Genomic DNA, 61152 nt, shown 5'->3' on the forward strand with positions numbered 1-61152 from the left:
ATATGTGGTTGGGAGCATTCTTTGTCAAGAATTGAACACTTTGGGGGCACATGGGTGGTACCTGGGAGGCTCAGTCAGTTAAGTGTCTGACTTAGGCTCAGGTCATGATCTCATGGTCCATGAGTTCGAGCCCCATTCTGGGGTCTGTGCTGACAGCTCAGAGCCTGGAGACTGCTTCAGATTCCCTGCCTGCCTCTCTCTCTCAGCCCCTCTCCCACTCACACTGTCTCTCTCTCTCAAAAATAAATAAGCATTAAAAAATTAAAAAAAGAATTGAACATTTTGTTTGTATTATCCAAAGTACCTGCTTACTGTATGGGACACAAAATGGAAAAAAAAAATTAAATGATAAATTAAAAACACCAGGCAACATTTTTGAATGTTTATTAGAAATTAGTAACACAATTATATAACTGTAAAGTATGTAGTCGGAATATATATATATATATATATATATATATATATATGCAATTTATTATTATACTGTTATGCTATATATTATATTATATTATATTATATTATATTATATTATATTATTATATTATATTATGTTATATTATATTATATTTTGTTTTCTATAACTTTTGAGGAAGTACATAAAATTATTGTGGATACCAAGATAATGAGTCTGTAAACACCTACATATTAGTTACACTAGAAACAAAGAGCATTTATGTGTGTATGTTCTTGATATTGGTCTATTTGAACTTTCTCTGTCTTAATTTCTAATGACTAAAACAACTTGTTGAAATAGCATGGGAATATCCTTATATTTAAAGAACCATATCAGACCCAAAGACACTCTTAATTATCCATTACAATTTTTGAAGCTAAAAACTACTGAATTTCTTAGATTTTGTAGCTGCTACTTTTAAATAGTTTTGTGGGCAAACATTTTAGAGTGGAAGAAACAATTCCTCTCCTTTTTCAGAGGGCATTTGTGGAACCCTGTGACCTGTCACTGGGTGTCATGCTGGAAAAGAAAAACTGTGAAGAAATTTATTTATTAATAAAAGGTTTGAAAGGTTTTCATCTGTACCATATTTTCTCAATGAACACAGGCACTTTTAAAATTAAGAGCAGCAGCATGGAAGAAAACATTGCTTAAAATATTTAAGTCCAAAAAAAGAGAGTGTGAGTGGATTGCTACTTAAAATTAGAGAATTTTAATATGCAATCTGATTAAACAGCATTGCTCCCTTAGGACAGCCACCATATTTTCCAGTATCTGAAGACTGATTTGATCTACATATTAACTGTTTTTTCAGATCTAGTGGGTGTGAACGAAGAAATAGGAACTTCTACACCCCAGAAATGGAATTCCAAAAATAGAATTGACTGACTCAACTAATTTTGGGTTACCTCTCCCTAAATTTGAAGCCAGGTAGATAATACCAATTTCAGAGAGCCAAGTACTTGTCAGTGTGACCCATTTTAGTGGCCAGTTACGCAAATTCAGAATTTCCTAGGCACTTCAGAGAGTGGATATCCAACTGCATTGGTATTCAAGAAAATAAAAATGAATATGTAAATGTAGTATATTCTGATTCGCATATAGAAGAGCAAAATATGTAAACAATTGAAATGCCAAGTATTGATGACGATATGGAACAATCGTAGTTCTTACACCCTGACAGTAGAAAGCAGAATTGGCATTTTACTTTGCAAAACCGTATGCTTATGTCTGCTCGTGCTGGCCACATAAATGTCTTATGACCTAAAAACTCTATTCCCAGATTTATGCTGAGGTGAAATGAGTGAGTATGTCTGCCCAAGACATGTGTGCAAATATTCCTCATTGCATTATTATCATTAGCATCAAACTGAAAACAACTTAGATCAACACAACAGGACAAGAGTTAACAAAAATTTTTCCTAAAGTGTTAAGTGCGGCATATTTTAGGGTTTGCAGGCCATAAATTCTTAGTCACAGTCCCTTAGGATGGTCCGTGTATTGCCAGAACAATCCTCGACCGTATATAAATGTATATAAATAGGAAGTGTCTCACATCCAAACATACTTTGCGCTATAGTTTGACTGTTGCTCTAGAGGAGATAAATTATTTCATGACATGTTAGCACACTGGGAAACGACACAGCAGGGAAGTGAACTCACTGCTTCCATGCGCAACAACATGGAGAAATTTCACAAACATACTGCTCCACGAAATGAGCAAGGTAAAAAAAAAAAAAAGTGTAAAAGCTGTGTATACTTTAAGAACTTAAAACTAACCTAGCTTGCTAGACGTCACCTTGCGGTGGTTCTCGGGACGAATTCTACAGACTCTAGTAACGTTCTCCTTTGGAGTGAAGGAAATTTTTGTTTCTGAAAATAACTGCAGTATACATCCTGAGAAAGTTTCTATAAGTAGATTATACTCTAAATATATTTCCCAAACACATAGTGTATTTTCTACCGTATCGTAAGCAACCTCAGGGTTGCTTAACCTAGGTTAACAACCTAGGTTGTTTAACCTAACAGTTCCTTGTACACAGTATGTGTTCTTAATATATCTGCAAAATTGATATAGTGCCCGCATGTCATAGAATATCTTAGTACACATTCTTCACGTTATTAAAAATTCTGACTTGCTTGCAGACAACGCCTTTATCCACCTGCAGGAACTTCTAGTCTTTCCTCCAGCAGCAGGGAAACTCAGTGTACTTTGGTACCATCATCATGCCAGGAACCCTTTGTCATAATACTCAATGTGACAGGACGGACAACTATTTTCTGAAGAAGGTGATCTTTTAGGTAGATGGTTGCCTACCTCCTACTGCTTGAGTATCACCAAGGTGATCCAGAAACCCCTAATTATACATAAATTTTTCTCGCTTGCCTATAATTGATGTATAGAATTTCTCCTAAAAACATTCTTTTTTCAGTTATTTATAACTCTTTCTCCTTTTTTAAGTTTTTATGCTTTATTTTATATTAGAGAGAGAGAGAAAATGGGGGGAGGGGCAGAGAGAGAGGGAGGCACAGAATCCGAATCCAAAGCAGGATCCAGGCTCTGAGATGTCAGCACAGAGCCCGATGTGGGGCTCAAACCCATGAACCGTAAGATCATGACCTGAGCTGAAATGGGACGCTGAACTGACTGAGCCACCCAGGCGCCCCTGTAACTCTATTCTTTTAAAAACAATTTAACTAGTTTTTTTAAGTTTATTTATTTTGAGAGAGAGAGAGAGAGAGAGAGAGAGTGAGGGAGGGGCAGAAAGAGAAGGAGAGAGAGAATCCTAAGCAGACTCAACACTGGCAGCACAGAGCCCAACACAAGGCTGGAACTCACGACAGGGGAGATTGTGACCTGAGCTGAAATCAAGAGTCCAATGCTTAACCAATGAGCCACCCAGGTGTCCCTTTATAACTCCATTTTTAAGAAAACCGAGATCCATTAAGGTACCTAAGTTATAATAATAATGTGGCTATACAAGCTCAGATTTAAATCATGGGAAGGAGGAGAGTGAAGGGAAAAGTTAGTTTACGTGGTCTTGAGGAGAAACCCTGTTTTAGAGGCTAAAGTTAGGTCCTGGTTGAACAAAATGGAACCTGTGGGATTTTCACATCCCTCTACACAGGGAAGCATCTGAGGAAACAATTAACTCGAAAAGAATCAGAAGAAAGGACTGAGGACAATTCCACATCCTCTGAATAAGTACCAAGGAAGTAAACAATGGCAGAAAATGTCTTGGGTAACAAAAATGAATCCGTTTCTTAATTTTAACTGGTGGGCAATTAGTAGCAATTAGTTACATGGTTTGAGCCTTGCCTCAACGGTATCTCCCACACGAATACTTTTGTTACCTCAGTACTGGGACCATCACACAAAGAATGACAAAGGAATATATGAAAGCATCAAAAATTGTCACTGAGAATCATTTTTCCCAAATTTAAAAGTATACTAATTTCATTGTGGAGAATTCTAGCTTTATAGAAAGCAAGAAACAAAAACAAATACACTAATAAGAGAGAAAAAAAAAAAAAAGCAGAAGAAATCCTGTGCTCCTGCTAAGTCCCAGATAAAGTTTCTGATTAAACAGGAAAGTACCGGACTACTCAAGAACATAAGCTAGTATATGCCTAACACATCTTAGTTTCTTTCCTCCTCAAGTTTTGCATTTACTGGTTTAGGAGCAATTAAATGAACTGCATTAAAGCTCAGAAAATACAGCTGATGTGCATGATTATTATACATTACCTGGAGACATTTATCAACAGTAGATATTCAATGAATGCATAGCAAGCTGTGATATTTAGGTGTCCTGTCTTGATTAGCATGTTGTAAAATGCCACTCAGAACATGGCCACTAAAGAGAGCATCCCCTGCGGCTACCACAGTGCACAAATTCAGAAGCCACTGATTTTCTTATTATGTATTTGCTCTCTGGAATCCTGCAATGCAGCCACCTTCCACATTACTTTCTCATCACACCAATGTCAGCGATGTTCAAGAGTTCAGCTTAATATATATTACAGACCACGCTTCCATCTGGTGACCCTCCTTATATGCTGCCTTCAGCCATCAATCACACAGGCTGGAATCCTGCTGCATTAGAGAACCAACTTAGAGGAACTTGAAGTTGCTTAGAATCCTGGAAATCTGTCATCCCCGGTTTTGTTCATTTCCAAATGAGACTTTAGGGTAAACACACTTGAGCATTCCCTGAGATTAGCCATGAGAATTATTTCTGGAGAGAGATTTATTTCCTGATGCTGTCATCAGGAATCTATCGAGAGCGAGGGTATTGCATCCAGAAAAGCCTAGTATCAGGGGCGCCTGGGTGGCACAGTCGGTTAAGCGTCCGACTTCAGCCAGGTCACGATCTCGCGGTCCGTGAGTTCGAGCCCCGCATCAGGCTCTGGGCTGATGGCTCAGAGCCTGGAGCCTGTTTCCGATTCTGTGTCTCCCTCTCTCTCTGCTCCTCTCCCGTTCATGCTCTGTCTCTCTCTGTCCCAAAAATAAACGTTGAAAAAAAAAAAAAAAAAAAAGCCTAGTATCTGTGAGACTCCAGATGCCCATGTCTGCATCCGTATGAGAAGGTTGTTAATAACCAGTTAGAATACATAAGATAACATATTAAATATGTGATATTTTATAGTAGTGAAAGACGTAATATATGAAAAAATGGTCTTTCTTCCCTTAAGTCCATTTTGAAGGATTTCCATATAGAAACACAGCATCTGATGAATTATGGATGCACACTTTCATTTATCTCAAGTTATTTATGATATAAAAAATTGCATGTTATATGGAAGGGAAAATTTTCCTTACTTCTCTCCCACATTCGCTGGTCGGTCTAATAATTAAATCAACATAAAACAGACTAACAGGAGAAAAATGTGTAATTTCATATGCTCGGAGCTCATAGAAATACAAGACTCAGTGACCAAAGCAGGCAGCTTTTATACATTCTACACAAAGGAAAAATACAGCGTGAAGAACTGGAAAGTCAAAGAAGTTTGGGCTTCGGGGAGCAAATTAGTAAGGAAGTAATAAAGGTTTCTTTATACAGCCCTTTCTATTCTGACGTTTTCTGGTGATAAAGATGTCTCTGTCCCTTCTGGTACAGGGAAGCCACTTTTCACTTGGGACATTTAGTCTCTTCTTTCGGGGGGGAAAAGAGAGTCAGTGTGTCCTTCTTGCATCTAAGAAAAATATCACTAGTTCAGTTCTAGATAATAATATATTGCTGTGGTTTTCTTATTTATATTTAATTTTCCCTTAATTTAATTTAATTTTCCCTAAATTTAATTTAAATTTAATTTAATTTTTTCATAAAAACAAAAATGTTCCCCTCTGGTAAACAAAATTGTGTCATTTATTGTGGAGACAAATCTTAATTAACTACACATTGTTACCACATAGTGAATCAGGACAGACTTTAGAGATGTAAGTCCTAAGGGCTATCGAACAAAAATGGTATATTCTCTTCTTACTCAGTTTCAGAAAGAAATAACACATTATCAGTCATTTTTGTTCAGGTCGACTTTTCTCCAGTTAAACACAGATCCATATTCTTTTTATGATAAAGACAGGAACTCAAAATAAGGGTTTTATGGTGATGCTGTATGTATTTAATGCATATTTATAAGTTTTAAAAGCAACCCCTATCTGTTAAATATGGCCAAAAAATATTTTTGACTTGAATTCAGATATATACATATATATATATATATATATAGAGAGAGAGAGAGAGAGAGAGGAAAAGAGGGAGATATTTATATATCTATCTATATCTATCTATATGTGTATATCTATCATCTATCTACATATCTATCTATGTATCATCTCTCTATCATCTCTCTATCTCCCTGTGTGGGTGAGAGAGAGTGATAGAAATGACTATAAAAAGGCTATACCTGCCAATCATTAATCAGCATAGAAAGAATATCCTAACAGTTTCATACATAAACTACATACCATATTCTTTCTTGCTATTTATCTATTTCATCTGTCTCTGCTCTAGCTTCTGAAAATAAAAGCAGTGAATCCACTTATTGAGACGCCATATATACAGCATATATTTGAAGGACCATGTAAGACTCAAAGACACTCTTAATTAATCATTTCCATTGTAGAAGTTAAAACCAGTGAATGTTTTCAATTTTTTAGCTGCGATTGCAAAATGTCTTTGTATGAAAACATTTCAGAATGGAAGTAAAGCCCAAGGAGACTCTCAGGTTTTCAAAGGAGCATTTATAGGATGCTGTGACTTCTCACAAAGTATCATGCTGAAAAAATATCTATGGAGAATTTTGTTTTATTTTTTATAAAGCGCTTCAAAGGTTTCCACCTATATTATCTTTTTCCATTTAACACATACTTTTATGGAGCTCTTACTTATAAGTAGCAGCACAGTAGAAAATATCGTTTGAAATAAATTGTTCAAGAAGAGTGGGTTGTCACTGGATTACTACTAATTTAGAGTATGTAAACTTATAATCAGATTAACCCATCTTTCTCCCTTATGTCAGCTATATATTATAGCATCTAAAGGCTGATTGATCTACGTATTGGCTGTTTTATCAGATCGAGTGGTTTTTAACTACAGAATAAGACATTTTAATCCCTAAAAATGGAATTACAAAAATAGAATTGAGAGATTCAATTAATCGTGGGCCTCCTACGTGTGAATATATGAAATTGAACAACACATTCTGGAAAATATTTTTTAAGGAATCGTGACTCAAATAGAAGCTCGGGCAGATGGCCTATAATGACTATCTTGGCATTTTTACATAAATAGGAAACACCACATTAAAAGGCTTTATATATTCTAGCCTGTCTACTTCAACCCTCATTTTAGTCTCTCTACATCATATCCTTCTCACACATTCCCAAAGACTAAAGGCAAATAGCTGCTTCCAAATGCAGTATTATCAGGGCCAAGGGGAAGTCTTTAAATATGGTGACATAAGAGGCTCAACGCCCTGCTTCTCACGGACACACCAAATGCATAGCTACACATGGTACAATTCCTTCTGAAAGAAACCAAGAAACTAGCTAAATGACTCCTGCACATCAATTAGCAAAAACAAATACAATTGTGGGTCTTTTGTAAAAATGAAGTGGTACAACACAAGTGTACTTTTTTTTCCAAATTTTTATTTAAATTCTAGGTAGTGAACGCATAGTGTAATATCGGCTGCAGGAGTAGAATTGAGTGATTCATCACTTACAGACAACACCCACTGCAAAACACAACAAGTGCCTTCCTTCATACCCACCGCCCATTTAGGTCATTCCCCGCCCCCCATCTCCCTCCATCAACCCTTGGTTTGTTCTCTGTTGTTAAGAGTATCTTATGGTTTGCTTCCCTCTCTCTCTTTCTCCCTTCCCCTATGTTCATCTGTTTTGTTTCTTAAATTCCACATGAGTGAAATCATATAGTATTTTGTCTTTCTCTAATGACTTATTTCACTTAGCGTCATACTCTCTAGATCCATTCACATTATTGCAAAGGGCAAGATTTCATTCTTATTGATGGCTGAGTAATATTACATTGTGTGTGTGTGTGTGTGTGTGTGTGTGTGTGTGTGTGTGTTCACCACACCTTCTTTATCCATTCATTAGTTGATGGACATTTGGGTTCTTTCTATAATTTGCTTATTATTGATGATGCTGCTATAAACATTGGGGTCATATAGCCCTTTGAATCAGTATTTTTGTATCTTTTGGGTACTTAGTAGTGCATTTGCTGGGTCATAGAGTATTTTTATTTTTAACTTTTTTGAAGAACTTCCATACTGTTTTCCACAGCAGCTGCACCAGTTTGCATTCCCACCAACAGTGTAAAAGGGATTGCTTTTCTTCACATTCTTACCAACATCTGCTGTTTCCTGTGTTCATTTTAGCCAACCTGACAGGTTCATTTTAGCATCTGACAGGTGCTATTTCATTGCGGTTTTGATTTGTGTCTCCCTGAGGATGAGTAATGTTGAGTATCTTTTCATGTGTCTGTTACTCATCTGGATGCCTTCTTTAGAAAAATGTTGTCTATATGTCTTCTGCCCATTTCTTAACTGGTTTATTTATTTTTTGGGTGCAGAGTTTGATAAGTTCTTTATAGATTTAAAAAATTTTTTTTTCAACGTTTATTTATTTTTGGGACAGAGAGAGACAGAGCATGAACGGGGGAGGGGCAGAGAGAGAGGGAGACACAGAATCGGAAACAGGCTCCAGGCTCTGAGCCATCAGCCCAGAGCCCGACGCGGGCCTCAACTCCCGGACCGCGAGATCGTGACCTGGCTGAAGTCGGACGCTTAACCGACTGCGCCACCCAGGCGCCCCAATAGATTTTAGATACTAATCCCATGCAAACTTTCAGAAAGCAGGAGAAAACTCCACAATATTACATGTCAATTGTATCTCAGTAAAACTAGGAAATCATACCCTCTTTGAAATACATAAATGAAAACACAAACCCAAACACACACAATACACACATATGTATAAAAATATAAATGGGATTATTTTATGTATGTTTTAATTTTATTTTCTTAGTGGATAATTTTTCCCCTCATTACTTCATTCCACACATCGATCTCAAGTATGCTACATCTTTTTTTTTCTTATTTTCTCATCATGGTCATTCATTAGTGACTATATGATCATCATTTGCTTTCCAGAAAATAGTGTATAATACTGTATAATTCATTGCATGTTAAATTTCCCAATTAACTGTAGTCTTTTGCAAATCCTTCTACACCAATACAAAGGGCACCAATGTATTCCTTTTAATGATTTTATAATGTTGTTAATATATTTATTCCCCTATTTGTGAACATCTCTTTGTTTCTAGTTTTGACTACTATTAACTTCATTAAAATAATTACATTTGTAAAAAGTATACACCGCTTGAAAGCTGGTCCCAGAATGACAATTATTTTTTCCATACTGTATTCATCAAAGCAGTCAAAGTCCAGCCCAATTTAATAGGAAGGGGTAAAGATATCATGTGTCCATGATATCAAACGTCAAAGAATTTGAAATCATCTTTAATTAAACACGACTACCATCAATCAGTTGTAGAACCTTGAAAATTCTCATTTTCTCATTTTTTATTAGTTTTTCATATATTCAAATTAAATACATAAGTGTGTGTGAATGAATTTTTCTTCTACTTGCAAGTACACACTGAACAAAATGAACTAATCGAAAAGATAGTTGAGGGGCACCTGGGTGGCTCAGTTGGTTGGGTGTCTGACTTCAGCTCAGGTCATGATCTCACGGTTCATGAGTTTGAGTCATGCATCAGGATCTGTGCTTACAGCTCATACCCTGGAGCCTGCTTCAGATTCTGTGTCTCCCCCTCTCTCTGCCCCTCCCCTGCTCATGCTCTATCTCTCAAAAATAAATAAACAATTTTTTTAAAGGAGGGCACTGGTGATGAGCACTGGGTGTTTTATGTAATTGACGAATCACTGGATTCTACTCCTGAAACCAATACTGCATTGTATGTTAACCAACTAGAATTTAAAAGAAAATTTGAAAATAAAAAAGAAACAAATAGAACCTTGTTTTTTCTTAAACCTTTTTCATGCACACATGTACTTATGATCTATATTAGCTGAAACAGTCCAAAAGAGCCTCTTTATTCCAACTATTTATCACCCACCAGCCTATCCGCTTAAAATACTTAAGAACAAAGTTTCAGTTTGTACAAGTGCTGGTGCTAGGGCTGCAGGATATACACAAATTAGCCCATTGCAGTTGTTATTATGAAAGAGCTTATAAGGTAGTCAAAGATACATATCTGAATAAAATAAAGATAGTGCAAGAAACAGTAGGCTATGTATAGTGGATGTGATGGTCATAAAATACTTTTTAAGTGTATATATGTCATAGACTCTAAGTCTAAAGTTCTTTCTTGGCCAGTAAGAAAGCAGATGCAGGATTAAAATGCAAGAGATGGCCAATGTCCAGAAAAAGACAAGATCCCCGAATAAAGGTTCTTGTCCTGTTTTTATTAGGATCAGCAGGCTTATAAACATGGTGATGGACGTGCACAAAGAGACAATGAAACTGTGAACATTAACTCATAGATGTGAAGGAAAGGGGGGTCTTGAAGACATTCGGGGTTAGGGGTTTGGGTTAATACAAAACAAAATCCTGGCACTGGCAGCCGGGCGGAAGGTTGTTTACAGCAGACATGAGGCACCACCTCTGTTTATCTTAGCCAGCCTAGGGGATGAGACAGATAGAGTGAGTAACTTCAGGGTCAACAAGGCACCTTTTCTTTTGCTAATCAGCTCCACTCTGGGCAGCTTCACATGCAGCGCAGCAGCAGTCTATAGCCCTATTTACCTGTTTACCTAACTTGGTCCTTCCCTCCTGTGAAAGCAATTTTCTGCTATACTACTAAGTTGGGGGACGCTTTTGCCCTGACTACCTAATCTTGCTTACCTCATATACCATTGTATTGGGGGCCTTTGCCCCCCTTCACTATTCTGGAAACCTTTGTCCCCCCCAACTCTATTCTGGGGCCTTCGCTCCCCTTCTTTATCCTTATTCCCCTAATCTTGTTTACCTAAACTTGGGTGTGAGCATCCTATGGCTTTGTAATTCTTTGTGCCTTTTTAACGCATTGGTACAAGCCCAGGGAATTCCTAAACTTGTTCCTCACATATTTACTTATTTTGAAAGAGAGAGTGCAAACAGCAGGGGAAGGGCACAGAGAAAGGGAAAGAGAGAGAATCCCAAGCAGGCTCCACACCAGCAGCATGGAGGCCAATATGGGGCTTGAACCCATGAATCATGTAATCATGACCTCAGCCAAAACCAGGAGTCAGACACTTAACTGACTGACACACCCAGACACCCTTAGTCATAAAGTAATTCAAACTTATTAATTTAGTATATATTTAATGGAATAGATAGTAACTAACAAAGTAATTATGTAGGAGGCCTATTTGAGTTTCATTAGAAGTCCGATCTGATTGGAGGAAGATGGTATAGACTCAAGGTAACAACGAATCATACTATAAAAATCATTTTACCTTCCTAACGATGACCCATTTGGTGCAAGAGCGAAGAATTTAAATTCAACCTTTGTGGAAATTGTTGCAACATTCACAGGAGAAAATACAGAACTAGATATCTAATTGGATGCTTCTGTATAATATAGAAGCATGAGCACAGAGGCCTGAGATATTTAAATCCCAAATGACACTGAGTAAAAATAAAATACAATCTGTCTGCAGCATTCAGCTATCAGGGGCCAGCACAGAAAGGCTTGCCCATCACAGGTAGTTTCTGAGTCACTAAACTTAAATAATCAACAAAAAAAAAGTTTATATTTGGAAAAATGAGGAATCAAATATTTTTAAAAGTGTAAATGATTATTTTACTCATTCCCTTTGGTTAATAATCTGCAATCAAATGGCAAAAAAAAAAAAAAAGAGGTATTTCTCATTTAAGTAGGGTGAATCCATTCATTTTGAGTAGCAAATAAACAGTTTTACTTATTTGTATCCTAATCAAAATTTATATAGATAGATAGATATGAGGTTTTTTACTCACTGTGAAAGGGTATATGCAAACTTAAGATTTTTTTCTACTTTTTTTTACCAGTAATAGTTGAGATATCACTACACAAATACTAATTTGTGTAAATTGAACCCATATGAACCACATATGATATTTACTGAAATCTAAAAGACAATCAGTTATCATCCGTATTTCAGTTTTCATATATCAGTAGAAAGACGGGTACATGCATACACACTCACACACACACACGGAAGCCTATAAATCAAAGGTATGTTTATTACTCTTGTTTTCCTCTTTATTTTTAACAAACAAGTCAGTTTTAAAATCCAGAGATGGAAATGTATGTGTTAAATTCTGCTGTATCCACCTGTTTTTAATATTCTTTTTTTACTGGTCAAGATAAATGTCTTTTGGCATGAGACCACTCTTGCATGTAAGTAATATAAACGTGGCAAAGTGGTAATATATAACTAGAGAAAGGTTTATTAAGATATATCTAATGTCTCAGTAAATACTAAAAACAATGTGGGTGGAAATAGTCACAAACATGTTGTTCATTATTCTTAAATCAGAGATACGTTCATTGTTTCAAACTTAATAAGTCTTAAATAAATCATGGTTTCTTTTTTCTAAATGTTTATTATTTATTTTGAGAGACAGAGAGTGCGCACAGGCTCGTGAGTGGGTGAGGGGCAGAGAGAGAGAGTGAAAGAGAGAAATCCAAGCAATCTCCACTCTCTCCCTATAGAGCCCAACTCTGTGCTCAATCTCAAGATCATGAGATCATGACCTAAGCCAAAATCAAGAGTCCTATGCTCAACCCACTTAGCCACCTAGATGTCCCAAACAAATTATGATTCTTAGAGAATTCAATAAATGTAATCATTTTATGGTCAATTAGGTATTTGTTTTTTTTTAATTTTTTTAAAATATATATATATATTTTTTATTTTTGAGAGACAGAGTGTGATCAGGGGAAGGGCCGAAAAAAGAGGGAGACACAGAATCCAAAGCAGAATCCAGGCTCTGAGCTGTCAACACAAAGCCCGATGTGAGACTCAAACTCACAAACTTTGAGACCATGACCTGAGCCAAAGTCAGGCACTTAACTGACTGAGCCACCCAGGCACCCCAATGAGATATTTATTTTTAAAACACAAGAATTCATATTCCAACTTTGTTTTTAATTGAAGTGTTACTTGTGTATTATATTTGATCTGTAATGACTGACTATTGACTTAAAGCAATGAAAGTGCACATAAATGATATATCTTATGGACGATACCTAAATTTACAATCAAACTTTCTCTAAATTCTATATCCAAACACTTTAACTTCTGCCAGCAACATAACCATGAAACTTGTCGGGACTACTGTCTCAAGATTAAGACCGTAAAAAACATAATGTGTTGAAATAAATCCTTTGTGATTTACAGATGGTATTTTTCTGAGTGTTAAAACTTTTTTTTTGAGTGTTTATTTTTCTGAGTGTTAAAATTGAGAGTTAAACCTGTGTTCTACCATTTCTTGATCATTTCTGTAGCATTTTGGAAGAATAAAGAAGAATGGATGGAAAAAAATTGCTCTTCTGTGAATGAATTCCTTCTCCTGGGAATTAGCAATAACCCTGGAATTAAAGTGACCCTATTTATCACATTTCTAGTTGTTTATCTCATCATTCTGGTTGCAATCCTTGGGATGATCATTTTAATCAGAATGGATTCCCAGGTTCACACACCAGTGTATTTCTTCCTCAGCCACCTCTCCTTCTGTTATTCTACAGCAATTGGACCCCAGATGCTGGTAGGCCTCACTGCAAAGAACAAGTCAATTCCCTTCTATGGCTCTGCTCTGCAATTCTGGATCTTCTGCACCTTTGTAGATTCTGAGTGTCTACGGTTGGCAGTGATGGCCTTTGATCGCTACAAGGTCATTAGCAACCCCTTGCTCTACACGGCCAACACATCCAGCAGAGTGTGCTTTCTGCTTATGGCTGGGGTTTACATGATGGGAATTGTAGATGCTTCTGTAAATACAATATTAATATTTCACTTATGTTTCTGTCAGTCAAATGTGATCAACAACTTCTTCTGTGATGTCCCACCTCTCCTTTTGTTATCTTGCTCAGATACACAAGTTAATGAGTTAGTGATATTCACCATTTTTGGCTTCATTGAGCTGATTACCCTTTCAGGGCTCTTTGCATCTTACTGTTAGATCATCCTGGCAGTGATAAAGATCCACTCTGCTGAGGGGAGATTCAAAGCTTTCTCCACCTGTGCCTCCCACTTAACTGCTGTTGCAACTTTCCAGGGGACCCTGCTCTTTATGTATTTCCGGCCAAGTTCTTCCTACTCTTCCTACTCTGATCAAGACAAAATGACCTCCTTGTTTTATACCCTTGTGATTCCCATGTTAAATCCTATGATTTACAGCCTCCAGAACAAAGACATGAACAAAGCTCTGAAAAAAAATTAAAAATAGACAGTGGTTTCATTGAAAACTTATATGTATGCATTTTTTTTCTCACAATCTTACACTATAAATCATGGAAATCAGAATTGTTTTGGCTATAATCGTGTGATTCAATAAGTATTTATAACATGTACCAGCCATGCCAAAATGTGTCATTCCCTAAATACTCCAGGCTTCATTTTATACCTTGAGTTTATGTTGGTACTCCTTATTTGTGTGAAATTTTCAGATTCCGAGTTTGCCAAATTTTTGTCTTCAGTCTTTCATTTGTGTATGAATTTAATTTTCTAAATGCTATTGAGTATTTTCTAAGTACCTTTATGTGCTTTGAATTTCATGGTGAATCCAGCAGTTTATTTACTAATAAATCTCATTGCCTAATGGAAGTTAACAATTTTAATTAACACTCAGATTATTTAGAAAACCATAATTACCCATAATGTGAAAAAAAGAAAGAAAGAAATGCTAAACACTATAAAACCAAAGTACATTTTTCAAATACAGTGAAGGAAATTGTTGTTTGAGATGACTTCAAATCCACTTGTTTATGACAAAATAAAATTGTTTTTGAGAGTAAAGTTGTTTTGATATAAAGATATCAAAAGGATATAAGGATATAAGGATGAAATAGGTTTTTCAGGATTTTGTTATCTCATATGTTTTTACTGATAATAACTCAGTAGCTCAGCTGATGAAGGGCCCCCCTGGGAGCTTATTAATAAACACACATGAAGAATCAACTATGGCAAAGGAGTACTTAGACTCTAAATATTGATTCTTGTGAGGACCACCTAAGAGTGTTCTGTCTGAGCAAGGCTACAATATATATCTCTGTGTGTATTGCAGCATTATTTACAATAACCAAGGCATGCAAGCAAGCTGGTGTCCATTAATAAATGAACGGATATAGAAGGTGTGGTGTATATATACAATGAAATATTATTCAGCTGTAAACTAGAATGAGATCTTGCCACCTGCAGTAACATGGACAGACATAGAGGACGTTATGCTAAGTGAGGTCACTCAGACAGGGAAAGACAAATACCGTATGATTTCATGTATATATGGAATCTCAAAAAACAAGTGAAGAAACAGGCAATCAAAAGGCAGAAAAGAAACTCATAAATGCAGAGTTTTGTTGTTTGCCAGAGGGGAAGTGGGGGCGGGGGAGGTGTGCAAAATTGGTGAAGGGGATTAAGAGGTGCACACTTGCAGTTATAAATAAGTCACAGGGAGGAAAAAATACAGCGTAGGTGATATAGCCATTCATATTGTAGTAACAGTATCGGCAACAGATGATGACTACGCTTAGTGCGAGCACTGAGTAATGCACAGAGTAGTCACATGACTGCTGCACACCTGAGCCTGATATAACATTGCACATCAACTATGCTCAATAGTAATTTTGTTTTAATTAAATTTAATTAAAATAATATCTCTCCAATGACCTCGGGTCAATAAGCTCCTGCCTGGTAACGGTGACTCTTCCACTGGCGGTGGCAAAAGCCAATAGCCAGGTAGCAGCAGCCTGTGCAGAAAATCATCCTGCCCATGATGCTCATGATGAGTGATTCTGTCATTCCCTAGCAACGTGCTCTAGCAACAGGGGACTGTTACTTTTGCACTGGCAACCGGACGTCAGCTCAGGATTGGCTGAATCGTCTCTCCTGAGTACCAGCTCCCCTAAAGGTGCACTTCGACTAAATTTGAACTCCATTCCTTTCATCTCTCCCTGCCTGGAGCACTAGTGTGATTAATCTGTCATTCACTGGAGTATATTATCCTTTATTGGCTTATTTGGAGACATTATCGTGTATGCTATTGCCTAGTGAAACTCCCACCATGAACCTACATTAAATACATTGCTGGCAAAGACAAACCAGTCTCTGAGCATTAATTTGCTTCCCAAAGCGAAACAGAAGTTGAAAAGTAATTCTTGCAAATTCAGACAATTAGTCTGGGATCTAAAAGATAAGTAGGAATTCGCTGAGAGATGCACTAGGTAGAGAAAGCATTCTATGCAGATAGATCAGCAACTAGAGGGTCCCCAGGGGGACAGGACCACGTCATTTCTGTGGAATTTAAAGAAAACCAGTAAGGCTGGGCTGTAGTGCTACCATTCACAACTCAGTCACTTCCTCTAGGGGCTTTTCTTCCCTCTAGCACTCGCTAAGCTTGGGTCCCACACCACCCTGAGCCTGGGAACTTTGTTGAATCTACTCTGTTTCCTAAATCGTTACCTTCAAGGTGGGGTAATGAATACTCAAGAGTTTAAGGACTGGGTATTTTCTTTTTTTTTTTTTTTTTTTTTAATTTTTTTTTTCAACGTTTATTTATTTTTGGGACAGAGAGAGACAGAGCATGAACGGGGGAGGGGCAGAGAGGGAGGGAGACACAGAATCGGAAACAGGCTCCAGGCTCCGAGCCATCAGCCCAGAGCCTGACGCGGGGCTCGAACTCACAGACCGCGAGATCGTGACCTGGCTGAAGCTGGACGCTTAACCGACTGCGCCACCCAGGCGCCCCAGGACTGGGTATTTTCATCTCTTTACTCAAGCCCCGCTATAGCATCTGGGTAAAGAAAAAATGAAAAAACATTCAATAACAATTAACTTTTTGGATGTTTATTCATGGGAAGTAAAAGAAAAAATTGCTGAGGTCAAGTATGTGCCTTAAGTACGTTTTTGTATCATATACGTAAGCACGTAAAGTAGTTGTGGATGCTAAACGTAAGGGAAGCTTAAAGGCATATAAGTTACTTGGGAAAATAATTAAACCAAAGAACTCTCATCTGGGCGTTCACAAGGATTTGACAACTTAATTTGGTTCTGCTCCAGTTTGTGCATGATCACATTGAGACAGGGAATTGGAAGGGACCCCGTGAGAGAAAAAGCTGCTTCTTTTCCGGCTTCCATTCTTGCGAGCACCTGCACCCCACCCCATCTACACATGCCTTGTAATGTAAATAACATATGTCCTCCTTGTAAGGGGCAAAGATATAATGATATCTTTGGAGGCTTCCAGCATAGTAGATTATATCTAAGGAAAGACTGAGCAGAGCCATCATATGGCCTACTCCAGGCCACTGCAGTTCTCTTGAGACCAAGATGCCTGGTTTCAGGGAATGAGTGATTTCTGAAAAAAACCTGGACCCTCATCCAGAAGGCATCCAGAAGCCTGAGAAGACACGTGCAGCAGACCACAACTGCCAATAAAAACTCCAGACCCCAAGCGAAGATGAGACTCCTTCTTTTCCTTTCCAAGTGCCCTGGTGTTCCATTGGTATCTATATATATCTTCAATAAACTCTGCTTTCACTTCCTACTGGCTCAGGTTTGATTGCTTTTCTATGTAAAGCCAAGGACCCTCTTAGCTGATCTCCTGGGACTCCCTTCTGGTTCTGGATGTGACCTGCCTGTACCAAAATCACTGAAGTATCACGTTTAGTAAGCAGGGACAAGGGCATGCACTTGAAGGACCAGACGAGAATCAGGGCACTCTTAAATGTCTGCTACAATTACATAAACTAAAAGTCACTCAATGGCTAGGACTACCTAGGTGCCATTGTAGAAGGCTTTGGTGAAAACACTTCAGATTTCCAGTAAAAACCAAGTAGGACAATGAAGCTCCTCTCTTGTCCAGGGTGATATTCTTTCTGACATTCTGAGACATGGTATAGGAAGGTATAGAGGTAAAAAAAAATACATAACTAAATAAAACAAGGGGGGGAGATGCTTCCTTTAGTCAAAATATCTCCTCAATTAGACAATGCTATTCAGACATTTTACCTATCAGTTAGGTTCTTTCATGAAATACAGCATGGCAGGAGTGTAATTTAATCAGAACAAAGCCCAGACACAGATGGGGGTCAATCTTAGAAGCACAAAGATGCCATCTACCAACACATTGCCCCTTCCTAGGACAACTGTAATGTATTTAAGCTCGGATTTGATCTACATATTGGCTCCTATAAGCCAATCTAAGTCTGATGTGTGAACTAAAAAGAAGGAGATGTAGGGCACCTGAGTGGCTCAGTTGGTTAAGAATCTGACTTCGGCTCAGGTCATTATCTCACAGTTTGTGAGTTTGAGCCCCTCATCGGGTTCTCTGCTGTCGGTGCAGAGCCCTGTTCAGATCCTCTGTGTCCCTCTCTCTCTGCCGCTTCCCTGTGTATATTCTCTGTCTTTCTCAATAATAAAATAAACATTAAAAAAAGCAGCAAACGTTAATTCCATTAAATGAGGCACTGTAAGCTCAATAAATGAGTGTCTAAAAATAGAATCAACTGATCTATAAAATTTGCAAAATCCCTGTGCCTAAATCTGTGAGAGTGGGAGACGTGTAACTGCTTCACGGAAACTGGGGAATTCAAGAGTGAACGAGGGCTAATAGGCTGCCAAAGATTTCTGTCTTGATTGTCCACAGAAAATCAGAGAAAGTTAGCATCAAAATATTTTATGTTAACTTCTGTAATCCAATCCTCACCATTTCCTTTACCATCTATATCTGTAACTCACATACTTCTCAGAGCATACCCGCCACCTGTTGGCAGGAAATGTAACTGTCCCAGTAAGACATTATCAATGTCTGCATGTGATGAGCCAATAACACATGTCCATTCCTTCATCTCAGTTCCTTATTTCTACACAGACACTGGCATCTTTAAACATAAGCAGATTAATGTGTATGTGTAATTACACAAGCAATTATTTCTATATTGTGAAAAGCTTGGCAAAATTTGCTAAATGCTGTACTGCTTCTCACTACTTTGCTAAGTGCCTTTAGAGGCAGCAAATTTAACCTAGTTTGATATCCTCCCTAGAAAAATGCTATGAACCGGAGAAGCAGCAACAACGTTGGGTCTGACTCTATTCCCAACTCACTATAATTGTGACCTTTAACAAATCACGTTTCCTCGTAGGATCTCAGCACCACCCTGTCAAAAGAGGAGTTTCAACTGGATAATCTTTATTGTGTGTTCCAGGTGCCACATTCTCCATCTATATTGATTTGATTCTATCAATGAATAATGCACAAGCCTACTTCTATCTGTGGGAAGATTAAAAAAAGAATAACAGACGGGTGGCAATATATTCATACCAAAGGACTACATTACATCACTGGGTCGATTTGACCCAAAATAAGGGTGGTAATAAGGACAGACAGCATGAGTTACAGAAACCCCAATACCATTAAGCTGGACTCATTTAACTTTCCTTCTGTTCTGGCATTTTGACTTTAAGAGACACTTAATAATAGCAGATGCCCAACTTTATTAGTCATCAGGAAACCACATATTCTACCTAATGGCTAATATTAAAATGACAGACAGCATTAAGTGTTGGTGAGGATGTGGAACAGCCAGACGACTCACACACTGAAAGTGTGATAGTGGAAATATGGATTGGCATGCTTCTTTTGGTCTTATATGCCTGGTCTTATATATGTCCCAAAGGGAGTACAAAAATGTTCAAAAAACATTTTGTGTATTGGTAAAAAGAAAACAACTCAATTGCCTATCAACATTAAAGTAGATAAATAATGGTATTTCTGTGCAAAGAATACTATTCAATAATGGGAATAAACGTACTGCAACTGAGGAAATATCATGAATGGATTGCCCAAGTATGTTGTTCAATGAAGCAACACATATTGTAAGCATCGGCATAAGTGTGATTCAAAAATATACTAACCTGATATATCGTGATAAAAGTCAAGAAAATATTTACTCCTTGGGCTAAGTGAATAAAAACTTAGGAGGGAGCATGTAGAAGTCTTTGTTGATTCTGGTTTTGTTCCCATTCTTGGTCTGGGTCCTGGTTGTACAGGTGTTTGTTGTTGTTGTTGTTGTTTTAATTCATCTAACAGTATGTTTATTATTTAAGCATTCTCCATATGTATATTCCACATCAAAAAGACTTTCCAGGGGTGCCTGGGTGGCTCCGTCTGTTAAGCGTCTGACTTCAGCTCAGGTCATGATCTCACACTCTGTGAGTTAGAGCCCTGCGTAGGGCTCTGCACTATCAGCTCAGGTCAGAGCCTGGAGCCTGCTTCCAATTCTGTGTCTCCTTCTCTCTGCTCCTCTCCTACTCTCTCTCTCTCAAAAATAAATAAACATTAAAAAAATTTACAAAAAAAAAAAAAAGACTTTCCAAAAGCAAGGCCTATTCACCTTTAGATTATAAGAAATTGCAGAATGTTATTATAAAGTTTTATCCCTAGAAATGCTTTATACACAATAAATCTGGTCTATTTTTAAAAATGAATGGAAAAACTCTCAGAAGATATTTCAGTAAATAATTATATCTTTTGTTGTTGAAAAAAAGCAAAGATGTCTTATTCAATGCATAAGCACTCCGAATCCTGTTTAAAGCAACAAAGGGACTTAGTGAACCTGGTTTTCCCTGCTGCCATTATCATGCATAAAACTTTTTCATAGTGACCCATGACTCAGGGCCATTCAACTATTTTCTTTTTTATCTTATCTTATCTTATCTTATCTTATCTTATCTCATTTACATTTATTTACTTATTTGGAGAGAGAGAGAGAGAGAGAGAGAGAGAGAGAGAGAGAGAGAGAGAATCCCAAGCAGGCTCCATATTGCCATTGCAGAGCCCAAAACAGAGCTGAAGACCAGGAACCATGAGATCATGACCTGAGCTGAAGTCGCACACTTAACCAACTGAGCCTCCCAGGCCCCCAGGGCCATACAACTATTTTCTAAAGACAGGACTTTTTAAGTAGACAGCTGCCTTTATAGGATTACATATAGAAGCTCAGTGGCATCAGGGAAGTCATGTAGACACAGATTTTTTTTCCCATTTGCTTGTGTCTCATGTCTTAAATTCCAACTGCCAATTTTTCGTAATGTGAGAAAGCCAACTTCAATTAAAAACAAATCCCTTTAGGATGGTAATCATCCAATTTGTAATAATAATATAATCACTAAGGCTCAGATTTTAATGGAAAACTTTGGATGGAAGTTAGACTAACTGGTCCACAGGGGCAGTCAAGTTGAAGAAGGTAAATTTAGGTTCTATCTACACTGAGTGCAACCTGAAGAAATTTGTTTTCCCTGGAGACAGAGAAGCATCTGATGAGAAAATGAGTTTGGAGAAAAAAAAAAAAAAAAAAAAAAGTTCTCGGGTAACACCAATTATTAATTGAACACACAGATTTGGCATTCACTGGATTTTTTTAAAGAAAGAAATTAACTGCAATAAGGCAAAATATAGAGCAAGAATACATTATTTAAGTTATAACCAAAAGTACTCTTTAACAACACATAAGCATCTGTACTGACCAGCATCCTGCAATAATTCATCTATTATATAATGTCCCTCAGGACAGGGCCAATACAGAGTGTTCCCCAAGATTGCCTGTTTGCACAACCTCAGGAGAATCATTTTATTTATTTTCTTGGCTCCTTAGATTTGTGAAATGCAGTGTTTATTTGACACATTTATATATTGGAGTTATTACCACCATAGCATTAATAACACCTGCATCCCATCATGTAATTATTTTTTTTGGAGTGAGGACATTTAAAATCTACTCTCATAGCAACTTCGAAGTATCTAATACAATATTGTAACTATAATCACAATGTTGTTCATTAGATCTTCAGAATGTATTCATCTTATAACTTCAAGTCTGTACTCTGACCAACATCTCCCAATTCCCACACCCCCATTGCCCCTGGTAAATATCATTCTACACTCTACAAGTCTCTGTGGGTTTGGCTTTTTTAGATTAGACTCATAAATCATACCATACAGTGTCTGTCTTTTTCTGTCTGGCTCATCTCACTTAGCATAATGCCTTGAAGTTCATTACCCTGTAGTCAAAAAACTATTAAGGGCAAGTTCTTTGAGTCTTAAAAATATAATGTTTATGAAATTCCAGAACGTTACTGATTATTTCTGGATCCCGCTTTCAGTATAAGTATAATGAGGTTGTTAAAGACAGCTCAGGAAACACAAGATAATGCTAGAAATATACGATGATATATATGGATAAGCTAAATAATATAGGAAAACCACAAATAATTTGGTAAGATCTCCATACCTTTTCCATTACAAATTGAGTGCTAAAAAAAGTACATTTCTAGAAGAGAGAGTTGAGATGTTTTATAGGGCAGAATAATGGGAACACAGGTTTTAACTCCCTGTCCTAGCGAAGAAGTCCAAAGAACATTCAGGGACCAACATGGTTGACCAAGATACAGGAAGGTGGAGCATTACATTTGTATCTGTACCAGTGGGATTTGGGTAGGCACAAATTTCTCATCTCCGTTTCTCTCAATTCTCAAAGAACTGCCATGAATAATGGCACACAAAACTTATTTTTCAATAAACAGAAGTTGGGGGGCGCCTGGGTGGCGCAGTCAGCCAGGTCACGATCTCGCGGTCCGTGAGTTCGAGCCCCGCGTCGGGCTCTGGGCTGATGGCTCAGAGCCTGGAGCCTGTTTCCGATTCTGTGTCTCCCTCTCTCTCTGCCCTTCCCCCGTTCATGCTCTGTCTCTCTCTGTCCCAAAAATAAATAAACGTTGAAAAAAAAAAAAAAAGAAGTTGGCTTTGTTTCAAAAGCATTATCCCAACACATTTTTTAAATAAAAAATCATCCTTGTACAGGTGAGTTATATACATAGAAAGGTTGTTTATTACTCCTCTTTGTTGAACATCCATCAGCCTAACAGGAAAATATTCAATACCCCACATTTACTGGCTCATTACTCATGCATATCCTATGCTAAAGGTTGTAGGAATGTGAAAAGACGTATGTATAAATAGATAAAGCACATAACTTGATGAGGAATATACTAGGTGTAGTAGATGTTATACAGTTGAAATAGGGAAGAATCCGGCTCTGAAAGCAGGAAGTTAATCCACCATGGGAAAAGTACACTCCCTGTAAAAGGAGATAAAGTAGCATCCTTATCATCAGAGAGAGGGAATTTAGGGCCATAAAGGCTATACAAAAAAAAAAATAAAATAAACAAAACCTTGTTAATTCCACACTAATTTACTACCCCAAGGTCAAACCTCTTTGTCTTGTCAATTCTTCACAAATTTACCACTTCCTTGTCTAAAAGGTATAAAAGCTGCTTGATTTGATCACTTCTTTGTGTGTCATTATTTTTTATGGGGCTTCCATATGCAGGAGGTTAAGTTTGTTTTTCTCCTGCTAACTTGTCTTATGTCAATTTAGTTATTAGACCACTGAAAGAACCTAGAAGGGAAAGGTTTTCCACCTGTACACAGTCAAAAAATCACTGAAATGGGAGTTGTTGGCGTGTACTTATGAGAAAGGAACCAAACAATGACTAATGAAAAAAACAATATACAGGATTATCATGTTTCTAAATGGAAGGTAAAGGGGATGTTTCAGAAATGGAAGAAACAGAGCGAACAATGAAAAGGAACTGAAAATAATATTAAGTAGAAAATCTATTTGAATTTAATTAGACATCAGTTTCACTGAAGGAGGGTGTAGATTCATAGTAACCATAAGCATAGACTTAGAATAAATTCTGGTAAACTTCTGGCATTGATCAATTTGTTAGGGAGTGAAGAATTGAAAGTTCAGCCTTTGACGCAGCATTCATTGGGGGGAAGGGGGGGAAGGAAATACAGAAGCAGAAGCCTAATTAGTCACACTCACATAACCCAGAAGAGCAAAGGCAGAGTCTTTAGAGATTAAAGCCCCAACAGTCACAAGGTAGAAATAAAATGCCATCTATTTATTGTTCATGTACCAGAAATAAGAACAGAAAGACGTTCATTTCAGGTAGGTTTCTAAATAACCAAATTTTTAAAAAATATATACAGACTGGAAAACACCTTACTTTTTTTTTTTTGGAAAAATTAGGAATCAAGTATTAAGGAATTTATAAATGAATCATTTTATATCTGCTTAAGTCAGTTAAATAAATTCTGCAACCTAACATCTAAACAATGATATTTCTTTATTAGACCTATGTGGATTTGGCCTCATTTGTCATTTGTATAAGGGTGGTAAAGCTTTTCCCTATTTACATTTTCTTCTAGGTCAATAAGCATACCATCACTTTCTATCTCTGTGTGATACTGTACATTTAAATGGCACATTTGCTCTAGTTTTATCAAAAATAATAGAGATAACACACTATGAACACTAATATATACAAATCCAAGCCCATATAGACCACAGGCCACAGCATTTAAGTCTAGAAAAATAAAAACGAGACCACCACTCACATTACCATTTTCGTTCTCAACAGATACACACATACATAATGTGTGTGTATAAATTCAAGACTGAAGACTGTGTATCTCAGAAACATTTATTTTTTCTCCGCCTTTTTTATTTTAATGGAAAAGACAACTGAAAATTCAAAGATCTGCAAATTTGCACATGATAGTCTGTTGTTTCCACTCCGTTTTATCACCTCTCTTTGTCTTTCAAGGTATTTGTCCTACAGCAAAAGTCAGTCATACAAATGGATTCTCAGCCTTGTGTCAAACCAGTGAGGAAGAGTGATAGAATAGTTGTATAAAACATGTTCATATTTCAGTAGACACTAAAGTCAGCATACACCAAAATCTAACCCATACTAATTTTCATTTGTTATATGCGGTATATATAATTGATTTTATCACTCACCTTTCCTCAAGAAAGCAACTTATACTTTTGTTTCTTTTCATCCAACTCATATTATCCAGTATCTTCTGACACTTTCTAAAAACTTTGTAGTTCCTTTTACATGATTTTGGCTCTAGAGTGAACTCACAGTTCATTTGGATCTGCTACTTGACATTGGACAACAGAAGCCAAGGCAAGTAACATATCTCAAGAATGACATGTATTTAGAATTCAAGTTTATCACCTTTCTATCCCCCAAATTTTTACTTTTTTATAACACAGCAAGGCTTCTTTAATAGGGACACTCACCAGACTCTTTTCTGAGGATAAAGAAGACAACATAAAATCACATTTTGTCTTATGGTGTTTTGGGTACCCAGAAAAGCCAAAGCCTGATCTATAATTTGCTTGATCATTTTGGAAAGCAGTTTAGAACAAGCACAAAGAAGAATGGACAAAGAAAACTGCTCCTCCTTGACTGAATTCTTTCTCTTGGGAATTACGGACAACTCTGAGATCAAAGTGACTCTATTCATCACCATCCTGCTTATTTATCTCACTAACCTCCTGGCAAACCTCGGAATGATTATTCTAATTAGAATGAATTCTCAGCTGAACACACCAATGTACTTTTTCCTTAGCCACCTCTCTTTCTGTGACCTCTGTTATTCCACAGCAGTTGGGCCCAAAATGTTGGTAGACCTTTTAGCCAAAAACACATCAATCCCTTTCGTTGGCTGTGCTCTGCAATTCTTGATCTTCTGTACGTTTGTAGATTCCGAGTGCCTACTGCTGGCGGTGATGGCCTTTGATCGGTACAAGGCCATTAGCAACCCCTTGCTCTACACGGTCAACATGTCCAGCAGAGTGTGCTTCCTGCTCATGGCCGGGGTTTACGTGCTGGCCATGGCAGATGCTTTGATACACACGACACTAACATTCCGGTTATGTTTCTGTGGATCAAAGGAGATTAATCACTTCTTCTGTGATGTACCTCCTCTCCTATTGCTCTCTTGCGCAGACACACAACTCAACGAATTAGCAATATTCACCATTTTTGGCTTCATTGAACTGAGCACCATTTCAGTAGTCCTTGTCTCTTATTGTTATATAATCCTATCCGTCCTGAAGATCCACTCTGCTGAGGGGAGGTTCAAAGCTTTCTCCACCTGCAGCTCTCACATAACTACGGTTGCAATTTTCCAGGGAACCATGATCTTCATGTATTTCCGGCCGATTTCTTCCTACTCTCTTGATCAAGACAAAATGACCTCCTTGTTTTACACCCTTGTGATTCCCATGTTAAACCCACTGATTTATAGCCTACGGAACAAGGACGTAAAAAGGGCCTTAGAAAAATTGAAAAACAAAATACAGTTTTAAGTATTTATAGTCTGTATATGTGCATACACCCACATACATATCGTGATTGTTGTTTTCATAAAATTATATGGTATGATTTATCTATTGTTACAGTATTTATTATTATGGTATTTTCTCAAATACTTAAAGAAATGAGTATCTGCATTAAAACTCAACCATAACAAGACACTGTATTTCCTCAAAACTGTCATGTGTCACTGTGGTCTTCAATTTATTTAAGAAATTCATTTGTGCGAAACATTCTGACTCTTCTGATTTTCCATATATTTATTTGTTTGCTTTTCATGTAAGCTTAATTGCAAGTATACTTGGATTTATTATTGAGTGTTCACTAAGTACTTTTCATACATGTTAATATTTTGAATTTCATGATAAATACAGTAGGTTCCAAACTAATGAATCCTATAATCTAGAGGAATGAACAAACATTAATTAACTGAGCACCCAAATAAGTCTTAAAACATTCATGAGGTAAAAGAGCTGGCAGTTAAAAATCTAGAAAAAAATGTCAAAAGCTAGTGTGTAGAAGAAAGGTTTCCTTCTATGATGATGTTTAGTTTCTGATCTAATTAAAAAAAAATTAAGCTGGGGAAAATAAAAGATTCTAGGCAGAGGGTCTAACATTACAGAGGTCCTGAGGTTCTATACCATTTTGGGATTTAAATAGTCCAACATGCAAAGGTGATAAAGAGAAGTGTAAAGTTCCTTGGTAAATTACATCATTGTACTGAAATTATCCACAAGTCTTCCATAACTTCCAAAGGAAGATTTCCTTCCTATCTTCCTCCTTCTCTGCTCTGGTTAAATGTCCCTTTTTATAATTCATAGACAATGATCTCCTTTAAGCATTTTTTTTTTTTTTTTAAATATTGCTTGGCTTATTGCCTCCAAAATAAGATGGTAAGTATTCTTTGTTCAAGGATTGAGCATTCCATCCTTGTTATCCAAAGTGCCTTCGTGGTGCTGGAGACAAGAAATGGCAAAACAAACATATACCCAATGAAATATTAGATAACATTTTTAGGAGCTTATTAGACATTGGTAACACAATTAACTGAGGGTATGATATGTGATTTGAATATATATATTTTGTAATTCTCCAAAAAGTGTATAAAATGGTTGTGGATACTAAGGTAATGGATCTATAAAGAGCTACATACTAATTACATTAGAAGCAAAGAGTATTTTCCCATGTATATGCTTGGTATTTATCAATTTCATCTGTCTGTGCTCAACTTTCTGATGGCTAAAGCAATGAGTTAGCTTGTTGAGACAACATGGGTATGGCATATATTTGAGAGACTACTTAAGACTCAAGGACAGGGGTGTCTGTGTGGCTCAGTTGGTTGAGTGTCTGACTCTTGACTTTGGCTCATGTCATGATCCCAAGAGCCTGCATTGGGTTCCACTGAATGTGGAGCCTGCTTAAGATTCTCTCCCTCTCTCCCTCTCCACTTTCCCCCCACTAGCACTCTCTCTCTTTCTAAAAAAAAAAATTTAAGAAAATAAAAAAAAAATTAAATTAAAAAAATGTTTTAAAGATTCAAGGATACTCTTACCAATTGCAATCATAGAAATTAAAAGTCACTGAATGCCTTAGATTTTCCATTTGCTATTTAGAAATGCCTTTGTGTGAAAACATTTCAGAAAAGATGTAAACCTAAGATTTTCTCGTTTCCATAGGGGCATTTGTGGGACCCCTTACCTGTCACACAGTATCACAGTGGAAAAAAATGTATGGAGCATTTTCTGTTTTTAATAAAAGGAGTTAAGTGTTTCTACCTGAATGATATTTTCTCAATTAACACACACTATGTCAATATTGTTACTGATAAGCAGCAGCATGGTAGAAAACACTGTCTGAAATACATTGTCCAAAAAATGAATGGGGTGTAAGTAGATTGCTGGTAATTCAGGGAATGCATATATGTCTTCTAGGTAACTAGTCTCTCTCCCTTTCAACAGCTATACGTTACAACATCCAAAGACGGATTTGACCTACATATAGCAGTTTTATCAGATCTGGCTTGACCTAGAGGGAAGAAAAATTTAAAGAGAAGGAAATTTTGAGTCCTATGAATGGGATTCCAAATATAGAACTGACTAATTTAATTAAACATGGACTTTTTTTCCTTGAATATGAGGGGTTTAATAACACATCCTGGGGAACATTTTTAGATTTGTTGGTGGATGGCCTACAATGACTCTTCTATCTTATTTATTGTACATGAAAAAGGAGTATCACATCAAAATATGTACTCTAGCTTACTTCAACCTTCATCATTCCTTTCCTCTGTAACCTCTATCACATCCTTCTCACATATAACCAACAACTGATGGAAAATATTATTGTCTGGAGGCAGCTGGGTGGCTCAGTGAGTTAAGCGTCTGACTCTTGCTTTTGGGGAAGGTCGTGATCTTGTGGTTCGTTAATTCAAGCCCCTCATTGAGCTGCACGTTGACAGGGAAGAAACTGCTTGGGATTCTCTCTCCCTCTCTCTCTGTCTCTCCCCCACTCACTCTCTCTGTCTCTCTTGAAATAAATACATAAACTTAAAAAGTTTTTAAAGAAAATATTATTGTCCAAATGTAGCTTTTTTTGAGTAAAGGGGAAGTCTTTAAAGATGATAATATAAGAGGCCTTAAATTTCCCTCCTCCCCAAATTAACAGCTACAGATGTTACAATTCCCTCTGAAAGAAATCAAGAAACTATCTGAGCAACTGTTATACATTGAGCAAATGAGAAAACTAACCACACTGAATCACAGAAAAAGCTAAGACAAAACTTTGCCATAAAATTTACAGTTGGGAAGAAACTCCTGGCTACCAGCTTCTCCATGAGGTATGGAAGGTTTATATCCCCCCCCCCACCATCTAATGTCCCACCGTTTAATAGTCCCACTAGAGGGACAGGCCTCCAAGTCCTCTGGCTCCAAAGGTCAATGAGTCTTATATCACAAGAGTCATAAGACTATAGCAAATAAAATAGGAGATGCAGCTATCACACCAGGGCTCAGAGCAGAGATAATAGAAAAGACCATTCCTCAGTCTTTTCCTGAATGAGATTTATTTGTACAATTTAACAGACTGAGGGTCCGGCTTCTGATTTTGCATGCTTCTAGGGGCTGACTGGGATCCTCCCTGGACCCAAGGAGCCTGTGGACATGTCCCCAACTCTCTCCCTCTTGCCAACTCCAAGTCACCAGTATCTTCCTGGAAGGAATTTGTACACATGTCTGCACCCCAGTTTTTGCAGCTGCCATCCGAAGAACGTGTTCCCAGATCATCTGACTACAATAGCCAACAGGGTTTCAATTCAGAAATGTCACAGAATTTTGGGGGCACCTGGATGGCTCAGTGAGTTAAGTATCCGACTTCAACTCAGCTTATGATCTCACGGTCTGGGAGTTCAAGCTCCACACTGAGCTCTGTGCTGACAGCTTAGAGCCTGGAGTCTGCTTCAGATTCTGTGTCTCCCCCTTTCTCTGCCCCTCCCCTGTGTCCACTTTGTCTCTCTTTCTCAAAAATAAATATTTTTTAAAAATTAAAAAAAAAAGAAATGCCACAGGATTTTAAAATCAATTCAGGTAACTTTTCCAACCATAATAGTATGAAACTAGAAATCAAACAGAAGACAAGAACTGGAAAATTTACAAATATGTAGAGATTAAACAACATGTTCTTGAAAAAAAACAATAGGTTAAAGAGGAAACCAAGAAAGACTTCAAAAAATCTCTTGAGACAAAAATGGAAACACAGCATATCAAAAGAAAATGCACCAAAACCAATTCTAAGTGGAAAGTTATAGTGATAAAACAAAGATCTTGGGGTGCCTGGATGGCTCAGTTGGTTGAGCATCAGATTTCAGCTCAGGTCATGATCTCACTGCTCAAGTGTTTGAGCCCCATGTAGGGGTCTGTGCTGACAGCTCAGAGCCTGGAGCCTGCTTCAGATTCTGTGTCTCCCTCTCTCTCTGCCCCTCCTCTCCTCATGCTCTCTCTCTCTCTCTCTCTCTCTCTCTCTCTGTGTGTGTCTCAGAAATAAATAAACATTAAAAAAAAAAAAACTTTTAAAAGAAAAACCAAGATCTTAAATAAACAGCCTACATTTATATCTTAAAGAACTAGAAAACAGAAACAAACTGGGCCTAAAGTCATTTGAAGGAAATGACTAATAAAAATCAGAGCTGAAATAAGTGAAAGAGAGACTAAAAAGAAAATAAATAAGATCAATCAAACTAAGAGCTGGTTTTCTGGAAAGATAAACAAAATAGAAAAATATTTAGATGGATTCACCAAGACAAAAAGAGAGAAGACTCAAATAAATAATATTATAACTGAGAGAAGATACATTTCATTTGATAGCAAACAATTACAAAGAACAATAAGAGACTACTATGAACATTTATATGCCAATGATTTGGACACCATAGAAAAAGTAAATAAGTTTCTAGAACGTACAACTGACTGAGACTGAATCATGAAGAAATAGAAAATCTGAACAGACCAACTGCTATTAAAGAGATTAAATCAGTATTCTAAAACCTCCTCAAAAAAGAAAATTCAGCACCAAATCCCTTCATTGGTGAATTCTATCAAAATTTTATGAAGATGTCATAGACAATTCTTTGCAAACTCTTCAAAAAATTAGAAGAAACAATACTTTCAAACTCATTTTATGAGATCAGCATTACCCTAATACCAGAACCAGGCAGAGACACTATAAGAAAATTAAAGACCAACATCCTTGATAGACATAGATGAAAAATCATCCACAAAATATTGACAAACCAAATTCAACAGTGAATAAAAAAGGACCATAAACCATAATCAAGTGTGTTTAGTCCAGGGATGCAAGAATGGTCCAACATCCCTAAATCAATCAGTGGGTTATACTATATTAACAAAACGAAAGATAAAAATCATATGATCAGGGGCGCCTGGGTGGCTCAGTCAATTAAGCGGCCAACTTCAGCTCAGGTCATGATTTCGCGCTCCGTGAGTTTGAGCCCCGCGTCAGGCTCTGTGCTGACAGCTCAGAGCCTGGAGCCTGTTTCAGATTCTATGTCTCCCTCTCTCTCTGACTCTCCCCCATTCATGCTCTGTCTCTCTCTGTCTCAAAAATAAATAAATGTTAAAAACAAAAAAAAAATCATATGATCATCTCAATAGCTGCAGCGAAAACAATTGACAAAATTCAACATCCTTTTATGATAAAGATCTCTGCAAACTGGGTAGAGAGTGAAATTACCTCAACATAAATAAAGATCATATGTAACAAGTCCACAGCTAATATGATATTCAACAGGGCAAAGGTGAAACTTTCCCTCTCACATGAAGAACAAGACAAGGATGTCCACCCTTGCCACTTTTATTTAAAACAATAGTAAAAATCTTAGCCACACCAATTAAGAAAGAAAAGAATAAAAGCATCCAAATTGGAAAGGAAGAAATCCAACCATCTTTATTTGCAGCTGACATGATATTGTATATATACAAGATCCTAAAGATGCCACCAAAAAGCAGTTAGAATTAATAAAAAAAAAAAAATCAGTAAAGTTGCTGGATACAAAACTAATATACAAAAAAATGAGTTTCTTTTTATGCACTAACAGTGATCAGCCAGAAAAATATTTTTTTTTTAAAAATGTCTTAACAACAAAAGAATAAAATACTTAGGTATAAATTAATCAAGGAAGTGAAAGAATTTTACAAATTTCACACTAAAAGCTATAAGATATTGATGAAGGAAATTGAAGAAGACACAACTGGAAAGAGATTCCATGCTCATACATTGGAAGAATTAATATTGTCAGTATGAAATCAGATACTGTGATGCCTGCAGTTTTGTTCTGCTTTCTCAAGATTGGTTTGGCTTTTTAAGGTCTTTTTTTTTTGTTTCATAGAAATTTTAAGATTATTTTTCCTACTTATGTTATAATCACTGTTGGACTTTAGATAGGGATTGCTCTAAATATGTAGACTGGTAAAATGGATATTTTAGGTAGGATGGCTATTTTAACAATATTTGGAAAGGACAGAAAATTATACTTTAATACTTCTTAACTTTGTAAAAATTGCAACAAATAAAGCACACCAAATTGTTTAAAAAAGCAAATAAAACTGTGGTGTTCCCTAAAACCTCTTCTATGTACACATGCACCTATGATCTCTATTAGTGGAAACAGTTTGCAAAACTCATATTTCCTCTTCTTTCTGTTACCCACTTATCTAATCACTTAAAATACCAACTAATATTAAATTAGGCATTATTTGTGAAAGTCCTGGTATTAGGGCTGCAGGGTATACAAAAATTAGCCAAGAGTAGCTATTATTTCTCAGGAGCTTACAATGGAGTAAAAGACTGAATGAAATGAAAATATATGAATGAAATATCTGAATGGATGAAATAAAATATCTGAATGAAATAAAAATAAGTCAAGAAAAAGTGCTGAATGGAGTGGCTGTTACAGGCATAAAATAATTGGAATCCTGTTAGGTAATATGTGGTTGAAAGAATGCCATCGAATATGATTAATGAAAATATAAACATTGAGGAACTTTCTACTTCCTTTTTTTAAATTTTTTTAATGTTTAGTTATTTTTGAGAGAGAGAGAGTGAGCAGGGGAGGAGCAGGGAGAGGGAGACAGAGAATATGAAGCAGGCTCTGCACTGTCAGTGCAAAGCCTGATATGGGACTTGAACCCAGAACCATGAAATCTTCACCTGAGCTGAAGTCAGATGCTCAACCAAATGAGTCATCCAGGTGCCCCGATTTTTATACTTACTAAGTGGGAAGGGGAAAGAGACTTTTTCTGAAGTGAAAGAACCAGGATAAACATCATTAATAATAAATAATTAACAAATAAAATAATCGTTGTATTTAACAAATTTATTAATTTAATAAATTAAACAAAAGGAATAATATTTGAGATAAAATAATTAAATGTGAATTTCTTTAGAAGTCTGGAAGAAGACGGTATAAACTCAAGATAGCAATAAACCATACTACAAAAATCATCTCACCTTCCTAACAACAATTTGGTGCAAGTGCAAAGAATTGGTCTTTGCTGAAGTTGTCGGCTATGTTCACCAGGGAAAGTGCAGAATTAGAAATCAAATTAATCACATGTTTGTATAAGTGTGAGGGCAAAGGCTTGAGAGATTTCAGTCCCAAATGACACTGAGTAAAAATAAAATGCAATCTCTAGTGTTCAGCTACCAGGGGCAAGCACAGAAAGACTTGCTCATCACAGGTAGGTTTTGGAGTCACTAAATTTAAAGAGTAAAGAATAAAAACCTTGCATTTGAAAAAATGAGGAATCAAATATTTAGGACATTGTAAGTGAATATTTTTTTCACTTACTTCCTTTGGGTAATAATCTGCAATCTGATGGCAAAAATATGTACTTCTGATAAAAGAGGGTGTTTAGAAGTAATTTTAAGTTTATTTATATATTATGAGAGAGAGAGAGAGAGAGTCCAAGCAGGGGAGGAGCAGAAAGAGAGGGAGAGAGAGAATCCCAAGCAGGCTCCCCACAGTCAGCACAGAGCCAAACAAGGGGCTCGATCTCACAATGATGAGATCATGACCTGAGCTGAAATCAAGAGCTGGATGTTTAACCAACTGGGCCAACCCAGTTCCCCTTGGCGTAACTTTCATTAGTAAATGTATAGTTTTACCTAAACCAAAATAAAGAAGAAAAACTTTTTTTTTAATCGTGTGAAAGGGTACATGCAAATCTAAGATATTCTTTTAATTTTTAAAAACAATAATAATTGAAATATCACAACGCAAATACTAATTTATATACATCTAACCCCATATGAATCACATACCATATTTACTCCAATCCAAAGCAAAATAAGACCATCCTTTATATTCCAATTCTCACATATCAATAGTAAGACAGGTGCATGCACACACATACATATATAAACAAACAGAAGCCTATATATGAAAAATATAATTTCTTGTTCAGCTCTATTTTTGATGAAAAAGTCAGGTTTAAATCCAAAGAGATGTAATTGTGTATGTTATTTCTCTTTTCATTTGTTTTTAGCATTTTTCCTCTACATGAGCTTTGGTACTAGACCACCATTTCTGAGTGTAAGTAATAATAATGTGGCAAAACAGTAAAAATGTATTTTTCATTACTTTTATTTTTTCTTCTATGAATTTTTTTAAGTTTATTTATTTATTTTCAGAAAGCGTAGGGACAGTGAAAGCAGGGGAGAGAGAGAACCCCAAGAAGACTCCATGTTGTCAGCACGGAGCCTGATGTGGGGCTCAAACTCACTAACTGTGAGATCATGACCTGAGCCAAAATCAACAGTCGGATGCTTGACTGACTGAGCCACCTAGACACTCGTGTTCATGATGTTTAAATAAGAGATCTGTTCATGATTTCCAGTTTTAACACACAGGCTTGAACAAATCATGGTTTTTGAAGAACACAGTAAGGGTAATCGCTTTTAGGCTCAATTTGATATTGTTTTTCAGACATAAAGCTGTAAATTCAGCTTTGCCTTTAGTTGTGACTTTTATATTATGTTTGATCTGTGATGAGTTTTCATTCATGATTGCTGAGATAAAGCAGTGAAGGTGCACACAAGTCATATATTTGGTGGGTGATATGCAAATTGATAATCAAACTTTAAATTCTATCACAAACATGTTAATTTTGTCAACAGTATAACAATGAAAAGTTTCTGGGCTACTTTCTGAGGATAAAGAATGTAATATCTGAAACAAAACCTTCCTCATGTATAGATTGTATTTTTGTGAGTTTCAAGAGGAATTAAAACCTTGATATACCGTTTCTTGATTATTTCGGGAGCATTTTGGAAGAGTAAAGAAGAATGGATGGAAAAAATTGCTCTTCTGTGAATGAATTCCTTCTGTTGGGAATTAGCAATAACCCTGGAATTAAAGTGACCCTATTTGTCACATTTCTAATTGTTTATCTCATCATTCTTATTGCAAACCTCGGGATGATCATGTTATGGATCATGGATTCTAAGCTTCACACACCAATGTATTTCTTCCTCAGCCACTTCTCTTTCAGCGACCTCTGTTATTCTACAGCAATTGGACCCCGGATGCTGGTAGGCCTCATTACCAAGATAAAGTCAATTCCTTTCTATGGCTGTGCTCTGCAATTCTGGATCTTCTGTACCTTTGCTGATTCCGAGTGCCTACTGCTGACGGTGATGGCCTTTGATCGGTACAAGGCCATTAGCAACCCCTTGCTCTACACGGTCAACATGTCCAGCAGAGTGTGCTTTCTGCTCATGGCTGGGGTTTACATGGTAGGGCTTGTGGATGCCTCTGCAAATACAATATTAACATGCAGGTTATGTTTCTGTGGATCAAATGTGATCAACCACTTCTTCTGTGATGTCCCACCTCTCCTTTTGTTATCTTGCTCAGATACCCAAGTTAATGAGTTAGTGATATTCACCATTTTTGGCTTCATTGAGCTGATTACCCTTTCAGGGCTCTTTGTGTCTTACTGTTAGATCATCCTGGCAGTGATAAAGATCCGCTCTGCTGAGAGGAGGTTCAAAGCTTTCTCCACCTGCGCCTCCCCCTTAACTGCTGTTGCAACTCTCCAGGGGACCCTGCTCTTTATGTATTTCCGCCCGAGTTCTTCCTACTCTCTTGATGAAGACAAAATGACCTCCTTGTTCTACACCCTTGTGATTCCCATGTTAAACCCTGTGATTTATAGCCTGCAGAACAAAGATGTGAAAGAGGCTCGGAAAAAACTTAAAAATAGAAAGTGGTTTCATTGAAAACTTATATGTACCTATTTTTCTCCCAATCTTACACTATAATTCGTGAAGTTCAAAATTGTTTTGATTAAAGTGGTATGATCTAGGGGTGCCTGGGTGGCTCAGTTGGTTAAGCGGTTGACTTCAGCTCAGGTCATGATCCCGCAGTCTGTGAGTTCGAGCCCTGCGTCCGGCTCTGTGCTAACAGCTCAGAGCCTGGAGCCTACTTTGGATTCTGTGTCTCCCTCTCTCTCTGCTCCTGCCATGCTTGTGCTCTATCTCTCTCTGTCTCTCAAAAATAAATAAATGTTAAAAAAAAAAAAGGTGGTATGATCCAACAAGTATTTATACCATGTTCCTGCCATAACCAAATGTGTCATTTCTTTAGTACTCCATGATTCATTTTATGTCTTGAGCTTATACTTGGTATTCCTTATTTATGGAAAATTTATGGACTCCTAGTTTGCCCAATTTGTGTTTCTACAATCTATTTGTGCATGAATCTAATTTCCTATATGTTAGTGAGAGTTTTCTAAGTACGTAACGCATTTCTATGTGTTTTGTATCTTATGGTGAATCTGACAGTTTTGTGTTAATGAATCTTGTCATCTAATGGAAACTGATGAAGTTTTGGGGTGATGGTGGGGGTCCAGAGCTGAAGGTCAAGAAAGGCTTCTTGAAGACGTGCTTTGCACAAAATGGTGATTTTTTTTTTTTTTTTTTTTTTTTTTTAAGCTCAGGAACAGGACCCATGGGCAGGAAGAGCTGCCTGGGACCCTGTGGAAATACTAGTTCTATACTTGGGAGTTGGGAGAGGGGGGAGGGGAAGTCAAGGGGAAGTTTTCAAAAAGATTTCATATGCTAAAGAAGGCTCATAGGATACTGGAGGCCAAACTGTTGTCAAGCTTAGGTTATTTTTCCCTCCAGCAAAGTATTAACATCAAGACAGTAGGGAGATCCTGGAGAAACTTTTTACTCTGCCAGCCTCTAATAGTTGTCAATGGACTGCAGTTTGTAAGGAGATTGAATTTTACCTGCCATTTCCTTCTTGCCTTTGTTCCCCATATCACTATGGAGGTGTGATTTTGAGGTTCCAGGAAAGGAGTCTACAGGTTTCTGGAGATTAGGCTATTAATAAAATTGCCTTTTTCTTGTAATCTATCAAGACATGGAGACTCATGTCCTGCTTGACTGTGATCTCCTTCAGTTAACCATTTGTTTTCTTTCCTTTCCTTTGTTCTTGAGTAGCCAGGAGTGCCTGTGGAATATCACACATATCCCACCTTGGTGGGAGGGGGGTTGTTAGCTCAATTTTGCCCTGAGCCTGCCTACATAGGCTCTCTCATCAGAAGTGACAAATGTTAATTAAATGATCATTCAAATTATTTATAATAAACTGTAATTATGCCATAAAATAAAAACAGAAACAAAGCACAATGTTCAATTATAGTGAAGAATGTTGAAAAGTTCTTCCTGGTAATGGGAACAATCTGGGATCTAAAAGATAAGTAGGAATTAGCTGAGAGATGCACTAGATGGAGAAAGCATTCTATGCAGATAGACCAGCAACTAGAGGGTCCCCAGGGGAACAGGACCACATCATTTCTGTGGAACTTAAAGAAAACCAGTATGGCTGGGCTATAGTGCTACCCTTCACAACTCAGTCACTTCCGCCAGGAGATTTCCTTCCCTCTAGCACTCGCTAAGTTTGGGTCCCATACCACCCTGAGCCTTGGGAACTTTGTTGAATCTACTCTCTGTTGCCTAAATCATTACCTTCAATGTGGGGTAATGAATACCCAGAGTTTAAGGATTGGATATTTTTATCTCTTTCCTCAAGCCCCACTATAGCATCTGGGTAAAGAAAAAATGAAAAAGATCCAAAAAGTTAATTGTTATTGAATGTTTATTCATGGGAAGTAAAAGAAAAAATCTCTGAGATCAAGTATGTGCCTTAGATACGTTTTTTGAATCATATATGTAAGCACATAAAGTAGTTGTGGATGCCAAATTCAAGGGAAGAATAAAGACATGCAAATTACTTGGAAAATAATTAACCCAGAGGGCTCTTGCCTGGGTGTTTACCAAGATATTTGCAACTTGGCTCTGCTTTAGTTTGCTGATGATCAAATCACTGAAGTGATTTCTTCAGTAAGTCTGGATAAAAACAGCTTTTGCAGGACCAAAGAAAAGTCAGGGACACTCTTAAATGTTTGCTACAATTACACAACCTGAAAATCACTCAGTCTAGGTCTACCTACGTGCCATTGTAAAGGGCTTCCGTGAAAACATTTCAGATTGCCAGCAAAGCCCAATTAGGACAATGAGACTCTTCTGTTCTCCAGGGTGATATTTTTTCTGGGATTCTGAGACATGGTAGGGGAAGGTATAAAGGTAAAACAAAGAAGAAACAAACAAAGAAAAGGAACAGGGGATTCTTCTTTTCGTTAAGATCTCTCCTCAGTTTTCTTATGTTTTATTTTTCTTAAGGGTTCCTTATTCTGATCAGGAATGGACATCCCTAAACATAAATGTTACCAGTGATGAACGATTAGAAAATATGTATAATGATAGAAACAATTGGCTCCATACTGGGGAAAATCTGGTTAGGGAAATTTATTAAATAAAAAGAGTACTAATTCTCACAAATTGGTAATTGTGTAGCTCTTTCTTAAGAGGCAGCAAATTTTTTTTTTTTTAATTTTTTTTTTTCAACGTTTACTTACTTTTGGGACAGAGAGAGACAGAGCATGAACGGGGGAGGGGCAGAGAGAGAGGGAGACACAGAATCGGAAACAGGCTCCAGGCTGTGAGCCATTAGCCCAGAGCCCGATGCGGGGCTCGAACTCACGGACCGCGAGATCGTGACCTGGCTGAAGTCGGACGCTTAACCGACTGCACCACCCAGGCGCCCCAAGAGGCAGCAAATTTAACCTAACTTGAACTCTGCAAACATGCTGGGAACTGGAAAAGGAATGGTAGCAAAATTGGGTCTGAATCTGTACTCTCAGTTCACAGTGATTGTGACCTTCGACAAATCATTTTCCTTCTTTGGTCCTCAGTTTCCACTCTGTCAAAAGAGGGCTTTAAACTGAATGATCTTTATTGTGTATTCCAGATACCACATTTCATGCTTGTACTGATATGATTCTATAAATGCATAATGTATAAACCCGCTTCTATCTTTGGGGAGATCTTAAATATAACAGATGGATGGGACTACAGTACAATCCCAGGCTAATCTGACCTGAAATTGAATTGGCAATGATCGCAGATAGATAGCACTGATTGCAAGAGCCCTCACCCCGTTAAGGTGGACCATTCAACTGATTTTCTATTCTTCATATTCTTCATTTTAACTTTCAGAGACATCCCATATAAAAGTGAATATCCAACTTTTATGTATGTATGCATGTATTTATTTATTTATTTATACTTTTTTTGACGTTTATTTATTTTTGAGAGAGACAGAGCATGAGCATGAGCAGGGGAGGGACAGAGAGAGAGGGAGACACAGAATCTGAAGCAGCCTCCAAGCTCTGAGCTGTCAGCACAGAGCCTGACTCAGGGCTTGAACTCAGGAACTGTGAGATCATGACCTGAGCCAAAGTCAGATGCTTAACCGACTGAACCACCCAGGCGCTGCTTGAATATCCAACTTTATTAGTCATTAGGACAATTATGGACTCTACATAACAGCTAAAATGAAAATGACAGACAATATTACCTATTAGAGAGGATGTAGAAACAGACATAGGATTCATTCACTAATAATGTGTAACTCTAGATTGGCATACTGCTTCGGGAAATTGTATGCCAATATTGGGTAAATATAAATTTGACACACACACACACACACACACACACACACATTTCCTATTCCTGGTTTCATACACAAGATAAATAAGTGTATCTCCATCAGAAGACATGTGTAAAAATGTTCACATTAATATTGGAAATAGAGGCACCTGGGTGGCTCAGTTGTTTGAGCATCTGACTTCGGCTCAGATCATGATCTCACATTTCTCCTTTCTCCTGAGTTTGAGTCCTACAGCGGGCTGACTACTGTCATCTCAGGGCCTGCTTCTGAACCTCTGTCCTCTCCTTCTGCCCCCTCCCCCACTCATTCGCATGCAAGCACTCTCACTCTCTCTCTCTCAAAAATAAATTTAAATAAATAAATAAATAAATAAATACTTGCTGTCTTTTCAGGGGTGCCTGGGTGACCTAACTGGTTCAGTGTCCAAGTCTTTGTTTTGGCTTAGATCATGATCTCACTGTTAGTGAGCTCGAGACTCTCCCTCAGGCTCTGCACCCATATCATGAAGCCTGCTTTGGATTCTTTCTCTCCCCCTTGTAAAGCCCGAGGTCACGAAACCCCCCCCCCCCCCCCCCCCCCCCCGCACAAGAGACCACCAGAGTCGTAAGTCAAAGCCAAGCGGCAAGGGTCTTTTATTGCAGGTTCGAACCTGGACCTCCGCGCACTCGTTGCCAGTGACGCTAAGAGGCCCCGATCAGGGTTGGTACAGCGTTTTTATAGACAGAGACAAATAGCATAGGGGAGGTTTCAGATTATGGGGGGCCTGATTAGTTGATTTTAAAGTAAGGACATTTGTTGTTCTCTGATTGGGCGTCCTTTGTCTGTCCTTTGGCGGGAAGGCTTTGTCCTTTACTTGTGGTGGGAGAAAAAAAGGGGAAGGGGGAAGGGGGAAGGGGGAAGGGGAGGAATGTGTTAAGCAAGCAAGATTACAGAAGCGAGAAAATGCTGGTTAGTAAGTATTTTCATAATCTTAGGGTATAGCAAACTAAGTCTAGAAAAATTTAACCGTGCTCACATCGAACAATAGGCAAGACATACAAAATTTTAAATTCATTTTCTACACCCTCTCTCTCTGCCCCTCCCCTACTTGCTCTCTCTCTCCCTCTCTCTCTCAAAATAAATGAATAAACTTTCAAAAAACTACTGTAATAAAGCAAATGTGTCTTTTTTTAACCTGTAAGCCCTTCTCATACTGTTTTCAGCAACAAGGAGACTTAGTAAACCTGGTTTTCCTTGGTATGGTTAGCATGCGCTGAGCTTATTCCCAAAAGCTCAAGACTCACAGCCATGCAGCTACTTTCTGAAGGAGAGACTTTATAAACAGATAGCTGCCTACATCGATTATTGTGGCACCAGGGAAGGCGTTTAGATACAATTGTTGTCTTCACATGCCTGTCTCTGGTGTCTTGCATTAGAACGGAGTGATTTTCTTTCATTATTTTCGAAAGCCATCGTCAATGAAATACAAATCCTTTGAGATGTTAATCATCCAATTTTTAATAATCATATGGTCACTAAAACTCAGATTTTAATGGAAGGGTTTGAAGGGAACTTAGAGTAAATGGTTTATGGGGCAGTCAAGTGTAGGAAGGTAAATTTAGGTTCTATCTAAACAGAGTATAACCTGAAGGGGTTTGTCATCCCTGGAGACGGAGAAGCATCTGATGAGAAGATGAGTTTGGGAAGGAGTCATATAAAATGACCAAGTGATGTGAAATGTTGGAGTCTGGTAGGGAAAAGTCAAGACAGACTTCTTGAATTACCTTTCGTGCAAAAGGGGTGGTTTTATTAAAGCATGGGGCCAGAACCTGGGGGCAGAAAGATCTGCCCTGGGGTTGTGACCAGTGACTGATTACATACTTTCAAGTTGAGAAGGGGTTAGGGATAATGAAAGTCTCTAAGAAACTTGGAAGCAAGGTTTCCGGACCTTGAGGCTAGTCAAATCTTATTCATGAGACCCTTGAGATGTATATCAGTGGGCCATAAGCTTGGAGGATGCTTGCTAACATAGATTTGGGGAGGTAGAGATAAAGGAAGTTTCCAAAGGAATTTGTATATGTTAAAGACTTACAAGAACCTAGAGGTTGGCTAATGTCAAACTAAGGTTGCCTTTTGCCTCTAGCAAAGTATTAACACTGAGGCAGCTGAGTTCCTTGAGGAAGGTCACTCTGCCTTTCTCAAGCACTTGTCAGTCTGCTCTAAGCTGTAAGGAAAATGATGTTTTTCTACATTTCTTTTGCCTTTGTTCTCCACATCACAAGGACAAATCCCATCCCTTTAATATGAATCAAAGTAGTAAATAATGGTAGTAAAGTTCAAGGATCCTGAGAGACTAAGAGAAAAATTACCAGGTGTACTCACAACTGCAAAGAAAAGACTCCCCCCCTCCCCCCCCTCCCGAAACCAGCCAGGGCGTGCCCGGTTGTAGTCTGACATAAAGGCGGGAACCAATCAAGTTCTGCTGAATGGTTTGAAATAAGGCGGGAACCAATCAAGTTCTGCTGAGCGTTCAAATTTAAATGTTAACCAACAACAGCTCTGTAACCTCTAAAAAATATCCCTAACTTGTTTGTGCCTATCTATAAAAAAAAGCTGTAAGATCCTTACTCGGGGCCTCTTAGCGTCACCGGCAACGAGTTCGCGGAGGACCGGGTTCGAACCTGCAATAAACGACCCTTGCCGCTTGGCTTTGATTCTGGACTCTGGTGGTTTGTTTTCGGGGGGTCTCTCGAATCGGGGCATATCAGGTCATACAATTGCATCTAATGTCTTCACTCGAATGGGTGGCAAATTATCACAATTACTTAGTTTGAGCCTGGCGTCAAATCATATCTCCTAAGGCAGTGAATTCTGTATGTTTGTATTGGTATCATTACACACAAAATAATAATAAAAATGGAAAGTTATTGAAACGTATCACACACAGTCATTTTTCCCAAATCAAGAATACTTTAAGGATTTTAATCTATGATATCGTCTAGATTTATAGGAACCATAAAAAAAGAAATGCTATGCCCGTTTCTAGTTCCCACTGAGGACTCAGACAAAAAATTAACTGGAATATTTTTGCCCATACGCTGGTAATGCTTATAAATTCATAAATTATTTCTTGAACCCACAGATCTGGCATTTACTTCATTTGTTTAAATGAATAACATAACTGCAATAGGGCAACACGTAGGGCAGGAAAACATTCCTGTACAAGGCACTTAACAATAGACTTTCACGACACATATACATTTGTGCCTGTTAGTGAAGGAAAGGCATTTCCGTCTATTCTTCAAGTTCTTTTTGCTGAATTAGGAATTAAATTCACATGAGACAGATTAACAGGAGAGGAAAATAAAAAAAAAAAAAAAATTACAGTTTTATTGTGTGCTCACAGAGGCCAAATAACGAAATTGAGATCTAAAGAAATTACCAAAGCAGGCAGCTTTTATATTATTTTTATGAGGAGACAATAAATCTGTTAAGGAATTGGCAGGATAAAGAGAATTGAATTTGCAGTCTTCGATTAGTAAGAAACTCTAAACAGAATTTGGTCTGTGGTAGTAGATTGCTAAAATGTAATAAGGGTTGTTTATACGGCCTTCCAGGCTCTGAATTTCCTATACTTGGTGATAAGGATGTGTCTTTACTTCCTGGTACAGGGAGGGTACCTTTCCCATGGGAGATTTACTTCCTGTTTTCAGGAGCACGGAGGAAAATCAGAGGATCCTCGCACAGGCCTTCTCTTAAACAACTTTTATTTAATATAATCAGTATGCCAAAGTGGCACATTTTGGGTGGCCGCCATGACACCCACATTAGTGTCCTACAGTGAATCACCTATCATAAAGTATCACATGGGACATGGCCACTACAGTGAGTACTCCCCAAGATTGCCACATGGTGCGACTTTAGGGCCACTACATTACTTATATTTTGGGGCTACAGTTGACACGTGGTGTTACATGGGTTTCAGGTGTACAATATAGTGACTCAACAAGTCTATACGCTATGCTGTGCTCACCATTACGTGTAGCTACCATCTGTCGCCATATTGACCGTATTCCCTACATCGTATCTCTCATCCTTGTGACTTATTCTTTCCATTACTGCAAGCCTGGGTTTCCCACTCCGTTTCACACATTTTGCCCATCCTCTCTTCTGGCAGCCGTCGGTTAAATGTGAAATCTAAAAACCAAAACAACAAACAAAAAGCAGAATCAGACCTATAAACATAGACAACAAACTGCTATGTTACTTATTTTCTATGTGTTCCCTGGATTTGTGCAATACAGTGACCCATTGAGCAATAATATTAACGAAGGGTTCTGGCTAAGATGAATAAAATAAGGCAGATTCTTTTCTCAGTCTGCAAGCTCTTCCTATTGTTCCCATCTGCCCTCCATCACCCGTGGCATCTTCTCTTGATTTACAAATAGGACTTGGATGGTCTCTCAGCTTTTTAGAACTCTAAGAATCTGTGGGTTGCTGTTTTTGTAAATTTGAAGTAAACACACTAGAACATTTCATGACAATAGCTCAGAGTTACTTCTTCTTAAAAGAGATATTTTATTTTTTATGACTACACTGTAGTTGGGAATATTAATAGGAATTAATATTAAGAGGAAATGCTTTGGGTCAGACAAACATGATGCTTAGGGAACTTCAGTTTACTAATTACATATGTATCATATTTTCAGTATATGTATAATGAGATTAAGAGACAGCCTAGGAAACACAATATTAAAAATGTATGATGATACATATGGAGATCAGTTAAATACTATATGAAAAGCACAAAGTTTTGTTAAGAACTCCACAATGAATATATATATATATATATATATATATATATATATATTTTTTTTTTTTAATGTTTATTTTTTGAGAGAGAGAGAGAGAGGCAGAGCACAAACAGGCAGAGCACAAACAGGGCAGGGGCAGAGAGAGATGGAGACAGAACTCTAAGTAGGCTCCAGGCTCTGAGCTGTCAGCACAGAGCCCCATGTGGAGCTTGAACCCACAAACCATGAGATTATGACCTGAGCCGAAGTTGGATACTTAACCAACTGAGCCCCCACAATGAATTAATTAAATTCACACCTTTTGCCTTCAGGAATTCAGTGTTGAATGAAAAGATGCTTAGAAGACGACAGTTGAATGAAAAGGAAGGTAGAGGCGTTTTTATGGTCGGAAAAAATGGAAATGTAGGATTCATCTCTCTGTCCCAGTGAAGTCAGGGAACAGCAACATGTTTGGACAAAATTCAGGGATGGTGGAACATTATGTTGATAGCTGTCCAGGAGGAATTTAAATATACTTAAAATTCTAGTACCTCCCAATTTTCAAATCACTACCATAAATTATGGCACATAAGGGTTATTTTTGGAAACAAACAGAACTTGGCTTTGTTGTTGTTAAAGCATCATCCCAACACTTTTTTTTCTTAAAGAATTGTCCTTGTACAAATGAAATATATTTGCAAGAACAGGTCTCAAAATTTGTTTATTTTTACTCTGTTGAACATCCATCGGCCTTACAATAAGAAAATCTTAAAATTTTTTTTAATGTTTATTTATTTTTGAGAGAGAGAGAGAGAGTGAGACAGCACATGAGTGGGGAGGGGCAGAGAGAGAGGGAGACACAGAATCCGAAGCAGGCTCCAGTCTCCAAGCTGTCAACACAGAGCCTGATGCGGAGCTCAAGGTCACAAACCACAAGATCAGGACCTAAGCTGTAGTCAGACTCTTAGCCAACAGAGCCACCCAGGTACCCTCAATAAGAAAATATTTAACACACATTTACTGAGTTTTTACTAATGCAAATATTTGTGTCCAGGATTATGGGAATGTAGAAAGGCACACGTATAAATAGATAAAAATCATATTCTATAATGAGTATATTAGGAGTAATGGATGTTATACAGTCATAAAATCATTGAAATGAGGGTGAACGACATATAGTTGAGGAGAAAGAACCAAACAATGACTAATGAAAAAAGTAGTATGAAAAACTACCAGATTTCTAAATGAGAAGTGAAGGAGATATTTCAGAAATGGAAGAAACAGGATGAACAATGAAACAGATGAAAATTATTAAATAGGTCTATTTGAAATTCATTAGTATATGCTTTTACTAAAGGAGGTGAAAGATTCATGGTGACCATGAACATAACATTGAAATAAATTCTGTTATTTTCTGTCTTTGATCAATTTGGTGATAAGCATGAAAAGTTCAGCCTTTGCCAAGTTGAGACACCATTCATCACGGAAAATACATAACCACAAATCAAATTAATCATGTTCACGTAATGATGAGTGAAGATAGTGGCTTTTGATTTAAGTCCCAACAATCACAAGGTAGAAAATAAATACAATCTGCTATGTGTATGTACCAGAGGTAAGAACAGAAACACCAGTTTCAAGTAGGTTTCTGTATGATTAAATTTAAAGAATAGAAGAAAGACATATTTTTTTTGGAAAAATGAGAAATCAAGCATTTAGAAATTTGTAAAAGAATTACGTTGTACCTGCTTACTTAGTTGAATTAACTGCAATGTAACTGCCAAACAATTCTATTTCTTTGTTTAGGCGTCGGTGTGCAATTGTCGTTCATTTGTCGTTTGTTTGAAAGGTAAAATAGAGGCATCTGGGTGGCTCAGTCGGTGGAGGGTCCAACTCTTGATTTCGGCTCAGGCCATGATCCCAGGGTTGTGGGGTCAAGTGCCACATCAGGCTCCATATTCAGCATACTCTCCCCTTCTGCCCCTCTCCCCCCACCCACTCACCTTCTCAAAATAAAATAATGTAAAATTAAATTAGTAAATTAAATTTAAATTAAATTAAGTTAAATTAAGTTAAATTAAATTAAATTAAATTAAATTGCTAAAAACGAAAGGTGAAATGAAATGGGGTCATTTAGGTCAGGGGTTTTTTAAAGGGAGCTGGGAGGTTATTAAGAAAATAGGCCTTTCTTTTATTGACGTGAGGAATCACATTGATTGATTTGCAGATATTGAACCAGCCTTGTATCCCAGGTATAACTCCCACTTGGTCGTGGTGAATAACTTTTTTTTAATGTATTACTGGATCCAGGTGGCTAATATCTTGTGGGACCTCATCAAAATAAAAAGCTTCTGCACAATGAAGAAAACAACCAGCAAAACTAAAAGGCAACTGACAGAATGGGAGAAAATATTTGCAAACAACATATCAGGTAAAGGGTTAGTATCCAAAGTCTATAAAGAACTTATCAAACTCAACACCCAAAAAACAAAGAATCTAGTGAAGAAATGGGCAAAAGACATTAATAGACACTTCCCCAAAGAAGACATCCAGATGGCCAACCGACACATGAAAAAATGCTCAACATCATTCATCATTAGGGAAATACAAATCAAAACCACAATGAGATATCACCTCACACCTGTCAGAATGGCTAATATTAACAACTTAGGCAACAACAGATGTTGGTGAGGATGCAGAGAAAGAGGATCTCTTTTGCATTGCTGGTGGGAATGCAAGCTGGTGCAGCCACTCTGGAAAACAGTATGGAGGTTCTTCAAAAAATTAAAAATAGAACTACCCTACGACCCAGCAATTTTACTACTGGGTATTTATCCAAGGGATACAGGTATGCTGTTTTGAAGGGACACATGCACCCCCATGTTTATAGCAGCACTATCAACAATGGCCAGAGTATGGAAAGACCCCAAATGTGCATTGATGGATGAACAGATAAAGAAATGGTATATCTATACAATGGAGTATTACTCGGCAATCAAAAAGAATTAGTTTTGCCATTTGCAACTACGTGGATGGAACTGGAGGGTATTATGCTAAGTGAAATTAGTCAGAGAAAGACAAATATATTATTTCACTCATATGAGGACTTTAAGACACAGAACAGATGAACATAAGGGAAGGGAAGCAAAAATAACATAAAAACAGGGAGGGGGACAAAACATAAGAGATTCAAATATGGAGAACAAACAGGGTTACTGGAGGGGTTGTGGGAGGGGGCGATGGGCTTAATGGGTAAGGGGCATTAAGGATGCCACTCCTGAAATCATTGTTGCACTATATGCTAACTCATTTGGATGTAAATTTAAAAAAAATTAAAAAAAAAAAGAAAATAGGACTTGGGGCACCTGGATGGCTCAGTTGGCTAAGCTTCCAGCTTCAGCTCAGATCATGATCTCGCAGTTTATGGGTTTGGGCCCGGGTCGGGCTCTGTGCTGACAGCCCAGAGCCTGGAGTCTGCTTCGGATTCTGTCTCCCTCACTCTCTTCCCCTCCTCCACTCACACTCTGTGTCTCTCTGTCTCTCAAAAACGAATAAATGTGAAAAAAAAATTTTTTTTAATAAAAGGAATAAAAAGGGGGAATTTATCATGGATAATCCTAGAAGAGTCAAATTATGAACTATAATTTTGAGTGTTTTTGTAAAAGTTTGCAACAAGAATGAAGAGGAAGGTCAGGGTTAATTGATCCCTTTTGTCTGAATTATTTCCCTTGGCAATTACCAATAACTGGACACCGAAGTGGCCTTATTTACCATGTTTCTAGATATGTATCTCGTTAATCTCCTGGAAACTCTTGGAATGTCCTTTATAATTAAAATGGATTCCCAGCTTCACACACAGATACTTTTTCCTCAGTCACCTGCCTTCTGTTACCTCTGCTTTTGCATACCAATTGGGCCCAAGATGCTGGTAGATCTATTTGCTAACACCAAATCAATTTCCATCACAGGCAATTCTTCATCTTCTGTATCTGCAGATTCTGAGTGTCTACTGTTGTTGATGATGGTCTTTCACTGGTATAAAGTCATTGGCAACCCCTTGTGCTCCCTGTCCATGGCTAGGATACTTATGGTGGGAATGTCAGCTGCTTTGATACCCCTGACATGAACATCCCGCTTATGTCTTCTGTAGGTCATATGATTAATCATTTCTTCTCTGATATCTCTACTCTCCTATTGCTGTCTTGCTCAGATGCACAGTCCAATGATTTTGTTATTTTTAACATTTTTGCCTTCATTGAATGGAGCACTCTTTTAGGAGTTCTTGTCCCTTATTGTCGTATCAGTCTTGAAGATTCGCTCTGCTGAGAGGAGGTTCAAAGCTTTCTCCACCTGCACTTCCCACTTAATGGCTGTTAGAGTCTTCTGGGGAACTATGCTTTTCTATGATATATTCCTGGCCAAATTATTCCTCTTTCCTGGATTAACCCAAAATGAACTCTTGGTTTTACACTCGTGTGATTCCCATGTCAAATTCTCTGATTTATAGCCTACGGAACAAGGATGTGAAAAAGATGGTGGAAAGTTGAAAAATAAAATGTGATTTTAAGTAAATAGTCACATAGTACAAATAAATATATATTTATATACATACACATGCAAATGCACTCTTCTGTTTTCAAATCTCCTATTATACTTCCATGGTATATTATATTATTAAATTGTCTCAAATACCTTAACTAACATAGTATTTTACTATGCTACTATGATGCCAATATTTAGGTACCCTATATTTTATTGTATGTCTCCATTTTAAGTCAGTCATGCTTAATATTTGGAAAATTTATCAGTCTTCATGTTAGTGTGTCAATTTTGTATTAGTTGTTAATTTTATGCACTAATTTAATTATTCTAAGAGCCATTAGTGTTTAGTATACACCTGTTGCACTATAGGTGTCTTGCATTTCATGGTGATTCCAGTAGTTTGTATACTAGTGAGTTCAATAATGTAATAAAAAGAAATAAAATTAATTCATTAATATTACAAATTATTCATGATAAACTCTAAATTTCCCTGAAGTGAAAAGTCAAGATACTCTCAGTTCAAGCAAAATGTCTACCTCTAGAGTGCAGAGAAGATCCTCTGAAATTTCATTTCAGATCAAAATGGTGAAGAGGGATACAGTGGTGATGGGGTGAAGAAAGGAATCCAAATGAAGAGGTTACAATTACAGGTCCTGAGGTGGGCAGGGCAATGCCTTCTCAGAGGTTATGTAGTTGTAGGGGAGCAAAGTTTTTCCTTTCTTCTCTTCCTGGTTCTCTGACTGATCTAATAATTAGGGGCACATGCACCCCAAGGTGTCCAGCAGCACTATCAACAATAGCCAAGTTATGGAAAAAGCCCAAATTTCCATTGACTGATGAATTGATAACGAAGATGTGGTTTATATATACAATGGAGTAGTACTCAGCAACCGAAAAGAATGAAATCTTGTCATTTGTGACACCATGGATGGAACTCGAGTGTATTATGCTTAGCGAAAGAAGTCAGTCAGGGAAAGACAAACATCATACGATTTTACCCATACTTGAAATTAAGAAACACAACAGATGAACATAGGGGAAGGGAAGGAAAAATGAGATAAAAACAGAGAGGGAGGCAAGCCATAAGAGACTCTTAAATAAAGAGAACAAGCCTAGTCTTGCTGGAAGAGAAGTGCATCCGGAGATGGGCTAAATGGGTGATGGCCATTATGGACAGCACTCGTTGAGATGAGCACTGATGTCATATGGAAGTGATAAATCACTGGGTTCTACTCCTGAAACCAATACTACAATGTATGTTAACTAATTTGTATTTAAATAAATAAATTTTAAAAAGAAAAAAAGATATTAGATTAACAGGAGAAAAACAAATTTAATTTCATAAGTACACGATCTCATAAAAATATAAAACTCAAGTAACCAGAACAGGTAGCTTGTATATTTTTTAGACAAAGAAACAATATATTTGGGGTTTTTTAATGTTTATTTTTTCTTGAGAGAGAGAGAGCATGACTGGAAGAGGGACAGAAAGAGGGGGACAGAGGATTTGAAGTGGGCTCTGTGCCGACAGCTGCTAGTCCAATGTGGGCTCAAACTCACAAAAGCGATATCATGACCTGAGCCACAGTCAGATGGGTGGGTACTTAACCACCAGAACTACCCAGGAGCCTGAAACAATATATTTGTGAAGAATTGACATGACAAAGAAGTGTGGGCTTGGATTAGTAAATAAGTAAAGAGGTAACAGTTTGTTTATGCAGATTCCTCAGCCCTCAATTCCCTCTCTGGTGAAGAGGATGTCTCTCTTTCTCCTGGTACAGGAAGGGTACCTTTCACATAGGAAATTTATTTCCTGCTTTCAGGACAAAGGAAAGTCAGAGTGTCCTTCTTGCACCTGCTGTTTCTTAAGTAACTTTAATTTAAAATAATCAATAGCCAAAGTGGTATATTTTGGGGTGGCTTATTCTGCCCCCCCCCCCCAAGATGAAAATGAGAAGGATAAAAGTGCCAAGTGGAGGGTCCTGCTAAAGTACCTCCTTGTGTTGAAATTCTCAATACAGTCACTTCCACTTGGCTCTTCTTTCCTTCTTCTGCCTTCCCAGTCCTGGTTAAATGATGTTCTTAAATTATAAATAATTTACTCTCCTCAAAGCATCCCTGTACATATGGCTCAGTTGATTTGACCATTATCTCCAATATAAGACTGTGAGTATTCTTTGGTGAAGGTTGAGTATCATCCTTACCAATCCAGTGCCTTTATTGTGTCTGGGACACAAAAATTGAAAAACAAATAAATAATAAAAACCACACACCTAGGGCATCTGGGTGGCTCAGTTGGCTGAGCATCCGACTTGGCTCAGGTCATGATCTTGCGGTCCATGAGTTCGAAACCACATTGGGCTCTGTGCTGAAAGCTCAGAGCCTAGAGTCAGCTTTGGATTCTGTGTCTCTTTTCCTCTCTGCCCCTCCCCGCTCATTCTGTGCCTCTCACTCTCTCTCAAAAATTAATAAACATTTAAAAAAACCCACACACCTGATAACATTTTTGTTTGGGTTGTTTTGTGTTTATTTTGTTTTGCTGACACTCTTTTTGAATGTTCATTAGAAATTTTCAGAACATAATTAAATGAGAATATAATATATGTTTTGTATATGTATTTAATAGCTTTTATGAAAATATTTATAAATGGTTGTGGATACTAAATTAATGCCTATATAAATACTTATATTAATTATATGGGGAGTAAAAAAGCATTCATCTATGTCCTCCCTGGATGTTTTCTTCTTTATCTAGCTCTGCTCAAGTTTTCTGATGTCAACCCCTAAAAGAATCTTACTGAGAAAACATGGATATGGCTATGTGTTTGTAGGACCATGTAAGACTCAATGCCATTCTTAATTACTATTAGAATTATACCCCTCAGTAATTATAACTGCCCTTGGTGAAAGAATTTCAGAATGGAAGCAAACGTCAAAAGGCTTCTCTGCTTTTGAGAGGGGCATTTATGGGAAACTGACAAATCGGGGGGAAAATATGGTGGTGGAAAAAATCAATGGGAAGGCTTCTTTTGGGAAAAAAAGGTTTAAGAACTTCCATTTGTACCATATTTTCCCAATTTATCAATACACTTTTGTTAATCTTTCTTAACTTTTTGAAATGCAGTAAAGTCTAAACAAGTCAGAAGCTTAGTGGGTTGATCAGAGGCTTCTCATTCAGCAGTTATAAATATGGCATCACCCTTCCATATGACATATAACAGTAATATCATGTAAAGATTGATTTGATGCACATACTGGCTTCTTTAATCACATCTAATGAGTGTGAAGTCATAAACCAATTAAATGAGATATTTTAAGCTCATCTAAAAATGGAAGAAACCAACTTGATTAACTGTAGGCTTCATCTCCCTGAATTTATGTAATTAGAGAGTGAAAAATCACTGTCTCAGAATATTGAATAGTAGCTTCATGACTTAAATAGGAACTTAGGGCAGATGGCTGAACTAACCCTTCCATGTGGAATTCTACAGAAATAGGGAACACATCAAAAAGCTTTGTGGTCTATTCTGGTTCATGTACTTTCTTCCTCACCCATTTCCTTCCACCCTCTACATCACAATGTCCCCACACATCCACCAGGGACTGATGAAAGAATTATTATCCAGTATTACCATACAAGTGACTATTGATATAATAGACATGTTGCCATATCTGGACTCCTTTCCTTCAGCCTTGCACTGAAATCCCTAAGGATAAAAATGACATCGTGATGGTACATTTGGGCATTTGTATAACGCAGTGAGCAGATGGATGCACACAGTGGTAGGTTGTGTGACACCATTTGTTAAAATACAACAGTGGCAAAGCTCGGTAACCGAGTAAATGGGTGCTCCTGTGTAAAAGCCAGAGGCAGCAACTTTAAACCTCTTTGGACACTCCTCTCCAGAAATATGTTGTGAATATGGCACCAAATGCAACCCCAAATCGCTGTGGTGTTCAACGACTCACTAGACCTCACCCCCACTCTGTAAAAGAGGATCTCAAACTAGATTATCTCTAAGGCCCTTTCCGGTTGCCTTAATCCATCTCCCCAATCTGTGATTCTACAGCTGTGTAAACCTATCTCCACCATTGGAAACATTAAAACGACAAACAAACAAACCACGTGAGGGGCTTCATCTTCGTACAAAACAATCACTTAAGCTGATTTGACCGGAAGGGCAATAATGATATCAGCTAGAGAGTGTGAGTAGTGGAAGGCCACATACTTGTAAACACAGCTTCTTCACACCTTCTTTACCTCTTTTTCTGCCTTCAAAATTTAACAGGCACTTCTCAGAAATGGTTATACAACTTCATTAGGACTCAGGTGAATAAAATGTAAGTCTTCAAGGCTGGACTTTGGCCCACCAGAAGAATGGCCAAAATGAAAATGATTTACGATATGAGCATCAAGCACTTGTGTGAATGCAGAACCACTGTGACTCTTACACGTTGACAGCAGGGATCAGAAGTGATGCACAACTCTGAAAAACTGTGGGGCAGTGTCTCTTACAGAAGGCCCCAAACATTGGGATGCCACACAACAAACAGAATGAATAAACTATCACCAGAGGCAATGGCATAAGGGAATCTTGTATACATAACATTGGGTGTAAGAATCTAGACAAGCGTACAAACTGAACGATTTTAGTTCAGCATACTTTTTAAAAAACATACTAACCTTCCATATTGGACGTCAATTTGTGTTTCGTTTCATGGTCTCTGAAAGGCTGTTATGTTCATGTTTTCGTCTAGATAATGTGTGCAGGATGTTTTTATTTCTCAAAAGTCACTAGTAGTTTTTAAAATAATACACATTGGGGCGCCTGGGTGGCTCAGTCGGTTGAGCGTCCGACTTCGACTCAGGTCACGATCTCGCTGTCTGTGAGTTCAAGCCCCGCATCGGGCTCTGTGCTGACAGCTCAGAGCCTGGAGGCTGCTTTGGATTCTGTGTCGCCCTCTCTCTCTGCCCCTCCTCCGCTCGTGCTCTGTCTCTCTCTGTCAAAAATAAATAAACATTAAAAAAAATTTTTTTTTAAATAAAATAATACACATATACAACTTTAAAATTAATTCTAAAAAGATACGCAGTTATTATTCAGTTGTAGAAAACTGCAAATTTTTTTAAACCCTAGCAGTTTATTTTATACAGTATTTTCAAGATACTTCTGTAAAATTAACAAAGAATGCAACTTTTAGAAAATATTTCATTAAATAATTATCCCATATGTTGCTGAAAATGAATTGTTTGCTTATAGAATACAGATGTTAGCAACCCACAGCTCCTGGTTTTCTTGTTTCTTCCAGCAGGAAGACTTAATTTTCCTTGGTACCAGTATCATGCACAGAAATTATTCATAATGGCCCATGACTCAGGCCAGAAAACTATTTTCTGAAGGAAGGAGTTCATAAGTAGACAGTTTCTATGTAGTGCAATGCTTAGGGGTGACTGTGGCACCAAAGGAATTGTTTAGTTACAGATTATTTTCTCACTTGTCTTTCTATGACATCCTAAACTTTGCCTTCAGTCTTTCCCTTCATAATTCTAGAAAGCCACTCTGTCTTAACAAACAAATTCCTTCGGGAATTAATTTATATTTTTCAATTTTGTGCAGTATATTGCCACGCATCCTCCCCACCTAAAGGGGACTGGGATTAGACTACATAGTCCGGAGGGACGGCCATGTTTATGAAGTTCAAGCTTGGCACCCGTATGAACAGAATGTAGCCTGAGGAGATCTGACCTCCCTGCAGACAGGGAAGCACCTGCCAGGAAAATGAGCATGGAGAGGACTCAGGAGAGGTGACTGAGGGTGGCTCCACGTCAACCTCCAAATATGCATCAGACATATAGAGAACAGTAGTAAAGTGCCCACGCAACACAAATGCGTCATTTTCTTGAGTTCATCGGATGGCAAGTTATCGGCAATTCCTTAGGTGGTTTAAGATTTGTGTCAACAACATGTCCCAGAGGAGTACATTTGGTGTTTCAGTATTGGAAACATCACGCAAAGAGTAGCAATACGTTCAGAAGAAGCATTAACAATTGTCACTAGAATCACTTTTCCAAAAATTAAAAACACACTGACTTTATTGAATTTTTGCCTCAAGAGTAGTCTGGCTTTATGGAAAGCAAGGGGAAACTCCATAACAACAAATAAAACAAGTAAAAAATAGTCAAAAGAGCCAAACCTATGTTTCTGTTTCCTCCGGGTGAGGTTTCAGAAGAAATATGAAACTACCTGAAGCCCTGACACGTACAATCTGGTAGATGCCATGCACATCTTGCTTTTTTTGTCTGCTTACACAAATTTTGGACTTGCAGATTGTGTGGCCATCAAATTAGCGATGTTAAGACTCAAGAAATACAGGTGATACATATGATTATTTTACTTTTTATGGAATATCAATTAGCAGTGGTTGTTTAAAAAACACATCCCACCTATGCTTGTATGTGTACAGCAATGATTTGTTCACACATGATAAAATGTTGTTCAATCACAATACAATGATTATCCACCAAAGTTACCATGTTATATAAGTTCCAGGGTAACCAATTTCTTTCTCTCTTATTTGCTTCCTGCAATTGTGCAATGAAGCCACCTGCCACATCACTTTCTCTTCACATCAATGCTAATAATGATCAAGTACCCAACTAATATAAATAAACCAGATTACCTCCAACATAGTAACCCTCCTGTTGTCAATCATCCGTCGTTGGATCCTACCTTGGTGGATAATTGAGACTTTAATGGTCTCTCAGCTCTCTCAGAAAGCTACAAGTCTGTGCATTATTAATTTGTACGTTTTCAAGGGTCACTTTAACATAAAGACACTACAGCATTCTGTAAGAGTACTTAAGAGAGTTATCCTTAAGATAGCTTTGCTTCATTGCATTATATCGAGGAATCTATAGTGAGCAAACCCTATGGATTCAATGAAATTCAATGACTATGGGACTATAGAAGTTTACTTATTCCCTCTGGGTTTCAATTTCTTCTTTTTTTAAAATTTTTTAATGTTTATTTATCTTTGAGAGACAGAGAGACAGAGCACTAGAGGGGTAGGGGCAGAGAGAGAGGAGACACAGAATCCAAAGCAGTTTCCAGGTTCTGAGCTGTCAGCACAGAGCCTGACGTGGGGGTCAAACTCTGGAGCCGTGAGATCATGACCTGAGCTGAAGTTGGACACTTAACTGACTAAGCCACCCAGGCGCCCCAATCTCTGCGTCATATTATAAGTTGTTAAAGACAACCAGGGATGCGTATTAATACATGAAATATATCATACTATGCGTTGATAACTAAACAATATAAATCTGACTAAGGTAAAAAGGAAAAAATGCCTTTGAATAAATTAATGTCCATTAATAGAAATGCGTTGCCTCTATTCATAATACTTTTGTTATATATAATGTATGTTCTGATGCCATTTTTGCTTAAAAATTACATATCCAATAATATAGACAATGAAATCTACTTTTCCCTAGGCAGTGAGATTATGGCAGGTTTTTCTGTTTGTTTATTTTTTTGTTTGGCTATTTTTACAACAACTTTTATTTTATGAATATTTTTATGGAAGAGTGTCTGTAGATGTGTGTAAATGTATATATGTATAATGTGTACACATACACATTATAATGTATAAATGTGAGCAGGTATTTGTTTGTAAATCATGGAATTAAACAAAATGCTTCTATGAAGAGTAGTAAACTTGAAATAAGGAATTCTCATTGACTGGAGTCATTTTACTCTTGCTAATTAAGTATACCATTGAGGAGTAATAATAGAGAGGAACAAAAGGAACTTTTTTTAGAAGTCTGTATTTTTCCATCACGCAGCCTATATGAAATATCAGATGATAAATGATGTCATTTTTTTAAGTGACTTATTCCTTAGAGGCCAAGTGTTCAACAGCCAGGGACCAGATACAGAGATGACTATATAATCTGGCTCATTCAGGAGACAATGCTTGCTGAACCTCCTGCAGACAGAGCTGTGTACAACAGAGTTAGTAATTCTGGGGAAGGTACTGATATATATATATATATTTTTTTTAATTTATACTTTAGATTTGTTTAGATTTTTATCTTTTTCAACTGAAAGCATGTGATAAAACCAAAGGAGAATATGAAATATTTTAACTTTAATTACTTGGATCAATGTATCTTAAATGCATAAATACACAGATAGCAAGGGCGACAATAAAATGGGAGCGTGGACTCTCAAGCTAGTTGGACATTTTTTTATTATTTTAAATCTCTTACTGTCACATTGTATATTAAAAAAAAATATTCGTTGTTAAAGGAAGACAATTTTAACTGATATGTCCACAGGGACAGGTATTTAAAGGAGGTGAGGCCAACAGTTTGGAAATATGCACATTGAACACTAGATCATTATTCAGATATTCATTTTCTGTCTTTCATCTCCATTATTCTTATGTCCTCATGGAATAGAAGAGGTCACTTATGATACTGCACAAACATCATTCATTGGGTAAAATACAACTGTGGGACACAGATTTCTGCTGGCCTCCCAAAGACCACCAACTTTTTTTTTAATGTTTATTTATTATTATTATTCAGAGACAGAACGTCAGAAGGGCAGAGAGGCAGAGAGAGAGGGCGACACAGAATCTGAGGCAGGTTCCAGGCTCTGAGCTGTCAGCACAGAGCCCGACGCTGGGCTCGAACCCATGAACTGCGAGATCATGACCTGAGTTGAAGGCAGACGCTTAACTGACTGAGCCACCCAGGCACCCCACCACCAACTTTTTTAAAGCAAAGAGAGGCAGATTTCAGAGATATTCTGTGCAAGAGCATTCAGTGAAAACAATAAAATAATATTACACTTTCTAGAAAATTAGGTTGTGGGTGCAATTCATAAATGAGTCTATCTGAGGTTAGAGACTGTGAATTTATGAGTACTTTTACCATGTGACTTATGCATCTGACCTGTTGGTGAATAGATCTTGTTGATTATAGTAAATTAAGGCAGATGGACTCACACACTAAACCATTTTCCCTTTCTTGCTGCCCTGTCCCTGTGATCAGCATCCAGCATCCCTACAGTTTGGTCCCCCAAATTCTTCCTACTCTCTCCTGAGCAAGAGCAACTGTCCGAGGAGAGCGTGGTTTGCCTCAGCATACTCTTGTCTATCCACTCTGCCGTAGCGCTCATGGAGACCCTTCCACCGTATTGTCCAGCAACCACCATCTGCCTTGCTCCAGTGGGTCCTGGAACAAACTATCTCTACCTCTTGTTTATTGAGACTGGATAGAACATAGAATTAATGGGGTTGTGGGAGAACGTCATATCCAGGAAACTACCAGACCTCTGTCCACTCCACTTTCTTGGATGATGAGGCAAAACAAAGGAATATATTCATCACCTGCACCTCTTACTTAATTATGCTTCTCTATTACAGGATATAACTCATGTTGGCAAAATTTAACAAAAACAGCTACCTTATGAGAATACCTGGATTATTGTGAGAATTATTGCCTCAAACTACGAGGATATTGTTTCCAATCTATAAGCTAGACATAGCAAAAGTTATCATAAAAACTACATAGGTGGTGTGGAAATAGCATGATTTAATTTGGATGAAAAGTGTGCTACAAATTCTGTACAGTGCTGTTGAAATGCAGGCAATATTATTATCACTATCATGTAATCGATTGGTATGGGTATGTATATATTTCCAGGATAGTCTGTTTAACCTAAACAGTTCCGGCACTGCTCATCTCTTTTCCTGAATACAGAAAAATAGAAAGGACCAGCAGTTTAACTACTAAGATAATAGAATGATGTTAATCGTGGTTCCATTTCCTTCTTTCACAACCAGGGATTCCCAGATCTCAGCGATGGCTGTTGAGAACTGCTCTGTGATGACGGACTTCATACTCCTAGGACTTACTGGAAGAAAAGATGTGCAGCAGGGGCTCTTTGTGTTCTTTCTGCTGGTTTATGCCATAACCATGATTGCCAATCTAGGGATGATCCTGCTGATCAAACTGGACTCCAGGCTCCACACACCCATGTATTATTTCCTGAGCAACCTGTCTTTCTGTGATGTCTGCTACTCCTCCACTGTCTCTCCCAAGATGCTGGCTGGCTTCTTATCTGAGCAAAAGAAGATTCCATACAACTCGTGTGCAATTCAGCTGTATTTTTTCGGGGCCTTCACAGATGTGGAGTGTCTCATGTTGGCTGTCATGGCTTACGACCGGTATGCAGCCATCTGTAATCCACTTCTGTATACAATGGCCATGTCCAGGAGAATCCGCATCCAGCTCGTGGCCCTTGCCTACATCGTGGGATTTGTGGATTCGGCAATCCACACCGGTTGCACGTTTCGATTGGCATTCTGCAATTCCAATATCATCAATCACTTTTTCTGTGACATCCCACCCTTGCTGTCCCTCTCGTCTTCGGATACATCTATAAACGAGATAGTGATGTTCACTTTCATTGGTTGTGTGGTGGGGTGCAGCGTCATCACCGTCCTCCTCTCCTACACCTACATCATAATGACCATCCTCAGAATGAACTCAGCGGAAGGGAGACGCAAAGCCTTTTCTACATGTGCCTCCCACTTGACCGCAGTGGCCATATTTCACGGCACACTCCTGTTCATGTATTTCCGACCCAGCTCCAGTTACTCTATGGACACGGACAAAATGGCCTCTGTGTTCTACACGGTTGTCATCCCAATGTTAAACCCACTGATCTACAGCTTACGGAATAAGGATGTGAAAGGTGCCCTGAAAAAAATAATCAGTACTTGAAGTTGGATTTTTCACCAAAAAGTATTTATTAAAAGATTCTGACAGCTGAAGTTCAGATCCTTTGGCATAGATTCCTATAGTCTCACCAATACAACCTTCTAGATGTTTTCTATCGTTTATCATTGTACCTAAATTGAGTGTGGGGAGTCATTATTGATCTTAGCCTTCTTCTCAGACTAAGAAAGAGTAATACTAGGTTATTGCTGGTTTGCAAAAAGGATCTTTTTATACCCGCTTTCTCTGTTCATGGGGGTGCCCCTGCGAACTACTCTTCTCGTGTCAGTTAAACATAACTCCTTAAGATTATAGTATTTTGTAAGTGATGAGTTCAATAAACTTGTTCAGCCAGAGGGGAATGTCTGTGAGTTAAGTTGGGTTTGTTTGCACCCTTCCTGTGGACTGGTATCACCCTATAAATGTTCCATCATGGCACTCACAAGTATTTCGGTAGTAAGTAAATATATAAGAATAAATTAAAAATATCCTGCCCCAGCTCAAAGTTCTGTGAATGCAATACCCTTTCCAGGATTGTTCACCAAGAGTTCTACTCTGTTATTTACAAAGCTCAGCTCCAGATGCCATTTAAAACATTTATTAAATTAATGAATGAGTGTCCCCTGCAAAGCTGATGCAAGGAGACTTTGTAAATTCACACACACACACACACACACACACACACACACACACACTTGCTTTGCTAATATTATTCTAGTATGTGCATCTTAGATTAAATCTTCACAAACTTTTTTTTTTTTTTTTTTTCCTGCCTAGGCTGAAATATCCATCAGGGATACGGATCATGGGATGTAAAAATCTTTTTTGGACCATCCGTTCCTCTTCATTCTGGCCTGGTTATTTCAGCAGATACCCCCAGGACCGGGTGCTCCAATTATACACTGCACCTCCCAGTGCACATCAGCTTGTGCATTCCCCTTCCTGCCCTCACTCTGGAGAACAGAGCTGGTGT

General features: G+C 37.7%; 4 protein-coding genes and 1 pseudogene across 4 annotated transcripts; all 5 read left to right on the forward strand.

The window, feature by feature from the left end:
* The first annotated feature begins 13435 nt into the window (after positions 1 to 13435).
* LOC112865510 (olfactory receptor-like protein OLF2) lies at positions 13436 to 14496 on the forward strand. Its single transcript, XM_025928612.2, is given in 2 exon segments — positions 13436 to 14462; positions 14464 to 14496. Coding segments are annotated over 2 exon segments (930 nt in total). The 5' UTR covers positions 13436 to 13565.
* Positions 14497 to 25536: 11040 nt separating this feature from the next.
* Positions 25537 to 26478, forward strand: LOC112865152 (olfactory receptor 5W2-like). Its single transcript, XM_025928193.2, has one exon. The coding sequence runs from the start codon at positions 25546 to 25548 to the stop codon at positions 26476 to 26478; it is 933 nt and encodes a 310-aa protein (XP_025783978.2). The 5' UTR covers positions 25537 to 25545.
* An 8857-nt stretch (positions 26479 to 35335) lies between these two features.
* Positions 35336 to 36277, forward strand: LOC112865508 (olfactory receptor-like protein OLF2). Its single transcript, XM_025928610.2, is given in 1 exon segment — positions 35336 to 36277. A coding segment is annotated over 1 exon segment (936 nt). The 5' UTR covers positions 35336 to 35341.
* A 12299-nt stretch (positions 36278 to 48576) lies between these two features.
* LOC112865153 (olfactory receptor 5W2-like) lies at positions 48577 to 49395 on the forward strand (annotated as a pseudogene).
* Positions 49396 to 59261: 9866 nt separating this feature from the next.
* Positions 59262 to 60185, forward strand: LOC112865155 (olfactory receptor 5W2-like). The gene has a single exon (XM_025928197.2). The coding sequence runs from the start codon at positions 59262 to 59264 to the stop codon at positions 60183 to 60185; it is 924 nt and encodes a 307-aa protein (XP_025783982.2).
* Positions 60186 to 61152: the final 967 nt, after the last annotated feature.

The sequence above is a fragment of the Puma concolor genome, chromosome D1 (genome assembly GCF_028749965.1).
Source record: "Puma concolor isolate L17-30 chromosome D1, mPumCon1.1.hap2, whole genome shotgun sequence".
Classification (NCBI taxonomy): Eukaryota; Metazoa; Chordata; class Mammalia; order Carnivora; family Felidae; genus Puma; species Puma concolor.

Bases quoted from the DNA above. Each gene is read 5' to 3' on its own strand.
- LOC112865152 (XM_025928193.2), top strand. From the start codon at position 25,546: ATGGACAAAGAAAACTGCTCCTCCTTGACTGAATTCTTTCTCTTGGGA.
- LOC112865155 (XM_025928197.2), top strand. From the start codon at position 59,262: ATGGCTGTTGAGAACTGCTCTGTGATGACGGACTTCATACTCCTAGGA.